The 72,089-nt window shown below is 44.3% G+C and overlaps 3 long non-coding RNA genes across 3 annotated transcripts in view; 2 read left to right on the top strand and 1 right to left on the bottom strand.

Annotated features, from left to right (window-relative positions):
• Nucleotides 1–31,850: 31,850 nt before the first annotated feature.
• Nucleotides 31,851–33,405, top strand: LOC309361604. The gene is made up of 2 exons (XR_014164554.1): nt 31,851–33,000; nt 33,297–33,405. It is a non-coding gene; the product is annotated as an uncharacterized lncRNA (long non-coding RNA).
• Nucleotides 33,406–45,269: 11,864 nt separating this feature from the next.
• Nucleotides 45,270–72,089, top strand: part of LOC309361946 — a 27,076-nt gene continuing 256 nt past the window's right edge. Inside the window, exons 1-3 of the long non-coding RNA XR_014164705.1 lie at nt 45,270–45,465; nt 45,751–45,872; nt 71,525–72,089. The exon at nt 71,525–72,089 is cut by the window's right edge and continues 256 nt beyond it. This is a non-coding gene — a long non-coding RNA (uncharacterized lncRNA). The remainder of the gene's footprint in view (nt 45,466–45,750; nt 45,873–71,524) is intronic.
• Nucleotides 65,607–72,089, bottom strand: part of LOC309361944 — a 9,043-nt gene continuing 2,560 nt past the window's right edge. Inside the window, exons 2-4 of the long non-coding RNA XR_014164704.1 lie at nt 71,025–71,081; nt 68,728–68,842; nt 65,607–66,025 (exon numbers count right to left, since the gene is read on the bottom strand). This is a non-coding gene — a long non-coding RNA (uncharacterized lncRNA). The remainder of the gene's footprint in view (nt 66,026–68,727; nt 68,843–71,024; nt 71,082–72,089) is intronic.

Here is a 72,089-nt window from a genome sequence, read left to right as displayed (position 1 = left end):
CTGAATGTTCCTGGTAAATTAGAGTACTAAACTATTAAAGCCTGAAGCCTCCTTCCCAAAACCAGGGAAGTTTCTGCCCGGCTTAGGGAAGGAGGTGTGATGCTCACTCCTGGGGTGTCAAGATGTCACCCCCACGATCACCCTTGTCAGCTGATGTCGCTGGCCCTAACCATTCCCCTATGAAAAATTTCACTGCACAACACTGAGGGTTACCAATACTTGTGGTGCTTTATAATAGGAGCAAACTTCAGGCCTCTGCATCAAGGGACTTTCCATCTAAAGTCTGACAGTTATGAGAAAATGGAAGGAGAGCAGACAGGAAAGATGGGCATACTCTGGTATGAAAGAAAGAAAGGAATACTGTACATTATTATTAGCCTTTGTGGACTTTCTACAGACCTTCTGCACATGAGCATTTGGAATACACCAATGTAAAAAGAAGAAGTGGCATTCTGATGATGTGCCAATTATGTGCCAATATTACAGACTTGAGAAGACAGACCTAACCAAGGTCATTCGTTCACACTGGTTTAACCTTCAGTCTGGACTAATGTAGCGTGCTCTATATGGGGCTGCCCTTGGGAACTTCCATTGGTTCAAACTGCTGACAATGCGCTCCTGTCTGGTACTCTCTGAACAAAGTGCATAATGACATTACAGTTCAATCTTTGTTGGGAAATCTCAGAGTATTAGGAGATGCCAACCTTGGGGTAAGTCCTAGCAGGGTTGGGGGGTTAGAACCTGAGGCTCTGAGACACAACTGATCCAGGGGAGGGTCCCAGTGGATTGGGATGCGGAGATCTAGACTGGATCTATACTGATCTAAAAAAATGCTAAGGAAAAAAGTTTTATAACTCTCAATGCAATTTTCCACTGACTGCTGTACAACACCCCCTGGTGTCACATTTATATAATGCATTTATGTTATAACTCACCAGTATAGATTAGTCCCATGATTCAGGGGAAGGGCCTAGTGGCCCTTCCAAGTGATACACCACTGGCTGAAAAGGTGACTCCAGTGACTTCCTTTTCAGGTAAGGGCCCCCCAAGAAAATAATTCTGATTGCAAGCTTACTCCATTGACTCCACCGCCATCTCCAAAGATGTGCAAGCAGCAGCACAGGCGCAAACAAACCATGCATGCCCTGTCTCTCTAGAGGAGTTCCTGTTTGCTTGCCTGAAATTTAGGATGTCAGCTGTGCCAATAAACTGTGCTCTTCAAAAGGAGAGTCCAGGGGGCATATCACGTGTTGGATCAGTGACTTAGCCAAGCCTAGCCATGAATCTTAGTGCTCTGTCACACTTTATCTCATCGTAACCTGTAGACCGAGGGATGTGGGTGGCGCTGTGGGTTAAACCACAGAGCCTAGGACTTGCCGATCAGAAGGTCGGTGGTTCGAATCCCCGCGACGGGGTGAGCTCCCGTTGCTCGGTCCCTGCTCCTGCCAACCTAGCAGTTCAAAAGCACGTCAAAGTGCAAGTAGATAAATAGGTACCACTCCGGCAGGAAGGTAAACGGCATTTCCATGCGCTGCTCTGGTTCGCCAGAAGCGGCTTAGTCATGCTGGCCGGAAGCTGTACCTTTAACCTGTAGACCCAAGATTGGGATGCTTCACTGACTTCATCAATAAAACTTTCAAAGCTTCCTGTGATGGTAATGGTTCGAGTTTTGAGTATGGGAGGGAGAGGGAGGAGGAGAAGGACACTTTTTCTGCAGAAAAGTGGAATGTTCATTTTGTTGGTTTATTTTTTAAGGTGACAAAATTAGATGATATCCAAAGCCTTTTTTCCAGTGCTATTTTTCTAGAAAAAGAGGTGCTGGAAATCACCATGAACACCTCTCTTGTTCTCTTATAATGGCAATGGTGCCCATCTGAGAGGTGTTGGAACTGAGTTCCGGTGAGTTCCAGTTGGAAAAAAAGCCCTGCTCTCTCTCTAATGGCTCAAAATTTTGGCAACATTTCACTCTGTGTGGGGTAGGTGGCAGCATTGATCAATTTTTCACTCAGGGTAAAAAACCCCAGAACTTAACAGTCCTTGCAGAGGCTGTTCCTGGGCACATTGGATTTATTATTGTTTTGTATTTGCAAATTTGGTGGCCAATTACTAGTGTTCGCTCAATAGATGGGGAAACCTCAAACAAGCAGGCTATTTAGGAGAGAGCTGGCTCACCTCATGACCACTGACCATGACACCTCTCCTCCATCAAGTGGTATTCAGGGACAATATCCTTACCTCAGGAATTTGCCTAATCTCCTTTGAATAAATCTGACAAATGTGCCATAATAATAAATAATGATAAATTTTATTTATATCCCGCCCTCCCCAGCCGAAGCCCTTGACAAGATATACCATTCTGTGCTGACGCTATGAAATGCAGTGCTCTCAGCAAGGTTTAATGATGAGACGCACCATTATTAAAGCCAAGGCTAATAGTCATTGTTGCATCATGTGGCAGTAAATTTCATCTATGAATGAGGCAAATGAGGTGTTGAGATATCACAAACAGGTACAGTAATTGGTGGTAGGTTTCTCTTTCCTACCTGATTTTTTTTCCTTAACTGATTTTCTGTTAAAAGGGTAAATCTGGATTAATTGTGGAGAGGCAATATGGGTTGTTATTTTTATGCCAACACTGTGGTGCAGACTCTGAAAGATGTTTGCATATTACTATTTATTAAATTTATTGCCAAAGGCAACTCAAAAAAACTTGCAACCAAATAGATATTAAAACAGACAAGCAAAAATACATTAAAACAATACATTAAAAACACCCCACCCACTCTAAGATACCCGAGGAGCTCTGATCCCACAAAAAAGCACTCAGCACCTCAGGTTTTTTTCTTTTACCTCGACTCAATATTCTGACAATCAATTTCATGGCATGGCCCTCTGTTCTAGGACTCTGAGATAGGGAGAAAGTTATCTGCATTTGTTTTTGCCTCTCCATGAATAAAATTGTAAACCTCAAGTGCCCCCCCCCTCTGCATCACTGGGACCAGATTGTTGTTGTTTAGTCATTTAGTCGTGTCCGACTCTTCGTGACCCCATGGACCAGAGCACGCCAGGCACTCCTGTCTTCCACTGCCTCCCGCAGTTTGGTCAAACTAATGCTGGTAGCTTCGAGAACACTGTCCCACCATCTCGTCCCCTGTCATCCCCTTCTCCTTGTGCCCTCCATCTTTCCCAACATCAGGGTCTTTTCCAGGGAGTCTTCTCTTCTTATGAGGTGGCCAAAGGATTCTAGCCTCAGCTTCAGGATCTGTCATTCCAGTGAGCACTCAGGGCTGATTTCCTTCAGAATGGATAGGTTTGATCTTCTTGCAGTCCATGGGACTCTCAAGAGTATCCCCCAGCACCAGAATTCAAAAATATCCATTCTTCGGCGATCAGCCTTCTTTATGGTCCAGCTCTCACTTCCATACATCACTACTGGGAAAACCATAGCTTTTACTATATGGACCAGATGCTTTCCACCAAATGTCAACAGTCGTGCCAGGAGTGCACCAGGAAAGAGACAATGGTATGGAGGATGAGTGCCTATCTTCAGGCCAGAGGGCTGGCCCATTAATGCTCTGAAGTAACAATAGCAACAACAACAACAACAACAACATATAATTTATACCCCGCCCATCTGGCTGGGCTTCCCCAGCCACTCTGGGCGGCTTCCAGCAAAACATTAAAATACAATAGTCCATCAAACATTAAAAGCTTCCCTAAAAGTCCTCCACAAGTGGATGGGAGTTTGGAGGAGATAGTCTCAAGACCAAGGCTTATGAATAGAGTTGTGCACCAGATTCAGCCCGAACCAGTTAAGATTCACCCTTTGGCTAAGTTGGGTAAAGGTAGCCCTGGGTTGCTTCAGAATGATCTGCGGCTGTCTGTGTTTATAATTTTTTAATTGTACATTGAAAATAATTCTGTATGTGTTGTGCTGAAGGCATAGTATGGAAACTTCCACTTAGAATGCTGCTCTGACACGAGGTGTTCAATTTAGGTCACATGAAAGAGACTGAATTTCAGGCCTATGCCCATGCTAATCTGTGGGCATCCATTTTGTGTGATTTAGTCTTTGTTTTCAAGCCACCAAAGAGGATGGTGTGCTAATGAATCTCTCCAGTAAAAAAAAAAAGCCTCCAGGCAGAGGAGATACAGACCTTTGTTTTCAGCTCTGGATAAAGTTATTTCATATTTCTAAGACATTATGCCTGTGCTAGGAACAGTGCATGATTTCATGCAATTACCATGTTTTTGGACTGGACAATTTTAATTTCAGGAAGAGTCTGTTTTTATTCACTCTGTTGCTTCCAAATGTGCAATATTAATGTCTGCAATAGTCAGGGGATACAGCATGGGTGGGGGAGAGAAAGGGCTTTGGCTCAGTGTGCCTGTTCTCGGCAAGGGACCACACATACACAGTCAAACTGAGCAGGATTGAACTTTCTCCTCCCCAACTGGATTGGCATTCAGGAATACCTGGATGACTGCAGGTTCCCAGCCCCAGCAAGAAGCAGAGCGTTCTAGGAGATTTTGAAGCTGACCATTCAAGCACACATTGCAGAGTTAGTGCAATATTAGGGAAGGTCTGTGGCTCAGTGGTAGAGAATCTCTTTTGCATGCAGAAGGTTTCAGGTTCATTCCCCACATCCCCAACTTGGGCAAGGAATTTTCTGGGAATGTTTTACCTTAGAAAGCTGCTGCCGATCAATGCACGCCACATCTCAGACATGTTACATTTATTTAATGTTACATAAGATATTGAACAAATGTGATCATTGTATTGTATTGTATTGGAGGGAAATTCATGCCTGTATTTTTCCATGGGGTTTGAGATGGAGACCTGCTGTAAATTTCCATTACAGAGGTGGAGTGATCTGACTCTTTATACTACAATCGCATGAAGCCGTAATACTTGGATTGGTTTACAAGATGTTTGCATATGTTAATGAAGTAGGGTCCTCCATCTGAGAACATGTTGCCTTCTGTTCTCAACTGCCTGAGGCACATAGGCTGGAAATAGGGGAGAGAGAAAGAGCTTTGATTTTTTTTTAGTGCAAAAGTTGGATTTTAGCAAAGTTAGGTCTTTAAGTCTTGTAGTGGGAACAGTATATGTTTATGTATATCTGAGACAAAGTATTTTCATTGTTTTTGTAATGTTTGAAGCTAAGCTCTGTTAGTAAATCTTTTGAACCTTTTTTTTTTTTGACTGGAGAAATTTACAGTATTTCTAAACAGGAGTCAGTTTACAAAGAGAAAAACTTCCACTTGCTTTCATTTACAAACTCCTTCAAGCTAAAGGAGTCTTTGTTCGAGGATGACAAGGAAGTCTTGGCCCTATACCCAGCCCTGGGTCAGGATCCTTCTGGGGTGGAGGAGCTAGGATCCTGTGATGAGGCCAAGAAAGTGTCATTCACACCCAGGGTAATTCAGCCTCTGAAACTGAGGCTAAATGGGTTCCAAGGCTGAGGAAGAGGCATTGCCTCACACTCCCCTCTGCTCTCCTCAGAAATAAGACTCTCCTCTCAAAGAGACTTTTGGATGAAGGGAGTTGACAGGAGTCAGCTGAGTTCAGGGTTTGGTTCCAGCTGCTTCAGCTTAGAAATGCCAATGCTAGGCTGGAAGAGCTGCTGGTTCATCTATGTCCCAGCTCCATCCCCTGTCTGTTTTCAGATCTCCAACCTATGCTAAAAACCTGATCACAGACTGCTCTGACTTTGTCTTCCGAGTAACTCTTGATGTGGACTTCTCTTGCTTGGATTCTGAGCTTGGACCAGTTTTGAATACTGTTTTTGTTGCTGCCCACACTGGCATTGCTGTTGACAAGTCCTCCATTTGTGCAGAACCCCAATAAGAACAGGACAGTGTGAACAATGCTGATCCGACACAGCAGAAGGAAATTCCCTAAGACCACAGGGGGACAAGATGCAGTTGTGTCTACCAAAGTGATGATTCTCATAGGAAGCAATCCCCGAGTCACAGGTGAATGAATTAAAAAGAGTTGGCACATGATGAATGGACATTAAATGTTATGTAACTGGAATATCCATTGCCACTGATGAATGCCATAAAATTCTCCCCGTCAGGGCCTATTTTTAAATCTACAATTCATCTAGGCAGACATTTGCTCAAGTTTTTAATTAAAAAGTCTTCATCAATTTGCAAGTCATAAGGAGCTCAGTGCAGTTCAGAGAGCTAGGATACAAGGGCCCCAATTCAGTTAAAAGGAGTTATGGCTTACAACGCCACCTGAAGTGTGTTTACTCTGAAGTATGTTCTTCTTAGGTCTGTGGAACTTGGTATTTCGCAAGCATCAAAATTAGTGTTTGTTTGTTTTTTTTTTTAAAAAAAATAAGCCATGAGGGAAACCAGCAAGTAAGATCTGGGCACAAGAGCACTCTCTGATCCTGTGCTTTCCATCAACTGATATTCAGAAGCATTGCTGCTTTTAATCATGGAGGTAGAGCATAGCCCCCATCATGGCTATGACCTTGATAGTCTTCTCCTTCTCCATGAATTTGTCCAATCCTCCTTCAAAGCTATGCAAATTGGTGACCATCACTGCCTTCTGTGGGAATAAGTTCTTTCCTTGCTACTTCTTCCCGTATCATTTTTCTTAGCTTTTAAACATACCCCACCCCTATCCCTATATAGCAGGCACGTCCAACTTCCAAGAGATTGCAATCTACTCCCACTATAAAAAAACTGGCAGTGATCTACCCATTGGATTGACCAGAGGTGTTGAGCTTTTTGGGGGGGGAGGATGAGCTTTTTTCTTTTTGGATGTGGGTAGTCAGGCTCCCACAACACCATGATCGACACCCCAGTTTCAGTGTAGAATTGGAATTCCAACTTGGAGCAGCAACGGTGAAAGTGGGACTATGACAGTCCTTTTTCCCGATTAGATAATCCCAAACACTTTTCTCTCTGACTCTTCCCATCATCCACTTTGGCTCCTCCCACTGCCAGCATGGAGTTCACAACAGGAAAAGCCTCCAATGTACAGAAATGTGACCATTTGCTTCATTATGATATTTCTATAAGGTAGCCATGGCATGGAGAAAACTTGTGGTGGTTATCTAAATTAAAAGTCTCATCAGCTCCACCAGAGTTTAAGAACAATATATTTCTCCGGGTTAAGGAGAGGGATATCTGATATTCAGTCAGCAACAAGTCTTAGTCCTTTTTGCTCATACTGTTACAAAGAGAAATCCACCCCCTCTTTAGCCTTCCTCTGTTGGACAATTTATGCCTGCTATTAGGACAAGATAATGCATCTAGGATGACATAATCAATTGGTCAACAGCAAAGAGAGTGTGTGTCGAAAAACACCAACAACTATCTCTTACTAACGTTGTGCTATACCGATAAGACCATTTGAGAAGGCCTAAATCACACCTCCTTCTGGTGAACTTCTAAAAATAAACCCAATGAGTTAGAAAAGGGCAGGTCAGCTCTGCAAGAAACATCTACTCCTCTGATTAATCACTAAGTCCAAGTCCCTCCAGACATTAATTGGCTGAAAATAGCTGCCACAATAAACAGGTTTTATTCCCACCTTAACCAAGTGGCGACAGGAAAGTATATCTTCTGCCTGGTCTATCTTTTCTCTGTTTTTCTGCCCATATCTCCCCAAGGGATGGGGGTAGAAATTTGGTATGGTCTGCATTTTAAGCTGAATGTCATTCACAATTCCAGGAATAATAATACAGTGGTACCTCGGGTTAAGTACTTAATTCGTTCCCTTAACCTGAAACTGTTCTTAACCTGAAGCACCACTTTAACTAATGGGGCCTCCTGCTGCCACTGCACCACCACCGCCCAATTTCTGTTCTTATCCTGAAGCAAAATTCTTAACCTGAGGTAATATTTCTGGGTTAGCGGAGTCTTTAACCTGAAGCGTATGTAACCTGAAGTGTATGTAACCTGAGGTACCACTGTAATAATAATAATAATAATAATAATAATAATAATAATAATAATAGAATTGAAACACAGCTATCCTTTGAAATCAGCACTTTATCTAGTAGTGAGAACCCAAGAAGGGCCTCCCCTCTTGATCTCATACTCTCCAACATGTCAAGGTGAAAAACTGGGACACCATCTTCTGGGGACATGCTCCCACACGAGCCATGTGACCAGCATTATATCGCAACCCCCTCAAAAACTGTACAGGAGAACAGCACCCAAAAGTGCATGTTATTGGGGGGGGGGGTTGCGAGGTCACACCACTGAAAAAAGTGCTTTTACTGAGTGAGATTGTGGCACGCAAAATGGCTGCTGTGCTCTCACATTACCAAATTGGGATGTCCCAGTTTTCCAGGGACAGTTGAGAGGTATGTGCTCTTAATGCAGTTGTGACTTGAGAGAGAATTGAGTGCATCTCTAGGGGTGAAGTCATGGAGAATCATAGCATCTGCTGTGGCTGCAGGGACTTGTAGCTGCTGCCTCCTACATTGTTTTTGCTGCATCAGCAGCAGTGAAGGGCCCAAGCCTGGGCAATGTGTATGGCAGACCTGGGCTGCTCAGATGACAAGATGACTCAACCTCACTAATGTCCAAAGGAAAGCAAAATAAGATGCTTGGCACCAGCTTGGCTGCAGGAGTTGCTGGAAGGAGACATACAAGGCACCATGCAACTGTCTTAGGGACTCCACTCTGGAGTTTTGTAGGGTTTACTCCTTAGCTTTTTCTTCTCCCAAATATATCCCACAAGACAGTGGAGGTTTAGGGTCAGAGCTTTCCTCCTTTTAGACGGGCTATCTTGCCAGGTGAACAAGCCCCATCTGCCCCTTACGTCCCTCTATGGCATGTGCAGAAACCGCCTTGTTACAGATTCCAAAGATGAGTATAGCCTTATCTTCCGTAAGTTTGTTTATTTTAAAGCCATCCAAGTTACTGGCCATTTCTGCTGCCTGTGGGAGTGAGTTCCATAGTTTACCTATGCACTGTGTGTAGAAATACTTTCTTTTATCTGTCCTGAACCATTCAGCTTCACTGGAAGCCCACAAATTCTAAATTTATTAAGGGGGGCGGGGACCTTTTTCTATCTATTTTCTCCTTTCTGTGATTCAGAATAGTTCTTAGGGGTATTCAGTATCTAAATAACTCCATTGCTTGTTTGTTTGCTTTCCAGCTCAGACTAATTGCACCGCAGTCAATGCCTTTCTTCCATACTCTCCTCTGTCTTGATTTGAGAACAGATTTCCATTCTGCAGGCGTTGTCTAACTGAGATTGGCATGTCTGCTCATTTAAGCAAAATATTCATATTAATCTGTCCTAACCATATTAAGCAATGAACTTTACTAATGCTAATACATTGTGATGATTTTGTGGAAGGCCGGCAAAGAGGAGAGACGAGTGCAGAGTATCTCTGGATAAATATTTAATGCAAAATTATTGATTTGATGCTACAAGAGAATGTTATCGTAAGCACTCTGAAGCCACCCGTGGCTTCGGAAGCAGCTCCGTGCAGCTGTTTTCAGCCAGAGGTGGGTCCATTCCATAAATGGCCTTCTGGGAATCTTCTTTTCAAGTGATAAAACTTTATGGTTGGGAATGGGAGGAGAGGAACTGATTTATACAGTCTAGAACAAGTGTGGTGGATAATCCTTGTTTCCTTCTACCTAGCTGAAGATGACAGTGGCAAGTATTATAATGTGTGTGCAACTCCATATTGTAAGGTTACCAGATTGTTTTCAATGAATCTGGGGACCCTTTTCAACTTCCTGCTAATTAGATGGATTTTGTCAGGGGACTGATTTGCAAATCCAGGGACATCTGGCAAGCTTACCCTATGGTAGGTAATCCTGAAAAGACCATAGAGCTGAAAAAGGAAGTGGGAAAGAGCACCACTTTTCCCAGTTCCTCCTTTAGCTGTATCTACTTTCCAAGAGAGGAAAAAGTAACCGCCCTCACCTCCTGAGAAAGGGGGCAGTGTGTGTGTGTGTGTGTGTGTGTGTGTGCATGCACACATGTTCAGCCTGGAAGCTCTCCCTGGGGAGAGTATTGTGTAATCAGGGAACCACCACTGAAAACACCTGTAGCAAAAACTGGAATATAACAAGCATCATCTTAGAAGACAAATCCCCTCTTTTCTCTCACAAGAAAAGGAATGCAGGAAGCTGAGAGCATTGATCCATTTAGCTCCCAATTATCTGCACCACTGATTGGGAATAGGGTTCTGTGGGGAGGACATTTCATAGGTTAGGGGCTCTCTCAGACCACAATTCCATGCACTTCTGAGAATGGGAAAACTATGAAAAGAGTCCCCTTCCCTGCTGCTCTTTACACCCAGGATACAGGATGATGGGGATGGTCTTTCAGATATTTGACGCCTAAGTCAGCACTGTGAAGAAGCACCTGCAAATGGCAGCCAGTCAACAGAGGGTTTAATCCTGCTGGGGTCTGCAACCACAGCACATTTCCTGTGGGGAACACATTGGTGAATCAGATCCCTGTAGCCTTCACCCAACCCCACCACTACCCTGTGACATGCCCTCCAACGTTTCTGCAATGAAAATAGAGACGTCCCATTCCATAATGATAATTTTATTCCTGGGTTGCACCAGCCACTCTGGGCAGCTTCCAACATACATAAAAACATAATAAAACATTAAACATTAAAAAAAAAACCACCCTTCCCTATACAGGATTGCCTTCAGAAGGCTCGGTGGTCGGATAATTCCATACCCTCCAACATTCCTCCAATGAAAATAGGGACATCCTAAGGAAAGGGTGATGTATGGAAGTGAGAGCTGGACCATAAAGAAGGCTGATCGCCGAAGAATTGATGCTTTTGAATTATGGTGCTGGAGGAGACTCTTGAGAGTCCCATGGACTGCAAGAAGATCAAACGTATCCATTCTTAAGGAAATCAGACCTGAGTGCTCGCTGGAAGGACAGATCATGAAGCTGAGGCTCCTGTACTTTGGCCACCTCATGAGAAGAGAAGACTCCCTGGAAAAGACCCTGATGCTGGGAAAGATGGAGGGCACAAAGAGAAGGGGACGACAGAGGACGAGATGGTTGGACAGTGTTCTTGAAGCTACAAACATGAGTCTGACCAAACTGTGGGAGGCAGTGGAAGACAGGAGTGCCTGGCGTGCTCTGGTCCATGGGGTCACGAAGAGTCGGACATGACTAAATGACTAAACAACAACAACAAAGGAAAGGGTTGGGGATGCGGGTGGCGCTGTGGGTTAAACCACAGAGCCTAGGACTTGCCAATCAGAAGGTCAGTGGTTCGAATCCCTGCAACAGGGTGAGCTCCCGTTGCTCAGTCCCCGCTCCTGCCAACCTAGCAGTTCGAAAGCACATCAAAGTGCAAGTAGATAAATAGGTACCACTCCGGTGGGAACGTAAACAGCATTTCCATGCACTGCTCTGTTTCGCCAGAAGCGGCTTAGTCATGCTGGCCACATGACCCAGAAGCTGTACACCGGCTCCCTCGGCCAATAAAGCGAGATGAGCGTCGCAACTCCAGAGTCGGCCACGACTGGACCTAATGGTGAGGGGTCAAGGAAAGGTGGAACATTCCAGGATCAAATCAGAAACCAGGACTGCTTCTCTAAATCAGAGATGTCCCTGGAAAACAGGGGCACTTGGAGGGCCTGTTGTGACAATCCTAGATTATCCAGGAGGCCTGACTTGATGCAGTGCTATCTTGACCCAACTCAGTCCAAGCCCAAATTACAACCAGTAATCTGGTTGAAATGTACAATTTTGTACTGGAAGGTTGTGTTTGCTTGTTTCCCTTGCTGGTGTCTTATGCCAAGCCTGCGAAGAAGAGGATACTTATCTATCATCCACCAAATTCATTACAGTCCACGGTGACACTTGCTTTTTTATCCCCAGCAGGCATTTTTAAATAAAGGGAGAAAGGATCTGCTTTCGAAAGACCACACTGTTATTCATCAATGTTATTAAATTGCTGTCCCGCTTCATCCCTCCTCCCTCTGGTCCTTGACTCCTGGAGCTACAAATAGCAAATATACAAAATTGCTCAGGAAAAGCAGGATTTAAATCAGGCTGTCAACCAAAGACTCTTAAAAAATAATAATGGGGCGGTGGTGGTTCAGAAATCAGCAAAATGGCACTGTTGAAGGAATGGGGATCTTGACAGTGGGGTGCCTAAGAAGTATCGCAAAAATTGGTTCAAGTGATCGGCAAACTTGCCTTGCAATTAGCTCAGATTTCCTGGATACCCGTTGAGGAAGCTTGAGACTTTGAAAGTGCTCTGAAATGCTTAGAATGCTGTTAGGCCAAGAGAGGGAAGAAGCTCTCTGGCAGGGTCCCTACCGACTGATGGTGTGTTTGCAGGTGTATTTTGCAATGTGTAAGGGTGAATAAATATGTTGAGTCCAGCTTCTCTCAGTTCCTCATTTATATCACATTAGCATCTTAAAATGCAGGAAGGTCGTTTCCCTCCTCTCTCCCCTCGCTGCATTTCAAGTCATGTTTTTATATTGCTGTGCACACCAGAGAGGAGGTGGGGATGTCTTCACCCAATACACATTTCCTTATTTTTTTCCATGCTGTTGCAACCACCCCAAGCTCCTGTTCCATGAAGCTGCTGTCTGCACATGTGCAATGACTGTCTTGCATGTGCAGCAGGATTTCTTCAATAACTTACTACAGGATGGATATGGATTGTGGCTAATGTCATGTGTACTTCAAAACCCAGCAGTGGAAGCACAGTGGATGCCGAGTAAATGGCAATGTGTACTAGGAGTAAACTGTTATGTGTATACAGCCTACCGTTCAGTATGTACTTAAAATGCTTTTTGGGCAATAGATGCCAGTGTTTCGGAGTTGTTTCAGGCTATATATGAAAATACAGTGGTACCTCAGGTTACAGACGCTTCAGGTTACTTCCAGGTTTTGGCACTTGCGCTTGCGCAGAAGCACTAAATCGCACTTTGTGCATGCACAGAAGCGCTGAATTGTGTCACGCGCATGCTTAGAAGTGGCGCTGCGGGTTGCAAACGCTGCAGGTTGCAAACGTGCCTCCCGCACGGATCACATTCACAACCTGAGGTTCCACTGTAGCAAGAACTTAAAACTGGCTTAGCATCTAATAAGTAGTCAGTGCAGATCCCTTGGCATAGGCTTTGCACTTTGCTGTTGGCTTCCCAGATATATTTGGTTGACTTCTGCAGGAATTAGACACCTGGATGAGACTTGTCTCTCTTATTTATGTGTATTGCAGATATTAATATTGCACAGCTTGAAGCGATTGGAAGCATAAAAACTGACTCATTTTGGAATAAAACAATGCCCAGACCCATTAGATTGTTCAAAACTTTACTTGCAGAACGTTCTTCAATACAGAACTAAAAACAGTACATGATGCATCCAAATAATTCTATAATATCATGTGCAAGTTTAGCACAGGTTCAGCATCTTATAAGAAATAAATTAACTTACAATCAGAGCTGACAAACATAGCTCCCTCTCTCACAGGCTCCATTAGTCTGCAATCCATCCCCATGGCTATGCAGTAAGAGACATATTACTCCCACGCTGGCTAGGAAAAAAGACCAAAGGCAACTCCCTTCAAATTCCCATTTGCCATTCAGTACCTTAATCAACTGATCTAAGGTTAAACACCATTTCAGAGCTAGCAGAGAACAACAACAATTAGCTACCAATCCATCAAGGAGCTCAGAGAGCTGAATATAGCCCCATGGAAAATCCCCATATTTAAAGCCTTCAGTAATACACATTTGGACATTCCCAATTTCAGTGTTAGAGGGACGCAGGTGGCGCTGTGGGTTAAAGCCTCAGCGCCTAGGACTTGCCGATCGAAAGGTCGGCGGTTCGAATCCCTGCGGCAGGGTGCGCTCCCGTTGCTCGGTCCCAGCGCCTGCCAACCTAGCAGTTCGAAAGCACCTCCGGGTGCAAGTAGATAAATAGGGACCGCTTACCAGCGGGAAGGTAAATGGCGTTTCCGTGTGCGGCTCTGGCTCACCAGGTGCAGCTTGTCACGCTGGCCACGTGACCCGGAAGTGTCTCCGGACAGCGCTGGCCCCTGGCCTCTTGAGTGAGATGGGCGCACAACCCCAGAGTCTGTCAAGACTGGCCCGTACGGGCAGGGGTACCTTTACCTTTTACCTTAATTTCAGTGTGAATTAGACAGTGAACAATGTATATCCCACTTGCTCTCCATCATGGTACCAAACAAAGCATACATGTGGTTCCCAAGGCTATTCTCATCCAAATACTGACCCGTCCACACCTGCTTAGCTTCAGCATGCACGTCTTGGTGTAAGCTGCAATGGTTCTTGTGTTCATATCAGAGCAGCAACCTACAGCATGTCTAATAGAGTTTGTACAGCATATCCCAGGGGAAGATCTGTAGTGGTGAGCATGCAAACAGTCTTGTCTGCAGCTACTGATTTTCTCACCATGGAACTTTTTCAGGGTTCCATTTACTTGCTTGTTAATTGATGAAATATTTATTACATTTCTAAACTGCCCTTTATTTATGCAGAGATGGGGAACCTCAGGCCCTGTGAAAGTATTGTTCTCTAATAAATTACCTAAATTATCCTTTTGCTGGCTTACTGTGCAACATTTAAATGTAAGTTGATTTATTTTCCCAAACCATGGTATTCCACTCTTTCCCCCCTCTGCCAGACAAATGTTGACCTTTTTTGATGGTTCTCCATGAAGGGTGGGTGCCCCATCTTTCCTCTCTAGCACATGACTCCTGAAGCCCATCAAATGCAGGGTGGAAGAATCCCCAAACCACACATTTCCTGCAGTCTAGGTGCAAAGTTCACCTCTAGTTTTCACGTTTCGTTGAAATTAAGGCTGGCAGTGTTGTCCGTATCAATTAAAGTAATGAGATGGTAGAATCAGAGACAAACTGTTTGTGAACATCTTTCTTTTTATGCTGCTGTAACTCTCTGATCTCAGAGGGTTTTCTCATTTTCACCTTGTGATCTCACATGCACTCCATTATTAAAACAGCAGCCAGCGCTGAGCAAGGAGGTGTCAGGAGAGACCTCCCAAAGCAGAGGCCAAAAAGTCCTCCTGATTATTTAGCCCAAGTTTTATAGTCTGTTAAAACAAATAGAATAGTATTGTTGCACAAATACTTGAAGCTATGTTCCACTGGGAGTATACCCACTGAAGTCATGCTGACTAATTTCAATGGGTCAACTCTAAACAGGACTAGCATTGGATACTGCCCATTAAAATCTATTTATTGCCTTCCTATCCTGCCTATTTTCCAAGGAGCACAAAGTGGCATATTTTTTCACAGAGCATTTGGAGAAAAGACCTGATTGCTGCTGCTGTTAGTAACCATCATTCAATGATTTGCTGTTGTTTTCAGTGGATTTTATTTTTTATGGATTTCATGTATGGGCATCTACTTCTCTTTAATGTAAACAGTTCCGTGACCTTTGCAAAGGGGTGGCCTATATGCCATCTAATTAAATCATCTAAAGCAGGGGCAGTCAATGTGGTGCCCTACAGATATTGGCCTCCAACTGCCCTCATGCCTGACCATTGGCCATACTGGCTAGGACTGCTCCTTGTTGGATTGAATCAGATGAAGTGGATACTTTATTTACTAATTATCCTTCCTTTTCTTACCGTTGTTAGAATGCAAATAACTATTTCAGAAAAGTTAAATTCACCATCAGTGCACAGCTTATCTTTAGAAGCTTTTAGAGCCAAGGCTGTGTAATCTAGAACAATTATGAAACCCAAGGATGCCTAGACAGACTTGGATCACTCTTCTCCTTTCTGTGTTTCCCTCTTAACAAAGTATTCCTCTAGGATGGCTTAAGTAAACAAGAAAAATAAAAAGTTTACTTACTTATAAGTCGTGCCAGGATTCAACAGTTACAGTGCTGAAAATCAGTCAATGCAGTAATCCTTAACAGTTACTAAAGTCTATATTCCAGTTCAAAATGCAGTGCACTCTCTGAAGGAGAGCCTATAACATATCCTACTGGAGATAAGAAGGGTGTGCTGTGACAAGAAGAAGATTAAATTTCTATTGTTTCCCTCTCCTGCCACAAAAGTTTAGCGGATATGACATTATGCTTTTGTCATTTGGCTTCAGATCAATCCTCCCACACTCCTGATCTAGATAAATGCATTGTCCCCCCCCCCCTCAATTTTATGTGGGGACTGCCTCCCCCCCGAACAATTGTGCCTGAGAGAGATGGAATCCCATCTAGTCCCATTGCTCCAAGGGAAAGTGGAGAAAAGTGTCTAAGTCATGCCACCTATTAGTCAGAAAAAGTAACAGATGCCCCACCTTCTTTTACTAGAAGTCCCACCTTTTGATATGAAATACTATAACTATGATATTAAATCATATAAATGATATAAAATTTAAATGCTATAGTATTTTTTTATTTTTGGTTTTCAATAATGGGAAGTCCTTACTGTGTGTATTTCCCTCAGGTCTCAGCTACAAAAGTAATCTCTAGAATATCTAGGCTCATGCTCAAATTTATATTTCTAATTAATTTAAGATAACATTAATGCCATTCAATATTAACTTTATATGATTTCATATAGGATTTATAGCCTTCCAAATAAAAAGTGGGGCTTCTAGTGGGAAGGAGAGAGACTTTTGGCGGAAGGGGGAGGAACAGCTATATTTATGGGGAGGGGTAATAGATTATAAGATTAGAGAATCATGCAACTGTAGAGTTGGAAGGGACCACAAGGGTCATCTAATCCAACCTCTTGCAATGCAGGAATCTTTTTGGCCAATGTGGGGTTCGAACCAACAACTCTGTTTAAGAGTATCTTGCTCTACTTACTGAGCTATACGCCTTACATTCTTCTGAATTGCTCTATGGTAAGTGCTGCCATTCTCTGCTGTGGATGGCCAGATGGCTCAACATTTTAAAAAGAAAGAAAGAAAAATGTCACCAGACAGAGGAAGTGCTGCCTCTAACCTCCCCACAAACAAACTGGACTGAATGCTCAATAAATATTAGTTGTCAAGTTTGTATGCCACCCAAAGGAGCCAAGGGCAGCAATGTGCATAAACTGTGCCAAATGAAAATGATGTGGAGATCCAAAAAGATGAAGCACAGCATGGCCAGGAAATAAAACAAGCACAACCTGTGGCCCAGTGGCATAATAATCCCCAAGCTTGGTGCTGCACAGATAAAGGACAACTATGGCTGTCTGACTGAGATTAGGTTGCTGACAGCCTGGTGATTTACACTGCAAAGAACAGCGTTGAGTGCTTTCACTGACAGATACTAAACATTCACCTGGGGAAAAAGCAAAGGTGGTTCGCATCTTTTGGGTCTTCTAAAGTACTGTTGGAGAGCTCAAGTTAAAGCTTCTTCTTCATTAGTTGACATTGTCTAATCTCACTGCAAACAGATTTGGATCAACCCACAAAAAACAGGTCATGTCGAAGTGACTTTAGTTCAATGTAGAACTGTGCCTGGCTTTAATTGGTCCATCCATTCCTACATACTCCCAAAGTATGACTCGCAATGTCTGCAGCCCCATCTTCAGATCACCTACATGACCCTCAGGTCACCTTGATAAACAGGTAATCTGGAAAGCTGCCTTAAATCCCATCTCCATTCAGAACTGAGATGGACTGGGCTTTACAAAACCTCAAAGCATGACTACCAATGGGTCATTGCCATGGGTGTTCCCCAGCCAAAAGAACTCACACGGCAGATAGTTAACGCTTTATTGTCAAAGCTGACAGTCATTTCTACAGCTCTGAATACCCATGCACCCCTGCCTAGCCTATGCTCTATGGAGCAGTTGCAGTAATAACCCCCTTCATTAGCTTATTTATCTCCCTCCCCCCACAGGCTGTACACACATAGCCCAAGACTACACCCGGAACATGGAAGTTTCCTCTGCTCTTCCCTCTTCAATCCCACCCCCCTGCTTCTGGGAGACAGTAGTGCAGGAGAGGTCTGAAGGTCTGAAGGTCTGAAGGTCTGAAGCTTCCCCTGCCCGCCTCTTGCCTCTTGCCTCCTGGCTGGTACAGTTCCCCACAAATCACTGCCTGCCTCCCCTGAGTCAGACTCCAGGCTCCCTTTCCCCAGTGCACACTCGCCAGTGTCCTGCCAGTCCTTGGCAGTCATACAGCAATCGTACAGCACCACCTTCTAGAAACAGCCATCCAAATGGCTGATGTTTGCACGACTGGTCTGTAGCCTCCCATACAAAGATAAGAGTCATATCCATTGCCCTGCCCACTTCTGCCAAGTGGCCCCCATGAGGTCATCCACAAGTGAATGTGCTCCTAAAATTGCCACACAGTCTCCTGAGTTAGGCCAAAAATTTTGAGGAAAAGATGGGGTTGGAGGAACAGGGTTTGGAAGGATGCTAGAGGGAAGGAGGAATGGGCCTCTTTGGAAAGGCCTGCAAGTGAAATCAATTTGCCCAACCCTTTCTGCTAAAAGATATTCACGAGCAGGAAACAAAACTCAATGTGACTGTTAAGAAGCACTTTGGAACCATTCTGCGGAAGGATGCGCTCTAGGGAAACCAGAGGTACCCCTCTTCACGCTAATGGCTTTGCTGAGTAACAAAATGGGATGAAAACCATTATTATCTCAGGTAAAAGTCTAGGAAATGGTGCCATGTCTGCTGTTTTCTCTGTTACTTGGACAGCTGCAAGATGTTTCAGTGCCCAAAGTTTTGATGGAGAACAAGAAGGAAGTAATTTGTACTACATCCCAAAGGGTTCTCCTTATTTCTCCTGCTGGCTGTATCACTTTCATAGGAAGGGGTGTTGCTTATAATGTTGCAGCATGTAGCAGTGTCTATATGCAAATGCTTACACTTCCATTTTTCAAATTATCAGACCTGGGGATGGTCCCTCCTTCTGAGAATGGTGCAATTTCTTCTGATTTCAACTCCCCTTCCATTATATACACACACACACACAGAGGAGGAAAGGGGAAATATATGGGCAAGGTGGTGCCCTTTTTATGCATACAAGCTATTTATAGAACCCTCCCTCATATGCAACATCAGGGTAGTATCCAACAAAACTGACAAGTATAATAAAACCTTAAAAACTCTTTTTAAACAAAAAAAATCCAAAATAAATATGGCTGACTCACAATGAAAAATGTTTAAACAACTGAATAGGCCTGCTGGCATAAAAAGGTCTTTGAGGGACACCTGAAAGTTCAAGTGTTCTGCAGCATGGGACTAGTCAATAATAATAATTAATAATAATAATAATAATAATAATAATAATAATAATAATAATAATAATAATAATTTATTATTTATACCCCGCCCATCTGGCTGAGTTTCCCCAGCCACTCTGGGTGGCTCCCAATGAGTGTTAAAAACAGTACAGCATTACATATTAAAAACTTCCCTGAACAGGGCTGCCTTAAGATGTCTTCTGAATGTCAGGTAATTCTTTATCTCTTTGACATCTGATGGGAGGGCGTTCCACAGGGTGGGCGCCACTACCGAGAAGGCCCTCTGTCTGGTTCCCTGTAGCCTCACTTCTCGCAATGAGGGAACCGCCAGAAGGCCCTCGGCGCTGGATCTCAGTGTCCGGGCTGAACGATGGGGGTGGAGACGCTCCTTCAGGTATACAGGACCAAGGCCGTTTAGGGCTTTAAAGGTCAGCACCAACACTTTGAATCGTGCTCGGAAACGTACTGGGAGCCAATGCAGATCTCTCAGAACCGGTGTTATGTGGTCCCGGCAGCCACTCCCAGTCACCAGTCTAGCTGCCACATTCTGGATTAATTGCAGTTTCCGGGTCACCTTCAAAGGTAGCCCCACGTAGAGCGCGTTGCAATAGTCCAAGCGTGAGATAACTAGAGCATGCACCACTCTGGCGAGACAGTCCGCGGGGAGGTAGGGTCTTAGCCTGCGTACCAGGTGGAGCTGGTAGACAGCTGCCCTGGACACAGAGTTAACCTGCGCCTCCATGGACAGCTGTGAGTCCAAAATGACTCCCAGGCTGCGCACCTGGTCCTTCAGGGGCACAGTTACCCCATTCAGAACCAGGGAATCCTCCACACCTGCCCGCCTCCTGTCCCCCAAAAACAGTACTTCTGTCTTGTCAGGATTCAACCTCAATCTGTTAGCCGCCATCCAACCTCCAACCGCCTCCAGGCACTCACACAGGACCTTCACCGCCTTCACTGGTTCTGATTTAAAGGAGAGGTAGAGCTGGGTGTCATCTGCATACTGATGAACACCCAGTCCAAACCCCCTGATGATCTCTCCCAGCGGCTTCATACAGATATTAAAAAGCATGGGGGAGAGGACAGAACCCTGAGGCACCCCACAAGTGAGAGCCCAGGGGTCTGAACACTCATCCCCCACCAGTCAAGGGAAATGCCCAAATTCTAGCTGAAACCAGTCATGCTTCTGAAACACTGGAGACAGCTTTATGGTGCTCCTGTGGGTGCTGGGAAGTAGAGGCTGAGGCAGTTTATGTATGGCACACACAATACAATTAAAGTACATTAAAAACTCATCACTTCTTGCAAAGTATCTGGGAACTATATTTTACTGAGGGTGCTGGGAGTTGTCCCTCTGTGAGAGGCAAACTACAATTCTCAGGATTCTTTGGGGGAAGTCATGGGTTTGAACTGTATGCTGTGCATGCACTCTGTGTCTTCATGGCTGGAGGGTGGGGTAAAAATACCTTAAGCGCAAGCGTTTCTGATGCCTCTCTCATGAACCTCAGTCAGCTTTGGACACTGAAGGGAGTTAACCTGACCAGAAGGACATCTGCGGACTTTTTACCTCCCTCCCTTATTTATCACCTCCTTTCAAGGAGGTGCAATGTGTTAGATGGCACAGCTTTTGCTTCGTGCTGAGATAGTGCTTTTGCCCCATCTCACATCAAACACTGATGCAGACAAATTATTCTGTTTGGAAATGCATCAAACGCTACCTTCAAAGTATAATACATCATGCCTGCATATGCACCCCGCACATTCTTTTGAGGCCATCACAGAGTCATTAGACTTTAATGATGTGATTGATGATGTTACTTCCACCAACAGTTGCTAAAGCTTTCCTTTTCTTGAAAAAAAGGAAGATTTTGCAAGCATATTGCATAGCAGTGGCTTAAAGCATCCTAAGCATGCTCATAAACAACTGTGGCCAGCAGTTTCTTTTCTTAGTGCCACTTCTGTAAATCTGCTGAGTAGCTTGATTCATATATTTGCAGGGCCCAGAAAGAGTTCCTCTGCCTTTTATGACTTGCCTGTTGTCTGCAAGCAGGGTGTGTTAAGCACCACCTCTTTACGTATCAACCATCCTGTGCGTTCTCATCCATTCCTTGCCATCTGCAAAGATGCATTCAATGACGCATGTCAACAGGCTCTCAGAACATGAGACAAGGCTTTTAAGGCACTAATTAAGGATACCACACCCCAAATTTCTGTTTTCCCTCAGGACAGCAGGGCTGGAAAGGATAAAATTTCTTCTTCATGCCTGATGCTATTAACCCCTTGGGGTCAATGGGACTGTGCAGAAAAAAAAGGCTTATGAGATATAGTGCATAAACTTTATTTAGGAACTATGAGCATAGGCATGTACAGAGTGCACCTGCCTAGCCAATAAAGAACCACCATATTTATAATAAGGCAGTTCTTCAATATTCCTTATTGTATTCCTTATTTCTTACATATTTCTTACAGTATTCCTTATTTCTTACATGTTATGATTCCTGGCAGTGGAGAGTGATGATGAGTAAATATTGACCATATAAAGATATTCCTTGATGTTATTCCATTTGCATTTCTAAGACCCTGAGTTTGGGGCTGATTTTAGAACTTTATAAGCTCACCAAGTGTTGGATGAACTCAGGTTTTTGGGCAACACTAGTCTAGACCAGGATTGTCTTTGGACCAGCAACAGCTCCCTAGTGTCTCAGATAGGAATCTTTCACCTGCTACCAGCAGGGGCGTAGCTAGCTACTCCGGCACCACGGGGGCACTGCACGGGGGCGCTGCGGTGATCCATCCAGGGGATGGCACGGTGAGCTGCCTACAGAGTCCACCTGGTGGATGCAAGCCCCACTCGCTGTTTCAGGCAGCGAGGGCCCCCGAGCCACCTTGTCATTCCCAGGAGAGACACGTGCCTCGGGTGCGCTGCAGGCCAGGCCCCACAGTAAGTGCTGCCCCCGGTGTGTGCCATTTTGTCACCCTCCTCAAGAATGACACCCGGGGTGGCCCGCACCCCCTGTACTGCCCTTCCTATGCCCCTGGCTACCAGGTCCTCTTTTTTCTTTTCTTTTAACTGAAATGTCAGAAATTTAATCAACAATGCCCTGCATACAAATGATGTGCTCTTTGCATTCAGGGAGCAGTTGGGGGAGGGAGTGCTGGATTCCCTATTTGCAAATAAAGTGTGTGTTTATCTCTCCAAGTCTAACATTCTGGGCTCATCCACAATTACTTTCCCCCATGTTTTCTAGGCACAGGTCCACACTTTAAAGCTCTGTGTCCAAGTGCTTGGGGTTTGTTTTTTGTTTTTGTCTGGGAGCTTTCCCCTTGAAAACCCACTTTTTAATGCTAAATCTGAATGAAAGGCACTTTGGGTTTTCCGTAGATTTTCATTGCTCCAATACAGCGGCAAAGAACAGGGGGGGGGGGGGGTTTGCAAGGAAAGCACCAGGACCAAAAAGAGAAAGAAAGTGCTTAGGTATGGCACTTCAAAGTACAGATCTGTGTCTAAAGAAGAGGTCTGGATGAGCTCTCTGCCTCATCTTTACAAAATTTGCTATTTAAAAAAGAAAAGAAAAGATCATCATGCTTTCCTGCAATGAGCTTATGCAGCCTCTTGGGGAGTATTGAGGGGATACAGTCTGTCAAACTTACATTCATACTCCACACACATTGTGTTTTAATTGTTGTAATCTGCCTTGGGATCTTAAGGTGAAATACAGCAGCAGCAGCAGCAGCAGCAACAACAACAACAGGTCAATGACAACCAGGCAGCACCCAGTTGTGCCATCACCAACAAGGACTCACTTGACAGTCCTAGGAGCCAACATGGTGGCTATTTGGGAAGGTGCATGTTTAGCTTCTCTATGGCTCACTGAGTTTTACTCAGTCCAAGGAAAGAGGGGAAGGAGAGATCTGGAGGCCACACAGTTAATTCACTGCCAAAGAAAAAGTTGTGATCCTGGTTTGACGAATCATATGTGTAAGGGCGGGAGCGGAATATGCCAAATCCTTTGGATTCAGAGTATTCATATGAACCTTAACTGACAAACTTGATTGTCTCCAGAGGAGCCCTTAATGACAAAGCAGGAAGCAGAGCAGCTGGGAGTATAAATTTTCAGTGACCTACAGCACCCATCACTGGGTGATGACACGCCGTTCCTTAATGAGCTTCTGCCTGAGAAGGATACAGTAGCCGAACAAGACAGCTGCAGCAGCTCTGGCAAGAATTAATCCCATGCAAAATGAATTGGATATGCAAGCTGGAGAAGCCTACTGGATTCACGTCACTGCTAAAGCATTTATAGGCCTTTTGTTTCAGAGTCTTTAGTGGTTTACCCCACCCCAACCTCTATGGGACAAGTGACTTGGAGTGATGCTGCTGGAAACAACACACAACCATCTTCGGGGGAGGGGGTTGAATTTTCCTCTTGGGTGAAACTACTGATGCTGCGGGGTGCTGAGTTCTAATTAGCTTTCCTTAACCCACTCCCCCTTAACTCACTCCCCACTCAGTGTCTCCCCCCCCCCATACAGTGGTACCTCAGGTTAAGTACTTAATTCGTTCCGGAGGGCCGTTCTTAACCTGAAACTGTTCTTAACCTGAAGCACCACTTTAGCTAATGGGGCCTCCTGCTGCCACCGCGCCGTCGGAGCACAATTTCTGTTCTCATCGTGAAGCAAAGTTCTTAACCCGAGGTACCATTTCTGGGTTAGCAGAGTGTGTAACCTGAAATGTATGTAACCCGAGGTACCATTGTAGTTCTTTTTCAGGGACTTTGTGCTTGTTCTTACTCACTCAGTTGGGAAGGAGCAATAGTTCAGTGGCAGAGCATCTGTTTTGCATGCAGAATGTCCCAGGTTCAATCCCCATTGGAATTTACAAGTAGGCTTAGGCGAGACTCCTCATCTGAAACCCTGGAGAGCTGTTGATAGTCAATGTTGTTGTTGTTTTCATTTTTATACTGATTTATACTTTAAACCAAGCCTTTACTCAGAACCATGAGGACTAGATTTTTAAAAAAACTTTTGAGGTAAGAGCCATAGTTCAGTGGTAGAACATCTGCCTTGCATGCAGAAGGCCCCATTTCACTCCCCAGCATCTCCACACAGGACTGGTAGAGCATCCTGCCTGAAACCCTGTAGAGCTACGGCCAGTCAGAGTAGACAATACAGAGTTAGATGGCTCCATGGTCTGATCTGGTATACATCTGCAGGCCTACCTACAGATACTTGGACCTGGGTCATTTAGGTCTTTATAAACCAACACCATGAACTGGTCTCTGTAGCTCACTGGCTGACTGTGCAGTCCACTTAGGAACACAATTTGTTTTCCGAAAGCCCTCTGCAGTATCTGTGACGATGTTTTCATGGCCCAGTTATTCAACACCCCAAACAGAAGCTTGCATTATCTTGAAATTCTGGTCCTGGCACTGGAGCAGAGGATGTTTTGGAAAATCTGGCTCAAAGAGTGCATGAATAATTAATACATTCAAATGTCACAAAATGATACCCCCTCAAAAAACAGCTTAATTCACCCTTGTATCAAATGTGCGCTCGCCAATCCCTCTTCCTACATGTTCTAATTAGAACCAAAGACATGGCAAGAGGAGAGGGAGGAGTCTCACAATGTATAATGTTGATTATGCATTAGACTTACCAAAGTGAAATAGCAGGGGGAGGGGGAGCAGGGAAAGAATTAGCTGCCTTTAATGCTGTCCTGGACAGTAAGTGGGGAATGATTAATGCTTAATAACACTTGTTGCCATTAATCCCCATTAACCTAAAGTCTTCTTCATTTGTTTTCAAATGGTTTGGCTTCCTGTTGTTTTTATTGAAAATTCATTGTGTTATATGTGGTGATGGATCTGGCTCTTTTTAAGAGTTGCAAAGGAGACTTCCACAAGGTTCAGCTTCTCCAGTCTGTGCCTTGTCCTCTGGGTGATCAACATGTCACATCACCAAACAACAACTACTACTACTACCCAGTATGTTTCCAAGCACAATTCAAGGTGTTGGTACTGACCTTTAAAGCCCTAAACGGCCTCAGTCCAGTAAACCTGAAGGAGCATCTCTACCCCCATTGTTCTGCCCGGACATTGAGGTCCAGTGCCGAGAGCCTTCTGGCGGTTCCCTCACTGCAAGAAGCAAAGTTACAGGGAACCAGGCAAAGGGCCTTCTCAGTAGTAGCGCCTGCCCTGTGGCACGCCCTCCCATCAGATGTCAAGGAGATAAAGAACTACAATGGTACCTCAGGTTAAGTACTTAATTCATTCTGGAGGTCTGTTCTTAACCTGAAACTGTTCTTAACCTGAAGCACCACTTTAGCTAATGGGGCCTCGTGCTGCTGCCACACCGCTGGAGCCCGATTTCTGTTCTTATCCTGAAGCAAAGTTCTTAACGTGAAGCACTATTTCTGGGTTAGCGGAGTCTGTAACTTGAAGTGTATGTAACCCGAGGTACCACTGTATACAACTTTTAGAAGACATCTGTAGCCCTGTATTGGGAATTTTTTAAGGCTTGATATTTTACTATGGTTTTATATATCCTGTAAGCCATCCAGGGTGGCTGGGGAAACCCAGCCAGATGGGCAGGGTATAAATAATAAAATAAAAGTAAAGTAAAATAAAATAAAATAAAATAATAATAATAATAATAATGGCAGTTTCTGCACGTGCAGTAGAAGGAATTGTGGGACAGATGGGGCTTGTTAACCTGGGAAGGGAGCCCATCTAGGAGAAGGAAGACTCTGCCCCCAAACCTCCACTGCCCTGCAGGATATCTTTTAGAGAATAAAAAGCTAAGGCGTGAACCCTACACAACTCCAGAGTGAAGTCCTTAAAACAGTTGGATGCCACCTTGTACACCTCCTTTGTAGCACCCTGCTTGTGGTTAACGCTTAGCTGGAATGAAATATTCAACGCAGCAATAAAGAAATTAAAATAATAATTTATTTGTCAGACAAATAAATGATAGGCACAGTGGTATATGGTTACCAAAGCTCTGCCCCCTCCAGCCCTGATGGCCAGCACTTATATTTCCTCAGCCCAGCCCCCTTGCTCCTCCTTTGGCTGCCTCTGTCCAATCAGCCTGGTTGAAATTCCTATTGGCTGTTTGCTAGAACCAATCATAAAAGATACACCCATTTCCTATTACCTTTCATGGGAGATAAAGAGCTATATTTCCTTCTATCCATAAATGGCAGACAAGTAGCCATATATCTTACATTTGCCTCAACAAGGCACCTTAATTACCAGATCACCTTTTGCCCCTGTTGCCCCTGCATTCCAAAACAAATGGCTAAAACAAATGGCTCGTGGTATTAAATTCTATCTAAACAGAGGTCTTGGGTTCACATTCTCACACACCATCAATGAAATAAGAATCTAACATTTCTTACTTTCTAAATCCTTTGCCTAATTACATTAAGCCAACAAATCTCATACATAACATAGATAGCTTTTTAGAAGAAAGGGCCTTTGCAAAGTAAAAAGGAACTCAGTAAAAAACAGCTTCAAAAGAAGCCTCTTCAGTTTACACCCTCCTTTCCCAGCCAGCTGCTTTTCCCATTAGCTCTTCCCAAAATTTATTGCCCTTTAACTCTCTCAGTATACCTTAAACCTTAGGAAAATATGGCTAGAGTCTTATGGGAGGGACATGGTATTATTTTCTGTTAAACAATAAATCTTACTATTTACCAACTCTTAATTAGTGTTATTGCAGCTTGATTGTATTCTGTAATATGTAGGGTCAGTGTAACCTTTGCTCCCAGCCTGTAATTCCCTTTTACAACTTTGAGAAACTTGTCTCCTGCTACTGCTATAAATCATAGAATCATAGAATCATAGAGTTGGAAGAGACCACATCAGGGGGGCCCTTGTTCAGGAGAGCAGGAAGATAAACAACTGCCAGAGTACTTAGCCAGTTTCTGGTTTCTGCCTGGCATGAAACATACAAACATTTGCAAATATATCTTTAAGCTCATTTTAAAATACAGGCCTTGTTCAGATGCCTCACCTTCTGGCAACTTCTACCTTGCTCTGCTTTTCTTTGGACCACATCAGTGAAGCTGAGGAAGGGTCTTGTCATCTGGGCGCCCAGGACCGCCCAAGCTAGTGCCCCCGAGAGGTTGTCACCATAATGCTATATTTACCACATAAGTTTGATTTGATGGATATGGCTGCTCTGTGCTTCTTCTGTGGGAATATAAGAAAATGGAAAACTGCTTTATAGTGAGTCAGAGCATCTAGTTTGGCATTGTAGATGTGAGGGATTGAAACGGGCCTTCTGCATGCAAAGCAGGTGCTCTACCACTGAGTGATGGCCCTTCACCATCTAGATAGATGCGTCTAGTTTCCAGTTGCTGGGCAAAAACAGTGGGAGAGGGCTGTGCCCTCTTGTCCCCCTTGTGGGCTTCCAAAGAGATATCTGGCTGGTCTATATGTAGAAGTGGACCCTGAAACTGACTGGCAGTTTTTCAGATCCAGCAGGACACTTTTTTCATCCAGGGCTATTGCCACTCAGGTTTGGTTTCCTGTGGATGAGAACACACTGGAGACACACTGTCTCTCTAACTCTTGCTTTCTTTACAAATATCCTGCCTGAGCCTAACCAGAAGGGTAACCTAGTGTGAGTGCGTACAGGGCTGCAATTTTTCTTTTGAGGTTCTTAACAACAACTGTTCTTGTAACAAGATCCCCGCAGAGACCTTTCCTCTTTATTGGCTCATCGAACTCTCAATGCTGTGCCATTTGGATTTGTAACATACAGGCTGCATGGGCCAACTATGACGTTAAGTGTGTGAGTCATCGGCTCAGTAACCTATCACTCCCGGGAGCTATTGATTTTATTGAATTTAGTGGGGGATCTTTTTGCTAGAAAAACACTGAAGCTTTAGCAGGCGTTTGTAGCATGAATGCTGATGGACTGTGCAGGGTGGGGAGAATGTGCAGCCAGACTAAGACACAGGGATAGCCAAGGCTGTCAATTTCAGTTTTTCTTGTGTTCTGGGCCAGCTTACAGGATTCTCAAAGGCAGTTGGTTGGCTGCTCTGAGAACAGAAGGCTGGATTAGGTAGGCCATTGGCTTGATCCAGCAGGCTCTTCTAATATTCCCCATTTCTCATTTTTCTTAAAATTCTTAAATTCAGCTCCCCACATTTCCACACCAGCTTTCAATCCTCCCCCCTTGTTTTTAGTGCTCATGGCAATTCATGGGCATTTTAGTTCAAATGTTTTCTAGCGTACACATTTTTTCCAATACTATTTTTACTAAAATAATACACTTTCTTATTTGCAGTAATGTATGTGTTCCTAGGATTTCTTATTTGCAGTAATGTATGTGTTCCTAGGATTGGGGTGGCTCTGTGGTCTAAACCACTGGACCTTGGGCTTGCTGATAGGAAGGTCAGTGGTTCAAATCCCCGCAATGGGATGAGCTCCTGTTGCTCAGTCCCAGCTCCTGCCAACCTAGCAGTTCGAAAGCACGTCAAAATGCAAGTAAATAAATAGGTACTGTTCTGGCAGGAAGGTAAACAGCGTTTCTGTGCGCTGATCTGGTTTTGCCAGATGTGGCTTAGTCATGCTGGCCACATGACCTGGAAAAACTGTCTGCGGACAAACGCCGGCTCCCTTGGCCAGTAAAGCAAGATGAACACCGCAACCCCAGAGTTGTTTGTGACTAGACTTAACTGTCAGGGGTCCTTTACCTTTACCTTTATGTGTTTCTATGGATAATTATTTACTGTGGCACATGCATCATCATCATCATCAGCAGCAGCATTTCATTTAATAAGGCATCCAAAACCAATTTACAATATAATAACCTATATAAAACAGTTATCTATTATGCATATAAACAGTTTAAAATGTTGTTGTTGTTGTTTAGTTGTTTAGTCGTGTCCGACTCTTCATGACCCCATGGACCAGAGCACGCCAGGCATTCCTGTCTTCCACTGCCTCCCGCAGTTTGGTCAAACTCATGCTGGTAGCTTCGAGAACACTGTCCAGCCATCTCGTCCTCTGTCATCCCCTTCCCCTTGTGCCCCTACTGTTTGTCAGGAGGTGATGGGACCAGTGGCCATGATCTTCGTTTTTTTGATGTTGAGCTTCAGACCATATTTTGCGCTCTCCTCTTTCACCCTCATTAAAAGGTTCTTTAATTCCTCCTCACTTTCTGCCATCAAGGTTGTGTCATCTGCATATCTGAGGTTGTTGATATTTCTTCCGGCAATCTTAATTCCAGTTTGGCATTCATCCAGCCCAGCCTTTTGCATGATGAATTCTGCATATAAGTTAAATAAGCAGGGAGACAAAATACAGCCTTATCGTACTCCTTTCCCAATTTTGAACCAATCAGTTGTTCCATATCCAGTTCTAACTGTAGCTTCTTGTCCCACATAGAGATTTCTCAGGAGACAGATGAGGTGATCAGGCACTCCCATTTCTTTAAGAACTTGCCATAGTTTGCTGTGGTTGACACAGTCAAAGGCTTTTGCATAGTCAATGAAGCATAAGTAGATATCTTTCTGGACTCTCTAGCTTTCTCCAAAATCCAGCGCATGTTTGCAATTTGGTCTCTGGTTCCTCTGCTCCTTCGAAATCCAGCTTGCACTTCTGGGAGTTCCCGGTCCACATAGATAAGATCAATTCAAATCCAAGACAGCTTCCAACTGGGAGAAAGATTTCAGAAGATCTGTTGAAAGAGGAACATGGAACGTATGAATCTGCTGGAGCACTGCACCGTAAAATTCAAAGAACTGCAAAATTCAAAAGAGGTCTGTGTTTCTGTTTCAGAATGTGCTAATTAGGGTTGTTTTAAATGCAAGATGAATCAAATTTCTCCCTCATCCCTTGGAAAGTTTCAAGCTTGCTAGTCTGCCTGCCTATACAGCTCCTCTTCCACCAGAGTTCACCTGTGGAATCTGCTTTCCTACTATATTAAGATCAACAGGGGAGGCCCTTCTTGGGTTTTCACTACTAGATAAAGCTTGACTTCTGATTCCAGCAGAAGGGCCACCCAGCTTTGACAATATGGCATGGAAGGCTTGAAAAACACTAGGGGAAAAAACTGTTGGATGCTAGTCAACCATACCAGCAGAGGATTTGAATGGCTTTCAAAGAAGATTGGATGAAATCATGGTGGATTCGGCTATCTGTGGCTGCTAATCCAGATGGTTATGCTCCATCTCCACCTTTGGAGGCAGTATGCTTCAGAATACCAGCTGCTGGGAATCCCACATGGGGAAAGGGCTGTTGTGTTCAGGTCCTGCTTGCAGGCTTCCCATGGGCATCTGAGTGGCCACTGTGAGAGCACGATGCTGGATTAGATGAGCCACTTGCCTGATTGAGCAGGACTCTTCTGTTGTTCTGATGTTTTAGCTGGTATATTTTAACTTCGGTATTTTTTTTTTTTAAAAAAGGATTGCATGAATCCTCATGTGGGCACTTCCGGGATGTATTGCTGTGCTACAACAGCACTTCCACAACATTTATCCATGTTCTGGTAATCCCCTTGTCCCTTAGAGACCTTGAGCAAGCAAAATCTAAGGAACAAGAGCCAGCACATTCTTCACAGCAGGGAGTTTAAATGAGAATTTGGTGCTGGGTTAGCGTCTCTTCTTAGCTACATGAATCAGCCTTTGTCATTTAAGCTCTTCAGATGCTCAGCCTGTGAGAGGTAGGCTGCAATCCTGCTTACTTGGAAGCCTCACCCGAATCTGAGGGGCATTTAAGCAATACTCGGGCATTATTCACACATAGTGTGCTACCGAAACTGATTTGAAGTGGGACTGTGCTTCTAACCTCCCCTCTTACATCACGGCTTCTTTACAGAATCACAGAATCCTGAACTGTAGAGTTGGAAGGGGACCCCCAATCTAATCCAACCCCCTGCAATGCAGGAATCACAAGTAAAGAATCCCTGACAGATGGCCATGCAACCTCTGTTAAAAAGAATTCCAATGAAGGAGAGTCCATCACCTTCTGAGAGAGTCCATTCCACTGTCAAACAACTCTTACTATCAAAAAGTTCTTCCTAATGTTTGGTTGGAATCTTGTTTCCTATAGTTTGAATCCATTGAGTTGTTTAGAGTGTGGTGCTGATGATGCCAAGGCTGCAGGTTCGATCCCTGAATGGGGCAGCTGCATATTCCTGAATTGCAGGAAGTTGTACTAGATGATCCTCAGAGTCCCTTACAATTCTACAGTTGTATGATCCTATGATCCAGGTCCTTCCCTCTGGAGAAGCAGAAAGCAAGTTTACTCCATCATCAGGACCTTGTGACAGCCCTTTCAGTTTTCTGTTCTCCATATTAAACATACCCAGGTCCCTTAACTGTTCCTTATAAGGCTTGGTTTCCAGACTGTTTGTCAACTTGGTTCTCTTCCAAGGTTCCTGGAACTGGACATAGTACTCCAGGTGGGGTATGACCAAGGCAGAATAGATTGGCACTGTTACTTTCCTTGATCTGGACACTACCCTGCAGAGCAGGAGAAAACAAGCTCACTTCATCTTCCATATGACAGCTCTTGAGATATTTGAGGCCTACCATATCTCCTCTGTCTCCTCTTTTCCAGGAATCCCACTTAGGCTGTACACATAACCCTGGAATTTAATTATCGTATTTTTTGCTCTATAGGACGCACTTTTCCCCCTCCAAAATTAAGGGGGAAATGTGTGTGCGTTCTATGGAGCAAATGCAGGCTCCTTGGCTTCAGCGATAGCAACACGAAGCCTCCGAAGCGAAGAGGGAGCGCTCCCAGTCCCACCAGGAGATGCTGGGGACTGAACCTGATGCCTTCTGCATGCTAAGCAGTTGTTCTACCACTGAGCTATGGCCCTAGCTCACAATATTGCTGTCAGGATAAAATGGAGAAGGTGGAGGCTGAAGTGTGTATGCTCTGTGGAGGAAAGGTGGGATAGACGTATAAGAAGGAATAAAGTATGTAAACTAGCCTATAAGTGAATAAACTACAGTATATTTTTAACTTACTCTCCTAATAATTTGTATATAAATTATAAAAGCGGTATATAAATTTTGTTAAATAAAAAAAGAGGAAATGTTCAGACTTTCAAACAGTATGTTATGCCTGAGCCTTCATTGCTGAAACTCCCAACAGCATTTTCATGCTCACAAACACCTGATGAAGGAACCATTGTGACATAACCCATTCAAGCAGAGTGAAGGGGCAACAGGCTGTCAACAGTGGCAGTAGTTGGGGGCTCCCATCTATGAAAAAGCCACAGAAAGTCTTTTCCTACTGCCTGAGGAATTAATCCCTTCTTTAACGTTCATAATTGCTGGATCGATTTAACAGGACTGGAGCTAACATTTGCTTGGATTTGGCACCATTGATAGGGAACTGCCAGCTGTGACCACCACTTTGAAGTCACCCTGGTCTTTGGGCCTCCAGCCCCTTCTTCAGCATGTCCAACCCATCTAAGAGGCGTATGATACTGGTGTTCCACTGGGTTAGGAAGAAGCCCCTGACAGAGAAGCCGTGCTCCACCATCTCGGCCAGACCTTCTGCCTCTGCACCGGCTTGCAACACTCCTCACATTTCACCCTACTTCACGAGGAGCAAGACACAACCCGCTCCGCTCAGGAGGTCCAGCAGGAGCAAGGTGCTGCGATTGCCGAATCTCACCGACCCCAAATTTTTGAGATCTGTCATTGGCAGCGTTGGCCGGAAGAGAGCCCGCAGGTGTGGCAAGCAAAAGATGCCCACGAGCATTTAAGATATGAAAAGCTACTGGATTTAATCAGGAAGTTATGAGACATGCACTGATTGGAAGCGAAGCTGTATAGCGGCCCTGAACCTTCTGCAGGTGCAGATTAAGTAGGCTTGCTTTTAAATGCCATCTGAATCAAGTTTCTCCCCCATCCCTATTGGTAGCTATGTGGACGGTTGCTACCACTTCTTCTTCCTCCCTCCCTCTCCTCTCCAGTGTATCTTTTAACATGCGCCAAAGAAGCAGACAAAAGGCAAATGCTTTCCTCTCAGCTCTGTTCCCACTGGAGTCCACTGGTCTCCTCCTTCTGTCACAGGCTCATCCCCCTGATCTCTCCCCGGTACCAGACGCCTTGCAACCAGAAGTTTAGTGATCCTTCCACTTAGTTCCAGATTTGGCAAGTAGGCCACATATGCCTTCCAAATCTCAAGAAGAGGCCTGCCATCTTCCTCGCTTTGATGCTGAGTGTCACGGAGGTGTTCCATAAAGGCTTCCCTTTTACGGATTAGAAAAAAATACAAATATACAAAAAAAAAAGGAATATACATGTAACCAATAAAAAATTAGAAAACATTTTACCTCTTCTCATATTTACAATTATTTGCCCCTCTACAAAACAATATTCACAATAAAGAAAAGAAATGAAAGGTAAAATATAAAATAAAAGAATAAGAAGAAGATAAAGAAAATGAAGAAATAAGATCAAGAATGAGAATTTTAAAAGTAGATAAGTATTCACTATACACAGCGATTTCCAATCTATATTTATGTTCAATTATGTATTTTCATCATATCCTTATCTATCTTAATTAAAATATTTTTAAAAGACTTCCACCGTTTGCCTCACACATTTTTGGTAGTCCATTTGTGTGTTGAGGTCCCCAAGCCACCCCTCAAAATAATTCACAAACCACACATAATTTTTGTTTAAGGTTTTTGGCATAATCTTGGCCACAACTTTATTAAAATACATAATCTGTGAGTGGTTGCTTAGGCATTGGATATGACTATCTGTCCCCCCGCCTGGGACAGAACTGACTTTCCGAACTCCCTCAGAAGCCAGTGAAGGGAAAACAATGTTGGGGATCAGTTGAGCTGAGCGACAGTCCCTCACCACTCACCCAATCAGCTCCCCAAGGCTTGCCAGCCTCTTCCCATTTCAGGGATTGGACAAAATCGTGGCAAGCCCCAGGATTCCTTTAACGGAATTCCCTTCCACACCACCATTGGAGGGGCAGACACAGCCTATCCTGACCACTCCTCCACCAATTTTTATAACCAATGTCTAACCGTCACACAAGCTCTTACGCTCGCCGCCAAACCGCTCACAACCCCAACCAAGTACCCAATTTTGCAGCCACCGCATCCAGCCAAACATCATTCCTCAAATCGGAGAGGTGCACTCCATCTGCCCGATAAAGGGCCTCAGCCTTAAAATTAATGTCTGGGTGCGAAATCACCAAACCACCCATCTCCAATACCTTCCCACAAACAGCAGAGTTTATGTGCTTCCTGGCCCTCTCAGCGGCCTCTGGGCAGGAAATGCCGCGCCAGGTTCGCCTCTGCAGCAGGTGAGACCAAATTATTCTCACTGAAGGTAGTAAGGCTGCCAATTCTTCCAAATCCCTTTGGATTGTGGTGCACAAGGCAAGGCAATCAGTAGTTGCCGCATCATTTCCCCCCAGCTGCACCACTATAGCCACAAGCTCGGGGGGCAGTGGGAACGCGGCGCGCAGCCTTTGTGCTGCTCCCCGACCTGGTCTTTGAAGCTAGTGGTGGGGGAAAGCAGCGCTTCCATCCCCCCGCCAGCCCCAAAGAGCAGGTCGAAAGGAACCCGAAGCTTCCGAAGCCCAGCGGGAACTCCCGCCGCGCTCCTGAGGCTTCAGGTTGCCTTCACTGAAGCCTGGAGAGGGAGAGGGGTCAGTGCACAGCAACCCCTCTCGCTCTCCAGGCTTCCAAGGTAGCCCCCTGAAGCCTCCAGAGTGCAGTGGGAACTCCTGCTGCGCTCCAGCGGCTTCAGGTGAACGCACCTTGAACGCATAGAACGCACCTTGTTTTAGCGGGGGAGAACAAGAAAAAAAAAATCTCCCCCTCTCTGCGCAGCGCCCCTTCAGCGAAGCAGCAGGAGAAATGGAAGGGGCTCAATTTCTCCTGCCGCTTTGCTGAAGGGGCGCTGAGCAGAGAGGGAGAGAATTTTTTTTTCTTGTTCTCCCCCTCTAAAACAAGGTGCGTCCTATAGAGCGAAAAAATACAGTATTTCATAGAACTGAAGAGTTGGAAGGTACTCCAAGGGCCATCTAGCCCAACCCCAGGCAATGCAGGAATCACAGCTAGATTTCCCTAGATTTAGTGAATTATTATACCACCCTTTATGACACATACTTCCAGGGTATCCCACACAGAAAAGAAGCAAAAACAGTAAATACTTATTAAAATAATGCCAACACAACAGTAGATTTAAAAACAGCACCATAGCAAAATAAAAGAACGAGTTGAATAGCATCAAGCATTCCCCCTTTCCCTATTTTTCTTCTTCACTCGCTAATAAATTGTTCCTGGGTTCATGATGTAGAAATTGTCATTAAGAGAACAGTTCCAGGTGGACACATGGTTGTCATTTCCCTGCTGGCTCAGTTGGTTCCCAGAAATGCTTTTTCCATTTCGGACTATCTCCATCTACCTCTCTGTCTTCCCGTCTCACAATGGTCCGGCTGGTTTCCATCCACATGGATTAGGAGCTGTCCCCCCCCCTTTTCTTTCCATTTGTTTTTAAATAAAAGACCTGAGCGGTTGAGGGAAGATGGCAAGGGAAGGGCTGCATTTTGCAGCTGTTGAGGAAGCTTGGCTCCTCTTTGGGAAAGCTTCATCCACACAGGGCTTAGTTTGAGGGTCATTTTTTGTGTAGTTTGCAGTCCATTCACAGTGCCCCCCCCCCAGCCTAACCTCTCTCCTTCACAAGGTTCTTGTGAGGATAAAATGGGGAGAACTATTTTTGCCACCTGTAAAGAAAAGGTGAGATATAAATAGAATAATAAATACAAATGTACCCCACATGAGAACTGCTTTATATCCTCCTTGAGGGTTTCTCTCTGTCTGGAATGTGTCCTTGAACTCTGAAGATCCCTCTTGCTTGCCAGCATTTGAAATACTGAATTTCAAATTGTTGTAGCCTGCCCTAGGATCAGCCTTTGAAGGACAGGTAATAAATCTACAACAACGATGATGTTTACATTCACTGCTCCACCCACTTTTGCTTCTGGCCCCACCCACTGGTGGCATGTGGCTCCCAAAAGGTTTCCCAGAAGGGAATGTGACCTCTATTCTGAAGAAGCTTTCCCACTCCTGATGCAGAGCATAGTTTAACAATGGAACTTGCTTCCAAAAGATGTAGTGAAGGCTTCGTACTTGGATGGCTATTGTCATGGACTGGTTGGATGCAGAGGAGTGGTGGGAGGACTGGTGGTGGGATAACAATGAGTGGTCAGAGGGAGAAGAGGGAGAAAACTGAAGAGGCAGGAGGGCTTAGTGAGCTGGGAGAGTCTGTGGCAGCGAGAAGTGTAGTTAAACAATGGCACTCGCTCCCACAGGTCACCAATTTACATGGCTTTAACAGAGGGTTAGCCTTCATAAAGGAGATGGCTATCAATGGTGACTAGCCATGATGGCTGTGCTCTACCTCAACAGTTGAAGGCAGTAATGCTTCTGAGTACCAGTTTCTGGAAACTGCAGGAGGGGAGAGTGTTGCTGCTTATGGGTTTTCCACAAGCATCTGGTGGGAACAGGATGCTGGACAAGATGGGCCATTGGCACTTCTTAATAATTAAAATCAACAGTTTTAAGTATTGTAGGACTGGTATAATATTTCAATCTTTCTTTCTTTCTTCATCTATCTATCAGCTGATAGATCTCTTTTCAACTGCCAGAAGTCTTTCCCTCTTCCCTCGCCCCCTCAATGTCCTGTTCTTCCTGGGCATCACAACAATTCTTAAGAACAAAAATACATAACAGGCAGGTTTTATTTATTTTTTAAGCTGTGGTTTCCAATCATAAGTTGGATTTTCCTCTGACAGGCCCCCTGCGATAATCTTGGGGAGCTAATGAGCAGCCATAAAACTCCTTCCAGAAATATAGACTCCATGTGTAATATGGTCACCTTGCGGAAAAGAACACTGGCTTACATCTTGGATTTTTATTTATTATTATTTTTGCCTCTGTCCGCAGCTTGCACAATAATGATCATATAGCTTGCAGACTTCTAAAAACAGGACATCAACAGCTAACCACAATGCTTTAGAAAGCATTAGATGGTATATAAGAACTGAGGTGTACACGATCCTGGTGCTATTTTTAAGCCAGGGAATGGATTTTGCATGCCATGGAGCAGATTTAATAAACAGTGCTGTGCCAATTTATAAGGAGAGTCAGCTGAAGCCAGGAAACCAGGTTATCCCACAAGAGCTGAAAGGGATAGCAAAGCACTCAGGTGAATGTATGGTTTAGATAAACAGGGATCAAAATACCCAATGAATAGACCCAAAATGTCCCTTCACAACTGAAAGCCTGAAGCCAAAGAACTGGCTACTCACTGAACAATTCAAACTAAAGAAAGCCAACTTCAGGTACCCCTATTCCAAACTCAGTTCAAGAGGAATTGGGAAGAATTTGATTTACACCACCTTTTTTTGTTTTGTTTTGTTAAGTTCCTCTGGGTTAGTAGGTCATGTGACTAAGCGGAAAGATGTGTGGAATAGGCATCAGTTTCTGTCCTGCTCCTCCTATGCTACCCTACAAATCCAGAATACCCTTTTTGGGAGACTTATGCCAATATAGGTTCTGCCATTGTAAGTTCTTCTGGCTGAGCCCTGTCTGGGTGAGGGACATATGTCAGCATATCTTAGACTCAGCTACAGTGAGGGACTTAATGCCAACTTGGGCACATCTTAGCTGGGCAAGCCAAAGGCTATCAAATCCAAACTGCCCCATTCTGTCAAACCCTGGTTTGGATTGCACTGTTAGTCTCTTTGCATCTATAAGTGCCAGTGATTTTTTTTTTAATGCGGGGAGAATCTAGCCCATCAAATTGAACTGTGTGGTGTGGCCAGAATATGGGGATACTAAGTTAACAAGGCAATATGAGAACTCTCTCCTGTGTCCCAGAAACTTTTCTCAATCTCCCACCTGCCCAGCAGGGTTTAATTGCTATCAAACTGACAACTTTCAGTTCCCCGACAGAAGCTGGACTGTGAACTGCTCTGTTCCCTGAGCAATGAAATGTTCTGTGGCATCACACCAGTTCTCTGTCAGCCAGTATCAAAGGCTTTACCATCACAAATGCAGTGCATGCAACGAAAGACATATATAAGCAGCACTGAAAATACCTTCAGAGAGGAACCAAAAGTTCAGCAATAGCCTTGGAGTAACACAGGGGCTGATGGAGATCCAGTCAACAGGCTCACCCATACTTCTGCTTGTCCTTTGCACGGGTCCAAGAGGTTTTCCACTTGTCCTGTGGTTTCTAGGCATGAGTTTGAGCAGTTTTGCTATTTTCTCTGGGAAATTGCACTGTTTACCACTGAATCATGTCCACTTGCAGAAAAAAAGATTGTTTGTTCCAGTTCAGCAGTAAACAGCAGGTTGGGCAAGCAGGAATGTGGACAAGCCCAAAACCTTTTTCAAAGGATACTTCATTATGTCTAAGAGTGTGGTTTGAAGGCATATGGGGCTACTACCTTGCTTGAAAGCAGGTCTGGGTCTGGTCAGTGCCTGGATAGGCAACTATATGGGAACCACAGTGGAAGACAAGCAGGATATAAACTTAAGAAAATAAAGATAATATAGCCCATAGTCAAGTGTTGTTGTTATTTATTAATTTATATACCTTTTATATGCAAAAACAGTTTCTAAGCCGTCATCATCTAAGTGTGCACTTCACTGGCAGGGGCGAAGTGAACTAGTGGGTTTAGAGGCCTCTATTATATATTTTTTGGCAGAGTACCTTAGAAAGTGCTCTTGCAAAATCAGTGAAATGTTCCCTAGGATTTCACTCTCAAGGTTATTTTCATCAACCTTGCTTGCTTTTCCATCAGACCCATCAGTGAGTCTTTTGCTTTTTGAGTGTTGTTCTTTCCAGGCCAATCAAGGATCTGCAGAAAGGGTTTTCTTCCCTGTAATCAATCCATCAGTCATGTCTGGCTTGTCACGTCTAAAAAACGATAGAAACTTCAACAAGTGCTTAATATTCCCCATTGAGAAGCCTTGGCACCCTGAAGTTGGTATGATTAACATTACTCCACCATCAACAGGAAGAGTATTAAAGCTTTGCTTTATAAACTAGGAAAAATCCAACAGTAAATGGTGGGGGGGGGGGGGAGGGAGAAGAAAAAGGAGAGACAGAGATAATGTATATGTAAAATATTCACTGCATTATTGCTTTATATATGCATCGTGCAGTAGATGAGGAATCTTAAAAGTGAAAATGCCGTTGATAAATCTAGCATGGTTATTTGACATTTAATTTATTTATTTAAATAATTCCTACCTTGCCTTTCAAATAAATTTTCCAAAGCATGTGACATTAACACACACCCCAAAAAACTCCCCCAAGCAAATGCAATATAAGATTGCATTGAGAAATTAAAAGCATAAGGCTTATAAAAAGCTGATAAAAACAGCAGATTAAAAAGAGCCAGCCCAGTCATAAAATACCTTCTGGAATAAAAACATATTTAAAATGCCATATATGAATGGGAAGAGAGAAGGAGGAGAGAGAATTCTATAAACTTAGTGGCAGCACTGAAAAGACCTTGAACTTAGTAACCAGCAATTGGCTTTCAGTTAACGTTGAGCCTCTGATGCCCATCTAAGGCTCAGACAGATTCATATGGGTGACAACAGTCCCTAAAATAATAAATAAAAGTTTTCCCCACAGAGCAACAACTCCCAGAAACCTCAACAAATTACAGTTCCTAGGATTCTTGTGTGTGTGATGTGCTTTAAATGTGCTTCACATGCACAGTGTGATTGCAGCCGGTGCTCCTGGTCACTTCAATGCATGCTTTGTGTTCGTCACCCCTCCAAATGTGTGGCTGGTGGCTGAGGGACTTCAGCAAAGGAATCTTCCAGTTCATTGAAGCTAATCAACAACTGATGTGCTTCTTCCCCTCACCCAAAGTCCTTGCTGCCATCTGTTTCATCCATATTCATAAATCTGATAGCTTCACACTCTCCAAAATTGAATTGCCGAGTCTCGCAACCTTAGCTAGATAGGGCGTGTTGTACTGTTTGATTTTAACAAGGCTGATAAGACACATCGTGCATTCTGCTAGCACTCAGTCTCCTTTTGATTTCAAATAATTTAAATGCTTGCCTTTTGACAACCTATCTCATCCTGGGGTGATAATTAAAATGCAGTTTTCTTATTGTGTTTCATAGAGCCCTGAGAGGGCAAAATGCAATCAAGCTTTCACACCATAGAAATCCAGGAAAAGCATTGGTGATCTCGTTTTCTGATATCTTTTGGCAATGGAATTGATTTTTAAAAAACAAGCATTGTGCATAATAGACTCAAACAAAACTGGGACAGGAATAACATCACTGGGTTCTTTAAAACTAACCCCTTTAAAACTAAAACTAACAGCTGCCACTTTTACAGTTTGTGATTATAAGATGTTGTTGTTTAGTCGTTTAGTTGTGTCCGACTCTTCCTGACCCCATGGACCAGAGCACGCCAGGCACTCCTGTCTTCCACTGCCTCCCGCAGTTTGGTCAAACTCATGCTGGTAGCTTCAAGAACACTGTCCTACCATCTCGTCCTCTGTTGTCCCCTTCTCCTTGTGCCCTCAATCTTTCCCAACATCAGGGTCTTTTCCAGGGAGTCTTCTCTTCTCATGAGGTGGCCAAAGTATTGGAGCCTAAGTTTCAGGATCTGTCCTTCCAGTGAGCACCCAGGGCTGATCTCCCCAAGAATGGAGAGGTTTGATCTTCTTGCAGTCCATGGGACTCTCAAGAGTCTCCTCCAGCACCATAATTCAAAAGCACCCATTCTTTGGCGATCAGCCTTCTTTATGGTCCAGCTCTCACTTCCATACATCACTACTGGGAAAACCATGGCTTTAACTATATGGACCTTTGTTGGGAAGATGATGTCTCTGTTTTTAAGATGCTGTCTAGGTTTGTCATTGCTTTTCTCCCAAGAAGCAGGCGATACTCAGCTGAAATTGCCAAAACTGGCTTTTGAGTTGAATGTCCCCTTTAAGATTTCCCCAGTGAATACAAATTCTATCCCCAAACACGTGGCTGTCATATTGGAATCATTTTGTGTGCAGCCTAAGGGTTAATTCAGTTTGTGTTAAATTTAACTACTCAAGAGGGGGGCGGGGCAGGTAGAGGAATTGCTTGGCAACCAGGCTGTGTGACTTGATGTTTGCTGTGGCAGCATGTGCTCTGATTTGCTGATTAGTTCTGAGGGAGCTTTTCTTCTGTATGTTTGGTTGAATATCTCCCTACTGTGTACAAGGCCTGAAGTATGAAAGACAAAGCCTCTCTATTCCTTTCGTTTTTATATATAATTTTATTTTTTATTTTGTCAAAGTAATAATAATGAATAAATAAGAATAAAAATGTGCACCCCACCCCAAGACCATTCCATTGCAATTATCCAACCACCCAAAATTTCAACACCTCTTGTGATGGTTTGACCCCTTTCCATTTTAACAGTACAAATTCTACAAACACCTTCCATATCGCCTCAAAATCGTTTCTCCTGCATATACCCCATCTTACCTTAATAGCATATGTTAATTTATCATTAATATCCCACACCTCTTTATTCCAATCTCTCTATTCCTTTCTCCTCAAATAATAGAATGTTTCATTCCATTTCTGCAGTAAAGTATTGTCAGCATTCCTTTTCTTTCTGGACTCTGTCTGCATTTTTTAAGTGCTAACACTGAAGATAGGTGGTTTATGATCAGGGTGTTTTCACTGGCTAAGGTTGTTGGGAGTTTGAGTCATATAACATCTGGAAGGCTACAGGTTACCTTTCCCCTTGGACCAAAGGCTGACTGGGGCTGATGGTAGTTGTGGTCCAAAACATCTGGAGGGGCACCACGTTGGCAGAGACCAGAACATAAGAATGTAAATGAATGCTGCTCTAAATCCTTTCCTCGCTCCACACCAAAGGCTTGACTATGATGGTATGGCAGATACAAGCATCGGAATGTCTTCTGTGCCTCACTTGCACAAGTCAGGATGAATTTCAGTCCACCAGGAGTAGACAGGAAAGGACAAAGTGGTGTGACTGAGCAACAGTGCTGCAGCATGATGGGTGGTTAGCAAGCGAAGAGATAAGAAAGTTGCCACCGATTTTAGCCTCTCTTTTTTTACCTGTCTAACGAAATTAGTCTACTGGTACTTGTGCTTTTCCGATGCTCTGCCTTTCTTTTCAATGCTCTTTGAAAGCTCCTGTTGAAATTAATCTGTTTCTCATAAGAATGTTGCCAGGTTAGGTCAACCCAATTGTCTATCAAACAATGCGTTCTTCCTGGCAACAGTGGAGAGTGTGGGGGAGGGTTGAATTCAATTCAGCTTGCATTGAAAGGCAAACTTACCTAATTTGCCTTTTCTAAAACAATTAACAAATGAAAATCCAGCTACCAGTTGCTGGGAACTGTTCTGCGCACATCTAGATGGCCACTGTGAGAACAGGATCCTGGAGCAGATGTGCCATCAGCCTGGTCCAGCAGGGCTCCTCTTAGGTTCATTCTTTAAAATTTGCATTTCTCTGAATTTTGCAGTGCAGATTTCCAATCAAGTACTGTGTGCATCTACTGGGGTACAAAAATGTATCTACTGGGGGTAGTGGGTGCATGGTGTTTCTCCCCTTCCAAACATTTTTATTTTCCAAAACAATAAAACTATTAACATCAATAACTGGGCACAAGTCTAATGATGTAAGCCACATCCAGGGGAGCAAACATGGAATTCCTAGCAGTACTACAACTTTCCTCCCACCTCAGCAGCACTGAGCTCCAGGATTCAACTGCAGTACCAGCCTGTCTGAACTTCCCATCAACTGAAATTGAAGGGCCAGTCCCTGTCTGCCAGACTCCATAAAGCTTGCATGCACCTCAGACGTAGTAACTCATTTCTTGCCTCAAGGAGCTGCCTAGCCTCTGATTCCCCTGCCTTGACCTGGGCCTCCAAATCCTCAGCTGCTGCTTTGCAAAATTATTCCACCCTGCCTGTTGCATACCACTGCCCGCTTGGGATGTCAGCTAGCTCTTCCAGAACCAAGCTTCTTGGAGCCCAACCCTTGCTGACACCTGACATAAGCAGCAAGGAAATATTGATGGCAACTGAGCACTGGCCACAAGGGCTTATAACCCTTGCTAAATGTGTGAGCCTTTAATGTGGCTGCCAGATTTCACGGTTGCTTTCATAATAGGGTGTGGCTCCCCCATGGGGGTGGGTCACAGGCCTGAGGATTGTTGAAGAGCATGTGGCAGAACACCTGCCTTGCATGCAGAAAGTCCCTGGTTCAACCCACAGCATCTCCAGATGGAGCTGGAAGAGACCTTGCCTGAACCCTACAGGACCACTGTCAGTGAATGTAGACGAGAGAGAGAGCCAGATGAATCAATGGCCTGAGTTAGCATACAGCAGCTTCACTGGTGGAGGAAGAGGAGTGTGGGGGGAGCACATCGCCTTCGGCAGCGCGATCCCAGCAGGGTGCGATTGCAGCTGCCCCACCGTGTCCGCGCTGGGGGCCCTGCCCCCACAGGTAGTGTGCCCCGCCCCCAGGACGTGTGCCAGTCCTGCCCCACCTGCGCTCTGCCACTGAGCAGCTTCTTGTGTTCTGGGGTCATGCAAGGAATGTTGGAAGATTCAGGAAAGCCAAAAAGAAGCACTTATTCACATAGCACATAGTAAAAAATAAAGGACTCACTATCATGAGACACAGTGATGGTCTCCAGTTTGGATGGCTTTAAAAGGGGTTTTGCTGAATTCACAGAGAGGAAAAGAGTATCAGTAGCTAGCTGTGAAAGCTGCTGACCCTACCAGGACTGAAAACACTCTACCTCTGAATGCCAGTAGTTCGGGGCACAAGTGGAGAGAGTGTTGTTGATCTCAGGTTATCTCTGTAGGCTTCCCATTAGGCCATCTCATTGACCATGATGAGAACAGGATGCTGGATCAGATGGGCTTTTGGTGTGATTCAGCAGGACTCCACCTTTGTGTGTTTGTAATGTACCATCATAGCACATGGCGCTTAAGCTCTGGGATACTTCATATGGTAGAGCACAAGGGACTTAACTTCAGGTTTGTAGGTTCAAGCTCCACATTGGGCAAATTATTCCTGCATTCCAGGGGGTAGGACTAGATGATACTAGTGATCCCTTCCAGCTCTACAATTCTATGATTTATAGAGGAAACCATAAACAAAAATCACCTGCATTCTTTGGCCCAAGCAGCTTACAGGGGTAAATTTGCCATTGCCCCATTATAAGTGCAGCAGCAGGGATTGTTCAGTTTGTAACTTAAGGGGTTAATTCTGTTCTTAAAAGGAGGGCTGGAGGTGTTGCATAGTAACCAAACAGAGTGGCATGATCTTTACCAAAGAAGCATGCAATTTTTGTAGCTTTGAGGGGTATTTTATTCTGTATGTTTGTTTAAATGTCTCCAGTCTATGTAGGAGGCCTGAAGGAAGGATGGCAAACCCCCTCTATTCCTTCCTTCTCAAATTATACATGTTTTTTTGCTCAGCTTGCTTAAACAATGTGTTATCAGGACTTTTCTCTCTGGCCACCATCTGCATTATTTCATTGCTAACACCCCCATGTCTTGTAACTGTCCCCCTTCCTTTTCTTCCAGATTGGAAAGTGCGGAAATCAGTCCTCTTTAATCTGACTCACATGGCAGGGTTGTGGTTCTTGGTTTTTCTTTTTTCTTTTAAAGCTAGATGAGACAAGAATTGTAAAGTGTGTTGTACACCTCAGAGTTCTACAGAAGCACAAACATTCTTACCCTACATCAAATGGGAAAGAAAAGAAAATCACAATTAAAGCTGGTGATTCAAACAAGAGTGCGGTGGATGCAGACAGAGCTTGAAAATCCTTCACAGGGAGAACTCTGTGGGATTCTGCACCCAGCATAACAAGCAGGTTCTGCTGACATTCCCCATTCATTTATAGTGCTCTGCAGCCAGTTGCCGTCGCTGTTGCCATGGCAACACAATAACTCTAGCCTATATCTGAGGAGGTCCCCTCAGCCGGCATCCCAAGGTTTCCCCCAAATCCTTGCAAGGAAGTGGATGGGGCTCCTGAATGCCAATGAACAACCCTCCCATTGGCTGGGTGATGGGAGAGGGGAATAAGAGTGAAATAGTGCAAAGTGACCTGAATATTAATTTGGGGTGGTGGGGGGGGGGGGAGAAAAGAGAGAAAAGAAATCCCCCAATCTCACGACACAAATGCGTCAAGATTCGCAGCTTCCTCTCTCCTGCAGGATCATAAAACCTGGAAGAGCATCCTTTAATTCTGAGATACCTTTGTGTGCAGCTGGGTGAGCCAAAATCACAGTTGTGCCCCAGGCTTTTTAGCAGAGGGTTGGGAAGGAAGTGGGAGAGTTATTATCATTATTTAATTGTACCAAAACGTAACTGTTTATGCAGACCAGTGAAGCAGAATGGGGGGGGTTGTTTGGGGGGCAGGAACCTCCCCCCACCTCATGCACAAACCCTATGCAAAGATGCTCCATGTGTTAATACATATTTGCCTTTTCATCTTTCCCTTCCTTGTGTGGATTCTGTTTTTCCCCTTGCAGCAGCAGCAGCAGCAGCAGCAGCAGCAGCAGCAGCAGCAGCAGACCCCCCGCTATGGAGCAATTCTGGTGACTCACCAAAGGGAGTTCCCTTCTTCTCGGTTTCTGCCTTACAAATGTAACTCTTCAGCATTGCCTTAGTGGTGCCGGTAAGCTTATTTCTGCCGGGATGGAGAAAGGGGCTGTGGAAATAATAATAATAATAATAATAATAATAATAATAATAATAATAATAATAATAATAATAATTTTATTTGTACCCCTTAAATGTTGCAACTCCTGTCTGTGATGTGATTGATGTCTGTACTGATGTTACCTTTGGGGAGGGCACTGGAATCTGCCTTATATCACTCAGTATCTTTGTTCATCTATCCCAGTGGTGTCTTTTCCTGACTGGCAGGGATTCTCTAGGGTTTGGGAGCAAAGAAAAGTATTTCCTGTCACACAGTACCTGAATCTTTTAGGTCAGAGATACAGAAGGCTTTTTTTTCCTTGTTTGCTTTCTTTCAAATATTTTTTGTTAAAGTTTTCAATATACAATAAAATAGTATCTGAAAGAAATAGAATCAAGAAGGAGAGAAATACCAAAGGAAAGAGAAAAAGAAAATGAGAAGGGGAAGGGGAAAGGAACAGAGAGACAGGAAAAAATTAAAAATTAACACCAATAATAATAGTAATAATCACAATGAGGCACTAAATTATATGTATATAGCCCTCTAGCATAATTATATCTTCAATCCACATACAAATAAGTGAGTTTCCCAGCTCCCACCTGGGGAGGCTTCCCCCTTTCTCAGCCTCCCACCATGAGGATAAAGCTTCTCTGGCCTTTCTCTCACATAGGTCCCTATCTTCTATCCTCATTTCCCCCAAATCTAAATATTCAAAAATCCCACATCTATGGATTTTATACCAAACGAGTGTGATGGTTTATACCCATTTGCTTCCAGAATTGTCACAGCTTGTTGCCTCTTGGTACTGACTAAAGATAGCCTTGGGCACATGGGAACATAGCACATGGGAAAGCTTAATGTCCAAACAAAGCCACATGGAAAAAGAGAGGACATGTGCAAGTATATAACACTCATTACTCAATGGCTTACAGTTGAATGTGTGAACTGGCTACATTAAAGAGCGATGATGCATTTAAAAACCTAAGAACATAACAAGAGCCTGCTGGATCAAGCCAATGGCTCACCTAGTCCTGTGTCCTATTCTCACAGTGGCCAACCCACTGGGAAACCCACAAGCAAAACCCACAAGAGCACTCTCTGCTTCTGAAGTTTCTACCAACTGGTATTCAGAAGTATTACTTCCTCCAACCATGGAGGTATATTCTAGTCTCAGTCGTAGCTAGTAGCCATTCATAGGTGTATCCTCCATGAATTGTCCAATCCTATTTAAAAGCCATCCAAGTTGGTGGCCATCAATGCCTCCTGAGCATGTGATTTCCATTTTGAGCTGCTGCCAGGTGACCTGCAAGTTATCTCTGTGTTGATTAATCTGTGGTGGATTAATCTATTGTGTCCCATGGAAGTAGAGGCAGATGGTACAGTCAGTAACAGATCTCTGGCATCTCCAGGGAGGGCTAGGAGGGACTCATCTTTTAAGCCCTGGAGAACAAATGTCTTTCAGCGTTGCCAGGACAAGCAGAGCTCAATCTGTCACAACCATAGAGCACAACCATTTAGAAACTTGAGCACATCCAAGTATAGCTTTAGGGCAGTGAGCTACCTAGAATAAAGCTGCTAGAATAAAGATGGTCAGCAACCCAGATATCAGGACCATGGACCAGAACCATCTGGGAGAGTAATCATGTGTCTCAATTCAGGTGGCTAGCCGTGTTGATCTGTCATAGTCATACTAAATAACAAGATGAAAGATGAAAAAATATTTTTTTAATAATTCCAGTGGCACCTTAAAGATCAACTAAATATAAGCTTTCAAGGTATGAGCTTTCGTGTGTGATGCACACTTCAATGTGTTTCAATTGTGTTTTTTTCATTCCAGACCCTGGTTATTCATCCTAGGCCAGTGTTTTTCAGACTTGGGTCTCCAACTCTTGTTGGACTACAACTAGCACCATCCCTGACCACTGGTCCTGCTAGCTAGGGATGATGGGATTTGTAGTCCAACAACAGCTGGGGACCCAAGTTTGAGAAATACTATCCTAGTCTCTCTTTTAAAGGTCCCCAATCCATTCTCAGCTGCACTGGTAAGCACAAACCATGGAGCATGGGATCCCCAGGGAGGAGGGCCCTGGTTCATGTGGGGAGTCTGGCTCAGGGGGTTGCTGTTTCTTGGAACCTTCTTGAGGAGTTATGGGTTCCAGGAGATCCTGGTTATTGTTATCAGAACTTGGGTCTATTGCATCCATCAATGGTACTGTTCACTGTTAATAGAACAATGGAAGCTTCCTTCTTCTAAATTTAGCCTTTGGTACATCTAACAGTATTTTTGACACTGACTGATAGTGGCTCTCTAGGATTTCAGCCAGGAGTCTATCCTATCCCTGGCAGGAGATGCTGGGGATGAAACATGGCACTTTTGCATGCCACACAGGTACTCTACCACAGGGGCCGCTTGATCTGTGCCTGGGTTCTAGTTGCTGATCAAGATCATAAAAATCCAAGTGGTATTCCTCTTCAGGATTCTGGTGCTTCAGAGAATGTGCAGAGTGTTCTTCTAGTATACAGTCTCTCTCTCGTGTGTGCGCGTGTGTGTGCGTGTGCGCTCAAAAGCACAACATAGAAAGCAGAGGCACAGCAGCAAACAGCAAAAAGTAATTTCCCCTCCTGACTTGGACTGTATCAGATGTTAATCCTACAAAGAGTAGGCCCACTGAAAGCAAAGGATAGGACTCATATAGGTTCATTAATTTAAGTAGGTCTACACTGAGTAGCTGGATGCAACCCTTGACATCCTGACATCTATCCAAGAAACTAACTCTGGCCAGCCCTCATTTCCAATTCTAGCTGGCTGTTTCCCAATTCTACATCTACTGTGTGTTCCATTTTCTTCTCAATCACAATCAAACCTAATCATGGAGAATGATCTGCTGCCATAATATGAATTTCTGGGAACCAGAGAAGACCTGACATAAAGTAGAGATGGCCTAGATGCTGATGAATAAATGGAATTAACCTCTTGCTCAAGGGTACTTATGGGAAAGCCAGTTTAAACAATAGCAACAACAAAATTACACACCACAACCATATCATGGAATTTTACTTAATAAGGGACTTTCCCCCTCATTAAACCTCCCCCCATCACCACACAAGTTTGTTGAGGAAGTTTCAGAGCTCAGTGGTGGGACATCTGCTCTGCATGCAGAAGGTCCCATGTTCAATCCCTGGCACCTCCAAACAAGCTTGGTCCTCCAAACAAATCAGCTCCTGAACACCGCAAACCTGGAAGTAAGTGTTCCAGTTTGTAAACGTTTTTCGGAAGCCGAATGTCCGATGCGGCTTCCGCTTGAGTTCAGGAAGCTCCTGCAGCCAATCAGAAGCCGTGTCTTGGTTATCAAATGGTTTGGGGAGTTGAACGGACTCCCAGAATGGATTAAGTCTGAGAACCAAGGTACCACTGTACTGAGCTAGGTGGACTAAGCATAAGGCAGTTTCCTGTGTTCCTTTGCTTGTTTGTTGGTTTAGTTTACTGAGACAAAAAGTGATGCCAGTCAAATTTTATTGTGAGCATTAAATTAATGCTGAGTCCGTATCAGAAGAGGAACTGTTTGAAACCAAGACAGCCAAGTCAGAATTGTAGGTCATGAATATAAAAGAGACGAACACCCAGTTACTCTAATGTTCCCTCTCTCTTAAGCATTTATCTACTGTATATACTGATGTGCATATAACACAGTGGTGATGAACCTGTGTGCCTCCAGACATTTTTGGAGCATAGGCAGTACCAAGAATGATGAGTGTTGGAGTACAACAACATCTGGAGGGCCACAGGTTCCCCAGTTTATAGCATGTTTGTGTGTATTATTGTCTCAATTTTAATACTGTACTACTGTGTTGCTGTAACCCACTCTTGGACTTTGCACTGAAGGGCAGGTTTTTAAAATTTTTAAAAATCCACAAATAAATGTTCAAATGTCAAAACCTCTTTGAATTTTACTTTGAATTTTAAAGATTTTAGGGAGACTGACCTTGGTCAACAGCCAAATTTGATGTTTTGTTTCCAGTGCTAAAGGATAACACTTAAAACAGCTGATGGGTCAGTCTCAAAAAATGCACCTTGTGATGACACAATCCTTTGCAAGATTTACTTCTCAAGTGCCAAGAAGGGCTTGCAGTAAATGAATCGGTTTCTCTCTCATTTACCAGTAATTGTCCCATGCTCAGCTCCAGATGATCTCCCTCATCCAGGTTAGAAGACTCCCACTGGATCAGGCCACAGGCCTATTTGGTCTAGTACTTGCGGTAGCCAGCCTGATGCATCTTCTGCCAAAAGCAGGACCTGAGTGCAACAGCACCCCCCCCCCCCGCAGTTTCAAACAACTGGCACACATGGACTTGGAAGCAGAGCACTGAAGTTGGTGGGACTCTACTGAACCACCAGTTTCTGCCTAGGCAGTGCAGAATGATGCACTGGTGTGCAATGTTTGGTTAATTATTCAGTTAGGTGTATTGATTGCAGCACTTTAAATTAAAAGGTGGTCAGAATTAAGCAGACTTCATTTTTTAGAAGGTAACTTTCTAGAATTTCAAAAAACTGCAGTTTTGGAAGTGGAGGTATTACCAGCTGTGCTTCATCTTAAAAACAGGATTAGGAACCTCAGCTGCAGGGGTCAAATGTGGCCCTCGAGGTAGCTCTATTTGGCCTTTGTGACTCCTCCTCCCTCCTTCCCTGGCTACACTGCCTCTTCCTGAGCCACACTCCTTACTGACCTGGTCGCATCTCTTCTTTGAGTGCTTCTGGCATGCTGGAAAGTGCCATAGAACTGTGATAACAGCTCTTGACTAAGGAATCATGTGTGTGCACAGAAATCTCTGACTTCTGCATGGCTGAAATAGAGCCTACTGTACAAAGAAAAGATGTGAATAGATGTGAATCTATTGCTCTGGCCTCACCCACCTTTGCCTCTGTCTCCCCATCCCAATACTGAAACATGCCCACCCTCCTCAAAAAGGCTCCCTAAGCATATATTTTTACCCTTTGAAACAATAGTTCTCTCTTGTATGCAAAAATATGCAGATTTAATTGATCAAAACCTTACCCAGTTAATTGACTGCAGGTTTTTTAGATTGTTAACATTATCATCAGGTGACAGCCTTACAGACAACTGTTCCATTTCATATCCCATACAATGTCACTTGGTTAACATTCGGCTAAGATAAGCCATTCCCTTTTCCCCCTTTCCTTCTGCAGACCTATAAATTGTTGGAAAGGGACATGCAAGGTTACTGCTGGGTTAATGCACAGAGTTATTCTCCTCATTATTTGGCATGCGAGTGGAGATAAAAAGCTCAAGTTCAATCAACGGGAAACATTCTTCTATCTTAGAAATTTGAGCATATATCAAAGTCAAACAATATTTGAAATAACGAGCTCTTCAAAGCTGGAACAATTGAGATTTGCATATGTCTTTGCAGTGTGCATGCAAGCAATCAATGGCCTCCGTGTTTCTGGGGAAGAGCGTCGGAAAATCTGAAATCATTTTGGAGCACAGGAGTAAACAGCTGCAGCCAGACAGGGGGATGCAAGCTTCTTCTTTTTATCACAGATTCTTTAGCCAAATGTTACATCCCATTGTACATGGGAGGATGTAGTGAAAAAGAGAGAGATAACATTCAGTTAATGCTCAAACAACTAAGGTGAATAGGAAGCACAGCTATCCAAATTACCAATGTCCTACACATGTGCCCCCCTCTCTCTTTCTCTCTGCAGCTTCTCCTGAAGCATTTGCTGGTGTAGGCAGGAGAGGTATCATCTGAATGCGGAGAGGGGGAGGATTCTAATAGGCACCATTTGTGAATCCTACAACCTTTCTTTGGGGAGATATTCTTCCCCTGCACCAAATTAGCAAATCACCAAAGAGCAAAGGCACTGCTTTTCCTGATATATAGATCAATTGGGCCAGTTCCTCTCTCCTTCCACACCTGTTTGCATGCTAAGCAACCAACAGGGCACACATAGAAGCAAAGACTTAGAATTCAATGTGGGCAATAGAGGTGAGCACTAACTTAAATAGCTATGCCAAGTACCTTGCTACAGCCTGCATTTCAGACTGGAGTTGCTCCAATGTTTACTCAAGGGGAAGGTAGAGAGAGTGAGAGACCAAGAGAGAAGGGGCACTTTCTGTTTGGAGCTGACTATAGTTTCTTTCTGTGCCATTCCCTCCATACATTGTTAACTTTGTCCTCTTTCCTGTAAGACTGGAATGATAAACTTGTGGCCCTCCTGATATTGCTGGACTGAAGTTCCCATCATCCCTGTCTATTGGTCCTGCTGGGAGCTCAGAGTCAAGCAACACATGGTGGGGTATTGCTTCCCTTCTCTGCTATTGCTTCTGTACGTCTCTCCACCTTTCTGGTTACTGCTGCTATGTTCTTTCTGAAAATATGTGGGTATGTTGTGGATGGGATGGTGTCATGGCAATGTGTAGCAAATCTGGTCTTGCTACAAGATAATATCGAGTGAGGGCAAACAAAGCCAGTTGTGAGTGAAGAAGCAGTGCCTCTTGAATCAAGCACCTTGGTCATCCTAGCCAACCAGGGATTACCTGGTGATTGGAGTGATGTGACTGCACTACATATCCAATTGCTTTGGCTAAGGGACATTACTGAAGGTAAACAAAGCGGAGAACAAGAAAGCGCATAATATAATTGCATAGGCAAACGTTTTTGTAGGCATTGTGGGGAAATTGTCAAAAGAATGGGCACTTTTTGACACAGGCAAATATGTTCCTGAATAGCAGAGGATGTCTGTGCTCTCACATAGCTTGCGCATAACAAAAAGCTGGAAGGGGGGGGATGCCACTGAGAGGGAGATGTGAACAGCTTAACAAACTGCACATTTCCCCCCTCCCTCTGACCATCAGTGTCCAAAATGCAATTTAAAAATCATTCAGCAAGTACACAGATGATTTCCATCTGATATAAAAGGGAAATGAAAGCCCCAATGCTCTTATCTCCATTTGCCCACGGAAGGAAAGGAAAGGAAATGAAATCTCACATTTTCACCCCAGCAGCACAGCTGCAAACTTGTAAACAAAAGTCAATAGAAGGTTTCATTTGATTACCGGCTTTGATCCATCAGTGCTGGATTCTGATTTGCTCTTAACACTGGCCAGATTGCTTTCATCTTCTAAAATATACGAGGAAGCAAGATGACCCAAGCAGATTTCCTGAAATAGGATGTTCCCTCCTCCTCTCTCTCTCCCTCCCCACCCCCACCTCTTGGCAACAATGCCGTTTATGTGAATAATACTATGAAACATAGTATGTCATGAGCTAAAAGGCAAAGTCATCGTGGCTGAATTTCGAATTGAATTTTAAAATTCTTGGCTGACGATATATTAGATGGAAAAGATTAAACCTGCAACGGGATGTTGCCGTCTGGGCTGCTCACTGTGCAGGATTCCAGCCCCTCCACTTGACACCATTCCCTCTTCCCCTGGATTCCTATTTTTCCCCTGCAACAAAAGAAAATTCAGGGCAGATAAAAGAAAGTAACATCTTCATGTAGTGAATAGTTACTGTGAAGCTCACTCCTATAGGAGACAACCAACCTAGATGGCTTTAAAAGAATATTGATAGGGTGCAGCAAAGAGGAGGAATTAAAAAAACCAAAACACCATGGAAAATGGGACGGTAAGTCGATCAAATAAAAGAAAAAATATTATGTATTAGAATGTCTATGTGAAATTTGTGGAAATCTAATGATGATGATGATAGATAGATGATAGATAGATAGATAGATAGATAGATAGATAGATAGATAGATAGATAGATAGATAGATGATAGATAGATAGATGATAGATAGATAGATGATAGATAGATAGATAGATAGATAGATAGATAGATAGATAGATAGATAGATAGATAGATGATAGATAGATGATAGATAGATGATAGATGATAGATGATAGATAGATGATAGATAGATATAGATAGATATACCGTAGATGCAGTGGTACCCCGGTTAAGAACTTAATTCGTTCCAGAGGTGTGTTCTTAACCTGAAACAGTTCTTAACCTCAGGCGTGCTTTCACTAATGGGGCCTCCTGTTGCTACTGGTGCGCAATTAACGTTCTTATCCTGGGGCAAAGTTCTTAACCTGGAGCAACCACTTCCTGGTTAGCAAAGTCTGTAACCCAAAGTGTCTGTAACCCAAAGCGTCTGTAACCTGAGGTACCACTGTAGGTAGATGTAGAATGAGTATTGCATAAAGCATGATGGATCCGCTCTGCCTTCACAGTTGGAGGCAACAATGCTTCTGAATACCAGTTGCTAGAAACCGCAGGAGGGACCGCCTCTTTCCATATGAACCTACCCGGACCCCGAGATCATCTTCTGAGGCGCTTTTTCGTGTACCTCCTCCTTGAGAGGTCTGGAGGGTGGCAACACAAGGACAGGCCTTCTCTGCAGTGACTCCCCTTCTGCGGAATGCTCTCCCGAGGGAAGTTTGCCTAGTGCCTTCGTTATACACCTTTAGGCTCCAGGCAAAAATGTTCCTTTTTAATCAGGCCTTTGGTTGACTTTGTTGACATCCTAGGCCCATTTAAAATGATGCTCTTTGGGGGGGGGGTGTTATTGGGTTATTGTTTTTATTTTTATTTTATATATTGCGATCTTTTCTGTGAACTGCCCTGAGACCTCTGGGTATAGGGCGGTATATAAATTTAATAATGATGATGATGATGATGATGATGATGCACTTGTGCTAGGGTCCTGCCTGCTCCTTTCCCACTGGCATGTGGGTGGCCATTGTTAGAACAAGTTGGTGGAATAGATGGCCTATTGGCCTGACCAACAGGGCTTTTTAATGTTCTTATGTTAATAATCAGTCAACATCCCATGGCCCCTGGGTCCTCACAGTCCTCACTGCACTGTTCTAGATTCCCTCTCACATAGGTTTTCAACCCCATAACATTGGGGTTCCATCAAGCCTACTACTGAGACCAATAGGGATGCGGGTGGCGCTGTGGTCTAAACCACTGAGCCTCTAGGGCTTGCTGATCGGAAGGTCAGCGGTTCAAATCCCTATGATGGGTGAGCTCCCATTGCTCTGTCCCAGCTCCTGCCAACCTAGCAGTTCAAAAGCAAACCAGTGCAGGCAGATAAATAAGTACTGCTGCGGCAGGAAGGTTAAGTGTTTCCGTGCGCTCTGGCTTCCATCACGATGTCCCATTGCACCAGAGGTGGTTTAGTCCTCTTGGCCACATGACCTGGAAAGCTGTCTGTGGACAAACGATGGCTGCCTCACCTTGAAAGTGAGATAAGCGCCACAACCCCATAGTCGCCTTTGACTGGGCTTAACCGTCCAGGGGTTCTTTACCTTTCACTTTTACTACTGAGACCTTTTTCTTGTGCATGGCATCATTTTCACGGCAATAAGGATTCATACTGGAACAATGGAAATAGAAGGGCTGATGTCAGCAACATGGCAACAGGTTACGCTCATTCTTAATGTTTGTTACCTAGAAATGTTAGGCACATGGATGACTTTGGGTCATATATATTTTTTTAAGGCATTTCATTGCTGATGCTTCTTGGTCAATTTCCCTTTGAACCTTTCCAAATCCTAGGGCTTACCAGTAAATGTCAACTTCTCCACACAATAATGTTTTGACTAGCTGAATAGTGGGGTGAGCTTCCACAGTAAAGGTGAAGAATAATCAAATTAAATGCCCTAGGGGCTTATCAGCAAAGGGCAGTATATAAGTCAGAAGCATAGATGATTGCATATGTTTTGGTTTATCTTCGTTTCTCTCCCCCACCCCCCAGTCAAATTCAGTTTGCAACATGGCTGCAGCAACTTGATTTCTTAAAAAAAAAAAGTCCTCATGAAAATTCACCAGCACTTTAGTTTGCATTTTCTCTAAAATACCCATTTTTGCACGTGATCCTGCCTACCATGCACATTTTGCAAGCAATTTGCCCTAATTTAATGCATCTTTGTGCACATTTTGGATAGGAGAACTGCGTTGCAAAATCTAAAGAAGTGCAAATTTCAAAAGAAAGCTGTGTTTGCTTATTATCTTATGCTTATTATCTTAGGAAGTGCAAATTAAGCTGGTTTGCATTAAGATGCAAACGAAACCAAATTCCTACCCTATGCTTATTCAATGACAGTCATGGAGAAAATTATCTAGCTGATTTGTTTGATTGTTTCTAGGGCTGCAAGCTCTGACTAGAATGGTTGAAAGATTAATTGACCAAAGCTTAATCAGTGGGGATGAGAGTTAACCGATGCAGGCAAATTTTAATAACACTGGTTAAAGGTGTGCTATTTATTATTATCTTAGGCAGGCTACTGGAACACTGAATGAAAAATAAAATATTCTCCCTTTCATACCCAGAAAAGGGCCTCTATACTGATATTTGGGTAAATATGTGTACATTTCCAAATTTAATCAATCAGCTAAGAGCAGATAACATTTTTAAAAGATATAAAATCTGTTTGGCAGCCCTAATTATTTCCTATAAATGCTCAGTGTAAGTGGAGGAAGGTCTCTCCTCCTTCCATTAGGGCACGGCAGACAGTTATCCTCAGAGTGAATGCAATGGATGGGGGTGGAGTTATACTCCTTCTAAGTGTCATGGTCAAACTGACTGTCAGTTTTGGGGTTCAGAAGGACAACTCCTCTAGGTCAAATTGGCTAGTTATTCCATGGGTTCTGAGGGGGAGGCTCCTATTTGGCGTTCTTCATTATTATTTATTTAGTTATTGCTTGTTCTCTTCTTCCTCATTTAATCCCCAAAGCAACCCTGTAGAGGTAGGTTAGGCTGAGATGCAGTCCCTGGCCCTGTGAGCTTCATGGTCAAGTGGGGATTTGAACCCAGGGATACAAGTCTTACACTCTAACCACTACAGCACACTGTTTTTTCATCATCTTCATCTTCTTTCATTGGGTGCCTCTTGGTCTTCACATCAAACTGAAGCCAGTTATCAATTGGCGAATGTAAATGAAGTTGAATTCTAATAACAAGAAATTAGCAAAGGTCCCTTGCTGATGAGAAGTCAGTCTATTTTGGGCGGAATGTGTGGGCAAATCAGTTCTGAGGTAGAAGCAGAATCAGTGATGGGGGCAGCTTGAGATATAATTACCATGGAGATAACATTTGTATCTCATTTGAAGCTGGCTGGCCCCAGACATAATATTTTGGCAGGCAGGCAAGCAGTGTGTGTGTGTGTGTGTGTGTGTGTGTGTGTGAGAGAGAGAGAGAGAGAGAGAGAGAGAGAGAGAGAGAGAGAGAGAGAGAGAGACCCCTGTAATGCTCATACTAAGGAGCTAACATTTTATAGGCAGTGGATTCAGCCCCTTCTTCACACAATGCACACTCACTTTGTGGAATTTGCCACCACAATATGTGATAATGGAGCTGTTAGACAAAATGGCTTTAGGAGAGGGTTAGACAAATGCATGGCAGATAAGACTATCAATCGTTGCTGGTCATAATGGCTTTGCACTTCCTACACTGTCAGAGTTAGTGTGCCCCTGAATACCAGTTGCTGGAAATCACAGGTGGGGTGTGTGCTGTTGTGTTCAGGTCCTGCTTTGAGGCCTCCCTGGTTACCACTGCAAGGACAGGATGCTGGGTTAGGTGGGTCTTGGGTCCGATCCACTAGGCTGTCTCTTCTTAGGTTCTTATATTATTTAGGATTAATCTAGGGATGGGGAACCTGTGGCCATTCAGCAGTTCTCCACCTCCCATATTCCCTGACCATTGACCACTGCTGGGAACTGGAGTCCAGTGGCATCTTGAAGACCACAGCTTGCCCACCCCGAATGAGGCAGATTCATGAGTTCTGCCAATGGCAACAAACCATAAGCCTCCATTCTCAGAAGCACTATGCTACTGAAAACCAGTTGCTGTCTGGTTTCCCTTAACAGGGCTACTGCAAGGCTGGGATTCTCCATCAGCTGGTGAGGTAGGGCAGCTGTCCAGAGGGGCAAGGCACTAGTTTTTGTGCACACATGCTGATACCAGCAGTGAGCTATCCAGTTGCACAACTTGTGCTGAAGAGGAATTCCAAAAAGATAAGAAGGGCCCTGGTGGATCATGCCAGGGGCTCATCTTGCTCAGCACCCTGTTGTCACAGTGGCCAGCCAGACGCTTCTGAGATGCCTGCAAGCAGGCCATGAGCGCAATAGCCTTCTCCCTTCCTGCAGTTGGTATTCGGGAGCACACTACCTCTGACAGTGGAGGGTAAACAGAGTTATTGATTTATTTCTTTGTTGCATTTCTATCTTACCTTTTTCTCCAAGGAGCTCAAAATGGCATTCGTGGTTCTCTCCCTCCTCATTTTATCCCCCATGGCAACCCCTTGAGGCTGTCCCACTGTGAGCTTCATGGCTGAGTGGAGATTTGAAGCCTGGTCTCCCAGGTCCTAGTCTGAAAACTCTAACCATTACATCACATTACCTCTCAATATGCACTCTGGTGCCATTTTGTTTTCATTTCGTCTGTCCTGAATCCTTCAACATTCAGCTTTATTGAAGGACCCCAGGCTCCACCCTTATGAGAGAGGGAGGAAAACTTATTCCTATATATAGTACACAAAATTTCATATACTATTTTTCATACCCCAACCCTATTACTAGATTATTTTGTAAGCTTAAAAGCCCCTGAGGTGGTAATCTTTCCCCACAGGGGAGTTGCTCTCTGACCCCTTCATGTTCCACTAGTAATAGTCAGGCAGCAAACAAAATGTTTTATAGCTACCCGTGTTTCCCCAGCAGTTTGTGGAACATCTGTGAGGCCCCTCTCTGGAGGCCATTTGACGTTATGATGTCTCCTCCTGAGCAGGCCTTTCTGTTGCCAGCCACACAATTCTGCTCTGGGCTTCAGTTCAGGTGTGTTGTTGACTCTGCCACCTCCACTGCCGGAGGCGATATGCCTCTAAACATCAGTTGCTGGGAATCACAAGTCAGGAGAGTTGTTGTTGCTCTCGGGTCCTGTTTGCATGCTTCCCATGGGCATTGGGTTGGCCATTGCGAGAGCACGATACTGGACAAGATGGCCCACAGGCTTGATGCAGCAGGCTCTTCTTAGGTTCTTCTGTCCTGGGGGCAACAGTAATAAAAAAAATTTTAATTAATTATACCCTACCCATCTGGTTGGGTTTCCCCAGCCACTCTGGGTGGCTAACGGCATATCTAAAAGCATAATAAAACAACAAGCTTTAAAAACCTCCCAATTCAGGGCTACTTTCACATGTCTTCTGAAAGTTGTATAATTCTTTATCTCCTTGTCATCTGAAGGGAGGGCATTCCACAGGGAGGGCGCCACTACCGAGAAGGCCCTTGGGTGATTTTGGCAAGCCTTTGACTGATATTTTTGTGGTTGGTCTGGATTCATTGCATCTCCTGATTCTTCCGGCTCCCTGGCTGAGTCCTGGCAGTGGTGTCCCACCAAGGTTTGTTTATTCCTCCCGGCCCCTGTAGTTATTGAGGTTTGTGGTCAGCCCTTCCTCCACCATCCAGACTATGCAGTCCAAACTAGGATGCCAGGACTTTTGGTTCAGACTCTGTCTGATGGGAAATGGCATCATCTGCTCAGCAGAACATGGCTTCTGGTTTCAAGGACTACTCATGGGCTTCTGAGAGATGTAGTCTGATCTAGCAGCACCAACCTTACATTTTAATTAGCCACGATAGGAATAGAAACCTCCATGTTACAGGTGCAGTATATTGCAGAATATCGGGCACAGGAGACAAAGGAGGAGGGCTGTTGTTTTCAAGCCCTGTTTGTTGGCTCTTGACTGGTCACCATGATTGTTTGACATCTGATAGGTCACTGTGAGAAATAGGGCACAGGGCTAGATGGACCCTTGATTTAATCCAGCAGGGCCTCTCCTCCTCCCAGAAGGGGGGGGGGTGTGAGTGGGAGCAGCTTCCTACATGGGTAGGAAGGCATACTCAGCTCCCTGCTCCTGATATCTTCTGCTGCCTCGGCCAAACCTTTCAGCTGGCCAACGGGGCCGGCTGGTGGGCGGTGCTAGCCGCATTTAAACAGCTGTGACAGTGCTCAGCTCCCAGTCCGTTCCTGCTTTCTTCGGATCTCCCTCCCTCCCTCTTAGGTCAGCTTCTTTTGCATATTGACCTTGCTGTGGACTTCGGATGGTTGCCTTGGTTGCCCAAGGGGCCTGGTAGGACTTTTTTTATCCATTTGGCAAATTGGCACCAGCCTCTCGGTTTTTTGCCTACCTCATAGCAATTTGTCACAACTTTCTGGTATTGGAAGTTAGGCACTGGAATAGGTGTGCTGTGTTGGAGGATTGGGTATGGGCCATCATCTACCCCTCCTCTTTTGGGTATTCTGCTAAAGGAATCCTGCGATCGTGGATCCTGTTCAATGCTCTGCTGATGGCTAGGGCCATGGCACGACCCCCAGTGACGTCATGGGGGAGCTTCCAGATGTATTTGCATCAACAAGCTCCTCCCATTGGTTGTTAACCCTGATATGACTCCCTGCTGAGCGGGGTGGAGTCTGGTATTGCTGTTTCATCCAGTGCCTAAGCAAATACTACTCACATGCTGTAACCAATAAAAGTTGTGGCCTAATTTTGCCCGTTAACCAAAAATAATGTGTCTTTGTGTCTTATTATACTCCTATGTGGGTGGTGGGTCCTCGACTCACAACATTCTTCTGTGCAACTTGCTCCTGCAGGAGTCAGCAACAGTCATCTACCTGTATGCCTTTAAAAGAGAATTGGACTATTTGTGGAGGAAAAGGCTATCAGGGCTGCTAACCACGGGGGCTATGCTCTGCCTCCACAATTGGGAGCGTGAATGCTTCTGCATACCAGTTACTGGAAGCCACAGGAGGGGCGAGGACTCTTGTGCTCAGGTCCTGCTTGTGGGTTTCCCACAGGCATCTAGTTGGCTACTGTGTCGATGCTGGACTAGATAGGCCACTGGCCTGATCAGCAGGCTCTGCTTATGTTCTTATTCTCCTAATGCATAGGAGTCTTTAGGAAAACAAACACTACATTGTATTCCCAGTGCCCAAGCCTGAAATATAGTTTTTTACCATCTTCAGTCTGGAAAATAATTATTTTTAAAATTATCCATGCGCAACCAACACACACATCCCTGCTGTGAGCCAAAATCATGCAAACAGGTCACCATACACTTAATTTTTATAGATTGCAATGCTTTAAGATTTTGTAGACCATGACAATCGCACAGGCCGGGCTGTGCATGCACTAAACACCAGCTGATGTATCTTGGTGGGAGGCGGAATGTGTCTGCAGGTTGCGTGAGGGTGGGCTGCGAGGCTGCGATGCGTGGCCTCACCCTGTGAATGTGAACAGGTGGTGGTTTGGTGTTTAATAATGTAGACTTGAGGAATGTTCGGGACCTGCGCAATATAAAAAGAACAATCAGAATATGCTATTATGGGTGCTGGAATCTCATTTAAAACCTAATTAGGTCTAGTACAAAGCTAGAGTAGGCTTGTCTTGGGATAAAGAGATTGATGTGTCTGCATGAAATGTGTGGTGCCTATTCATTCCTCTTCTCGTGAAAGAAGAATAATAAAAAATAAGGTTTGTTAAGGAAGCAGCATTTCTTTTTATTAACTCTTCGTTTGTGTATTGCCACTGTTTTGTGAGCTTCTGTGCCTCTTGATGAAAAGGATAATTGTATTTGTCTAGTTTTTTCTTCCTCCTAAGCAAGAGGCACCCAAAGTGCTGCCATCCAGAAATTTTGGATTCTAGCCCCCATAAGGTCAGAGATCATGAGGGTCAGCAGTGGTGATGATGAAGGATCGCAGTGGAAGAGCATCTGCCTTGCATGCAGAAGACCCCAGGTTCAATCCCTAGCATCTCCAGGTAAGGCTGGGGGTGTTCCCTGCCTGGGGAGCAGCTGTCAGCCAGAGCCAACAACACAGATTTACCAATGGTCAGACTTGGTACAAGGCAGTATCCGATGTAGTCGCAGGTTCCCCACCCCCGTTCTACAGGGAGGACAAGGCTATAGCAATGGAACATAGGAAACTGCTTTAGATGGACTCCATCAGGCTCATAGCTGTCAACCTTCCCTTTTTTGCGGGAAATTCCCTTATTTCAGCGCCGTTTCCCGCTGCTTCCCACGGCTATCCCGGATTGTTAGATATCCCGTAGACTGTCTCTGGGACAGGTGAGGCTGCTGATCCCTTATTTTCAAATCTGAAAGTTGACAGTTATGATCAGGCTACCCCTGTGGGGGTGACCTTAGGCATAACTCTTTGCTATGTTCATTTGCCTACTATAGGACTAGAACAGTGTTTCCCAAATTGGGCCTCCAGCTCTTTTTGGACCACAGTTCCCATAATACATGACCACTGGTCCTGCCAACTAGAGACGATGGGAGTTGTAGTCCAACAACAGCTGCAGACCCAAGTTTGGGAAACAATGGATTAGGTAGACCAATAATCCAGGTAAGTATTTTACTTTCCTTTTGGTTGTGCATACTGGGTGGTAGCCAACTAGGTTTTACTTAGAGTAGACCTACTGAAGTGAATGGACTGAACTTAGTCATGCTCATCAATTTCAATGGGTATGCTCTTGATTAAAACCTAGTTGAACACCACCTACTGTTCCTCACATTTTCCTCTTTTTAGCCTTTGCCCTAAATAAACCTTTCGATTGGGTTTTTGAGCCTTCACTGGTTTAGGTACACCAGAACATGAGAAGTTGCTTTAGACCAAGTCAGACATTGGATCCCCCTAGTCCAGTATTGTCTGCACTGACTGGCAGCTCTCCAGTGCTTCAGGCAGAGGCTCTCCCAGCCCTACCTGCAGAAGCTGGGGATTGATCCTGGGACCTTCTGCATGCAAGGCAGATGTCCAATCGTCTATCTATGGGAGTCACTGGCCCTCTCCCTCAATTGCCCAGGAGCCCCGGGGTGCCTGGAAACCAACCTGCATCCTTCCCAGATGAGTTGTGCATCTTCCAGGTCATACTCTCAAAGCCTCTGGGTGCTGAATGAGTCCCAGAGACCTCTTTTCACGTCATTCCTTCCTATTGCATGCTGTAATGATAGAAGTTAGCCCCCTCTCTCCCACCACTAGGTGGCGCTGTGCTCAGATCTAGCCAGCCCTTTTGTGTGCTCAATTTCAACAGAGAGGCAGACAGGCAATCAATCTTTGAGTCTAATGGCATCTTGAGCAGTATTTCTTTATGGATTGAAACAGTTAAGATACCCAATTAATTAACAATGATAACAATGAATAAACAAAGTCACCAAAGAACCCAACCCGAAATCACAGTTGGTTACATGACAGGGACGTCAGTTATTTGCCACTAATTGGATCACAGTCTCTTGTCAGAGCAGGCTCCTTTCAGGTCTGTTACTATGCACCCACTTTCCCTCATCTCAGCTGCACACTCTTCCCTTCCCCTCCCTCCTCTCCCTCAGGTCTCTCTTTGCCAGCCGACTTTTATTCCCCTTGATGTTTCCCTCCATGCTAAACTTCTCACTCACCCCACATTCTGCAACGCCACTGAAGTGAGCATTACAGCTGTACAGGCAAGCACAGTTTTTTCTTTTCTTTCTGTCCTCTTCATCATTCAGCTCCCAATACGTGCATGGTGCAGAATGCCCCGGTTCAATCCCTGGCATCTCCAGGTAAGGCTAGCAGATATCACTGCCTGAAACCCTGGAGAGCTGCTGCCAGTCAGTGTAGGCAATATTGAGCTGGATGGACTAATGTTTAGTGGGCTCATGCAATGAAGAGCTGGTGTGGTACAGTGGTTAAAGTTTGTGAGACCAGGGTTCAAATCCTCACTCAGCTATGAACTTCACCTTGGACCAGTCGCTGCCTCTTGGCCTACTCCACAGGGTTGTCGTGGGGATTAAATGAGAATGAGGGGAACCATGCATGTCTCCTTAAGCCCCTTGAAGGTGGACCATAAACACCAAAGACGCACCTCTTTGTCCTTTGACACCTGAGGTATATATGTTCAGGCATACACCTTGTGATTGTGATTTCTTTTAAGCTGTTTTTGATGTTGTACTTTAAATGGTTGTGACTTGCTCTGGGATACTAGAGCCACTAAATGGGTTTAAAGGAAGCTACTGTTTCTAGGCTGCCCCTTCTAACAGGAGGGCAGACTGAAACTTTATTTTGTGCCTCAAAGCTGCTACCTTTTAAATTATAGCCCTTCTCTGGGGATGTGGAGGAGAATCTACTTGCCAGTTCAGCTAGTGTTGACTATAGGGCTATTTTGCAATCTTTATTTCATTGTGTAATCTGGTTTACCAAGTTAACCCCTCCCCCTTTCCCAAAGTATCAGGGCCAGGAGAGGGTTAAGGATCCCAGGATGCCACATTGGAAGAAGAACACTGGCAAATGAGAGGGCTTCAATGCAAGGGGCATGCAAGGTCATGAGGAGATTCAAAAAGGTGCAACCAGAAAGTGAGGCATCTCAATGAGATGCAATTATATTTCAAGCCTCATCTGGAGGACTGTGTCCAGTTCTGGACACCACATTATAAGAATGGCATTTGCAAACTGTTGCATGTCTTGAAGAGGGCAGCTAGGATGGTGAAGGGTCTGTCTGGAAAACCAAGTCCTATGAAGAAAAGTGGAATGAGCTGGGTGTAGGTTTAGCTTGAAGAAGAAAAAATTAAGGGGAGACATGACAGCTGTCTTCAAATATCTGTTCGGCTGTCATACAGAAGATGGAGGAGGCTTGTCACTGGTTGCTCCAGAGGGCAGAACTAGAATTAATGAGAGGAAATTGCAAGGAAGCAGTTTCTGGGTAATCATTAGGAGAAACTACCTAACAATAAGCTCTCTTTGGCAGGGGGAGATTCTCCCTTGCAAGGTGATGGGATTATCTTTGCTGCAGGTACTTAGGCAGAGGCTGAACTGGCAATCTTCCAGGGATGTTGTAGTTGGGAAGGAACACGGGAAAGTTTATGACTCGGTGCATTTATCTCTGTATTGTCTTTACTGGCTGGGAGTGGCTCTCTGGGATTTCAGGCAGGAGGTCTCTCCCAGCCCTAACTGGAGATGCTGTTGATTGAAACTAGGACCTTCTGCATGCAAAGCAGATGCTCTACCTATGGCTATGGCCCTTCTCTAATAGATGGCAGGAAGCACCTTACAGTAACCAGCATTTCACTGTTTTAAAGGGGGGGAATGACATGGTATTTCTTGAGCTATCACCTGGCTAGTTTTGAGGTTCAACTAAGTAGCTAACCTGAGATATCTCATCACTTCCAGGACCACAAAAGGCTTTGCACTTGCTCTCTTTCCTTTAAATAAGCATCTCAAGCCACACCTTTATACCAAATCAGACAGGATTCTCTCCCAGCCTTACCTGGGGATGCTGGGACCTATGACATGCAAAAGAGATGGTGTATGGCTGAGCTATGGCTGTTTCCCCTAGTTGCATCCTGCACTGCAGATCCTGCATTGAGCAGAGGGTTTCACTGTGTGACGTCTGAGGCTTCCAACTTTAAATTTCTATTATTCAGGAGACATTAAGCTGGCTGGAAGCTGATATACATCCTGGCTTAGGGCTTACATATGTTCCTGTTTAATGGAATAACAACACAGCTCCCCCACAACCACTAAGGCCGCCAAAACTAATCTGTAGCATTTTTTTTTAAAGCCTATGCTAAAATATAATTACTTAAGGCGTTTTAGGAGCAAACATTGCTTTTTCTTCTTTTCGCCCCCAGGCTTTGCCTACCCATCTGGGTTTGCTTGGATGGACAGAATCAAGGCTGTGGTTGATTTGTTTCTCCCTTAGAACTGCCCAACTTCAGTTTGATGTACGCTTGACTTCCCCCACATGCTGGAGGAGCCAAGATGTGTCAAGAACAAGGAATTGCTTTTGTATGAAAAGGAGTTTCTCTTGTGCAGGTCTTGAAATGCATTTTATATAGATAAATCTGGGTGTCTCCATTTGAACCGGGATGACCTATAATGAACAACACATCCCACCTATAAACCTCACTGAAAACAAGAAGGGGAGGAGCTTTCCTCAGCCCGAGGGCCACAATATCTTCTGGGGGGTCACATGCCAGTGGGAGGCAGGTCCGAAGGCAGTCATGTGGGAGAGCAGCAAGTCTTGTTGTTCTGTACCTGCTTTCACCAGCAGATCACAGGGTGGATTGCAGCAATCTAAAATTCAGTATTAAAAACATTTAAAACAAATTAGTCACAGGAATTGGGAGGGCCCAGAAAACACACACCTCAGATTTCAAATATCAGGGTAAAGAGACACGTCTTCAACATTTGTCATAAGTTATATAGTGAGGGTACCTGATGCACCTCTGCGGAGAGGGAATTCCACAACTCAGGAGGAGGATGCCCTCTCCTGGGCCACTGCACTTCTGAGGGTGATGGAACTACTAAGAGGCCCCCACCTCTGCTGACCTTAACACCCCCATCAACCCCAGTCTCCCCTTGGCCAGTCCCTCACCTGCCTGCCTTTATGCAGCCAGCCCAGGCAGGTGGCACTTCCTGCCACCTACCTCCTCCTCCTCCTTATGCTTGGTCTATTGACTCCATGGGTCTACTCTGAGAATGACTAATGGTGGAAACGCCAATTCTAAAAACCATTTATTTATGACCAAGATGGGGAACCTCTAGTCTGAGGGCTGAGGGTGGCCTTCCAGGAGTCTCCCGAGGCTAAGTACTTCACTGACCAAGGAGGAGATCATCTGGCAGTGGGAGGCTGTGGCATGATGGGTGGGTTTGTGCCTTGAAGGTCTCCATGGCTGGAGGCTGGCTGATGTCTGGCGATGGACCTGGTGGAAGCTGGCAAATGTTGGGAAATGGAAGCCAGTAGCATTCACATTTGGATAATGGTGAACACTGCAATTCCTGAAACAGACTGTTGTTTGGGATGTAAGCAGGTTCAAACTCAGCTTTGGAAGCCCATTGAGAGAAACTGTGGATATTTGTGGACTGAAGCTGGGGGCATATACGTGTGTGAATGGAGAGTGGCTGATGAGTGAATGTGTCTCGATGTGTGAATGGGAGGTTTTGAATGCTGTTGAGGCGAATGGCATAGGTAGCCCACCAGATGTGACATTCCTGGGAATTATGTGACAGGAGCCAGTTCCAGGTACAGGGTGGAAGGATGAACCAGCCCAGTGGCTATTCAAAGGTGGAAGCCAGTGGAAGTTGGCAGGCTGAAGTCAGGAATGAAACTGCAAGGCAGATGTCAGTGAAAGTCCCTGATGATATTGTTGGGTGGTAGCCCTCCCTGTTCCTGCATTTGCCATGGGAGATCTAGCATCCCAGTTCTCTGGAGCAACCCTCCCTAGTGCACACGAAGGGTGGACTACAAATGTTTTTAAGGAGCAACCCCAGCCTGAGGAGGCAGCTCAGGGGAACAGCTGGAGACCCAGGAGGGAAATCTAGGTCTATTCCCTCCTATCCACTTGAGTTGCCAACACTTTGTTTTCTTGGGGCTCCTGTGCCTGCCTCACCTCGATAGCTGACAGAAAAAAAATAAAACAACAATTGATTTTGTCACTTGGAACCCAGCATCACCAATAAACTTGTAAGGGCCCCCAGAGGTTAAAAAGACCACTTAGGTGAACTGTGCCTGCTGGCAATTATTCCTGAGGGAATAATTGCTGTCAGCTTTTAGAAGAAAGAGACAAGGTGCTATGTAGAGGCTCAGCATGTGAGCTACAATGAGCCACAGAGACTTGAGTTTTATTCGCACCTCTGCTCTGAAATTCAAGAAAGAGTTGTGGGGAGGGGGATAGGCTCTTTCTTCAACTCCCCTCCCTCCCACCCACCTATTTACAACATCATCCTCCCTGACACTTCTATAACCTTTCTGAAATCCTTTCAGCTGGCATGGTTTAATATTAAGCCCTTCTTCAAGGAATATAGGACCCTGACTTGTACCCATCAATATATGGTGCCCATGGTGATCCCAAAGTCCTACTGAGTTGCCAGCACAGCTCCCCATCCTCCCTACTCCCCAACACTGACATGGGATCTGAAGTCTAAATCTGAGGAAGCTGTTCCAGGCTGTGTACACCCCATACATTTATAGCACAAGCCATGAGGGACCACAGAGCAACTATGTGAAGACAGATTGGTGAGGGGGCAGGAGCCATGAGGAGAGTCATGGCAGAGACAGAAAGCAGAGGCGCCATGAGGCGAGAGGTGGAGTCTAAAGTTGGCTCAGCCACAAGGAGATGAAACTTGTTTCTGGGTGACAAGAGAAGAAGCTGCATTTGTGTTTAGATGAGGAGAATCCCGGGAGAGAGACCATGGTCCCGCTTTTAAAGAGTCACGGTTTCCACTCAAAGAATCCTAGTTATACCTGGATTTTAGGACTTCACACTGGGGACTGTAGTTTGTTAAGGGTGCTGAGGGTTGTTGAGAGGACCCCAATACATCTCACAGAGCTTTAACTTCCAGAGTTCCTTGCAAAGAAGGATTGCCAGTTAAGCATCTCTGAGAATTTTAGGATTGATTGCGAGGAGTTTCATAGGATGCTTCACAGAATGAGAGCATAAAGAGTATGTGTGAATGGCATCTACCAGCTGGCTTGCTCCTCATGACCAAGATGCGAAAAAAGAGGAGGCAGTTTCAATGCAGAATCCAAACCCCCCTACTTGAGATTAAGGTAGAGCTTCCAGTGGCTCAAAAATTTAGTCCAGCCTGAGTATTATAAGCCTTAGAATGAAACCCTTCTCCTAAATTCTTAGTAGGGCAAACTGTGGTTGCTTGGTGGTGAAAGAAGGAGGCTCTGCTAATCCATTTACACCTTTCTTTCTTTTTAAAAAAGTGGGGCACAGGCCAAAATGGAATAGGTGGAAAACATAAGCCCCCCCCCCCCGCCGCAACAGTACCTGCATGGGACACGCCATGGAAACACTTCTGTCAATTTCAGTGGGCTTTGATTGAAGCAGCAAAAGGCCATTTTAATTCACAGCAGGTTAACGTTTTGATACCCAAAAGCTCTTCCTGAATGAAAATAGTAACAGCTAGAAGAGATTATGCAGCTTATATTTATGATAACCCCAAGCAACCATTCACAACCCTTGTCCCATGGAATTGGCAATGCCTTGATGCTTCTTATCCACAGCCCTCTAGATAAGAGAGACTTTCACCAGTTAGCATTCTTTCCTGTCATTGGGAGGTGGGACTTCTCTGCAGAGGTTATGTCTGTTCATTCTAGAGCCTAAGGAAATGTTTCGTCCATTATTTTATTCTTGCACAGCAGGGGCGGAGAACCTGTGGCCCTCCAGCAGTTCTTGGATTCCAATACCCCTCAGCCCCAGTCAGCATGGTCCAATGGTCATGGATAATGGGAGTTGAAGTCCAGTAACAGCTGGAGGGCCACAAGATCCACATCTCTGGCTTAGCAGTATTTGAGCTCATAGTTAGTTGCTTTGTGGGGAGACTTTTTGGTTCAAAAGGTGGGACGCAATATTTTAATTACCATTTTAAATGACATTAGATCTTTTGAAACTTTGCAATGTCGTGATGTACCATATTCAACATTCTGTTCCTCGTCTGATTTGGAAGAAAGTCGATACATTTTAAATGTCAACATGGAAATGAATTCTGATCAAAGGAGAGCAAGCTAAATAGGAACACACGAAGCTTCTACATACTATGTCATATCGCTGGTGCACTCATCCCAGCCTTTTCTACTCTTGGCTGGCTGTATCTTTTCAGAGCCTCAGACAGAACGCTCTCTTCCAGTTCTGCTACTTGAGTTCCTTTTAAATTGAAGGACCTTTTGCAATGCAAAGCATGCACTTGAGTTGGCAACTCCAGCTGTGCCCCTTCCCCGAGGTTAACAATGATTCAATCTTTCCATATACTACAGAAAGAGGAGAAATTAATTTGGTTCCAGTTTTCAAGTTAACTTGCCCCGTTTTCATGTCTTGAACTGAAATGTCACATAAAATTCAGCTATCCTTTGGAATTCACTCTTCTGAATTTTCTGATACATATCTTTCTTTTTTTAAGCATACCAAGAAGAAAGCATTGGAAGGTTAGTGTATACTGAAACACACAGGTTTAGTGGAAACAATGGGCAAAATGGCACTAGAGGAAATTGCTTCGTGGGGAATGTCAGTCTTAGGCAACATTGCACACAAAAATGTGCCTATTAGGAGGAATACATGTGAAAATGAATACACATTTTCTGTTCAGTTCATAAGTTTAGTGTTCCATCCGAAGACCATACAAAACTGTAGGAATATTATTAATAAAATAATACAGAACATACATAGCTTGATTTCAGATTAAACCTCCGAATCACCAAAACAACTTATAGTGATTTTATCCAACTCCTTTTTCCTGATTTTATTTTATGCAGCCAGTGTACAGTAGGCCACTCTCTTTATTACAAAGCTATTAGTGCCTCTCGAAAGAAACCAAACAATTTATGCTGGGGTGTAACTGCTTGGATGTGTAAAGTGAACTCTTGGGTCTCTACACAAGGGTCAGCCTAACAGATAATGAGTAACATTTTGTACCTGAGGTTGTCCACAGATACAAAGTTTGTCTGTGTACAGCCATCCATGACTGCAGTGAGCATCACTTGGAAATGCAGCCCGAGGAAACTGGTGAAAGTTTGGTCAGATAACTAGCTGTAAAGTGCTCTGTTCTTGAGAGTGCATACCAAGGGGGGGAAAGCTGTGTTTCGGTTTAGATGTAGGTCCCTTCTGAGTTCTATCCAGAAGAGGCAATCCCTTAGCTGACATTTATTCAAGGCCCAAGCAGAGCTCAGTTCTGGAAATTAGTAATAGTCTAAAACAACCAACTCTGGCATCACTCAATTCCATATAGCACAGTGCAGGAAAACACTCAATGGGCATAGTAGCAATTCTTTTAATATACTTTAACTGAGTGCAGTCTGCTATTGCCTTAATTGTTGGCTACTCAGATTAAGTATGAGGAAGAGCTGCTGATATTCTTGATGATAGAGAGTATAGCTTCCCAAAAAAGTTATTCTGCATTGTTTCCAAAACTTTAATGGAGTTCAGGACAGAGCTCCAGATTTCAACATCGTAGAGTATTTGACTTAGCACTTTGCTACCAAATATATTTAGGGCAAAGTAATTCAGAAATGGATGAATGGAATAATGAGAAACTGGGCAAAACTGCAAGAGACAAGATTGTGCTTCCCTACCCGTGCTTACTGTCCCTCTAGTGACTGGTTCTCTTCTCCTGTTCTTTTCTCCTGAACCTAAAGATAAGAAGAAGCAAAAGAATTTCATTTAATTTCCCCCTTCTCACCCCTGAAAGTGCTTTGCTAGATTTCAGCCACCAGCATTTAGGTGGGTGGGGTTTTTTTTGGGGGGGGGTTGTTCTTTAAGTTTGCCTTGGGAAATTAGCCAACTATACATATTTCTGCATTGCAGAGGTTTGGACTAGATGGTCCTCAGAATTTCTTCCAAGTCTATGATTTTATACTATTGCTATGAACACAGCTGAATGAGTTAACCCGTTGCTCAACCTTTAGGTACATGCATTGCATGCAGTGGATAAGAGAATTAGATAGCAGATGATGGGAAAGATCCCCATCTTAGATGCCAGAAAGTCACTTTTAGCCAGAACAGACAATACTGAGCTCAATGGACAAATAATCAAACCAAGCATAAATAAATTTTCTATTTTTCTGCATAACAGATTGCCAAGATCTGAACAAGGCATCTCTTCTTTCAGCAAGATGGTCCATGAAACACTTCCTTTTAGGGCAACTGCTCCATGAAACTTGCATACCTGATGCTATCGTGGAGACCCCACACCAGCAATGCCTGAAGATGCTGGACCAGATAGAGGTTTATGGATAGCATGTTGTGGATACAATTTGCAGCACCAAATCTATTTCCCGTTCTTTGTCTCCATGCCCCCCTCCCTTGCAGTGAGCAGCTGAACATTAAATTGGCAGCAAAATCCATTGCAGACCCCCCCCAGAGACTCATTAAAGACCCAGATAACTCTGACATTGAGCACAATGGCTTCTGCTTGATCGGCTATGCCAATTTCTCAGATGTACAGAAGGCAAGATGGGAAACATATTTCTTGTTAGGGCACACATGTAATGAGGCAATTGCTAAAATGCTCTGGACAAGACTACCTATTAGATGTTTCTTGCAGTATGACTACTTTTGAACCAAGTGGGTTTCAGCTCAAGGCGGAATGAATTGACATTTCAGTTTGACACTGTTACTATTGGTGGTAGTTAAGTAAA

This window comes from Podarcis melisellensis (genome assembly GCF_964234715.1).
Source record: "Podarcis melisellensis genome assembly, chromosome: Z".
NCBI lineage: Eukaryota > Metazoa > Chordata > Lepidosauria > Squamata > Lacertidae > Podarcis > Podarcis melisellensis.
Note: the sequence above shows the minus strand (reverse complement) of the source record. Positions and strands in the feature narration are given on the sequence as shown.